This window comes from Rhinolophus ferrumequinum, chromosome 9, assembly GCF_004115265.2.
Source record: "Rhinolophus ferrumequinum isolate MPI-CBG mRhiFer1 chromosome 9, mRhiFer1_v1.p, whole genome shotgun sequence".
NCBI classification, from domain to species: domain Eukaryota; kingdom Metazoa; phylum Chordata; class Mammalia; order Chiroptera; family Rhinolophidae; genus Rhinolophus; species Rhinolophus ferrumequinum.
The window spans coordinates 2,070,321-2,123,416 of NC_046292.1; the positions used below are offsets into that span (position 1 = coordinate 2,070,321).

The 53,096-nt window shown below is 61.3% G+C and overlaps 1 protein-coding gene across 3 annotated transcripts; it reads left to right on the forward strand.

Annotated features, from left to right (window-relative positions):
* The first annotated feature begins 403 nt into the window (after positions 1 to 403).
* On the forward strand, positions 404 to 49,180 carry TP73 (tumor protein p73). 3 transcript variants are annotated; one of them, XM_033115743.1, is made up of 14 exons: positions 404 to 482; positions 10,061 to 10,157; positions 10,425 to 10,548; positions 28,217 to 28,459; positions 38,852 to 39,038; positions 39,339 to 39,454; positions 41,130 to 41,239; positions 41,528 to 41,670; positions 41,979 to 42,067; positions 42,859 to 42,986; positions 43,458 to 43,606; positions 43,838 to 43,976; positions 44,348 to 44,441; positions 45,820 to 46,167. In XM_033115743.1, exons 2-14 carry the CDS (start codon positions 10,093 to 10,095, stop codon positions 46,165 to 46,167), a joined length of 1,935 nt encoding a protein of 644 aa, XP_032971634.1. In that variant the 5' UTR covers positions 404 to 482; positions 10,061 to 10,092. The 3 variants fall into 3 exon arrangements, with proteins under 3 accessions (XP_032971634.1, XP_032971635.1, XP_032971636.1); XM_033115744.1 differs by lacking the exon at positions 404 to 482 and having other exon boundaries at positions 10,093 to 10,157; positions 45,820 to 49,180; XM_033115745.1 differs by lacking the exons at positions 404 to 482; positions 10,061 to 10,157; positions 10,425 to 10,548 and adding an exon at positions 14,068 to 14,306.
* Positions 49,181 to 53,096: the final 3,916 nt, after the last annotated feature.

Consider the following 53,096-nt stretch of genomic DNA (forward strand, 5'->3'; position numbering starts at 1 on the left):
TAGCAGCCCAACCGCCATATGACCAATGAAATGACAGAAGGTGCTGCGGCTGGGGACAGACTGAAGCTGGAGCCAGGGACAGATTCATTGCACCCTTCTCTCTCCTTCTGTGTGTTCGGAAATTTCTACAGTGAGAAGCAGAGGAAAAGCGAGCAAACACGGGGTGGGGGAGGTGCAGGGAGGGACCACGGCTCCAATCCCCGCTCCCCCTGCCCAACTAGGTTCCCATGGGCAGGGGCGTCACCATGCGGCAGGCATGGCATCGGGAACACTGAGCACAGGCTGGCCTCCAGCCCCAGGGCTCTCGGCCACGCTCCACCCCACCCTGGCCGGCCCTGAGGCTCCAGGCCACCACACCGCTCCAATGTCATCACCTAGGCAACCAGGACGCTGCTGCCACCGTCTGCCTGCCGAGCCACAAGCCAGCCGGCCTCCTGGCCACCTCCCCTCGGCACGACCCTCCGGGCCCAGGCTTGGCCAAGGTAGGCTTGGGCTCGGCCTGGCCCTCCTCTTTCAGGCACGCGCTTGGGGTCCTGCTGCCGGCCCCCTGCACAGCGCCTTCTCCGGGCCACTCAGTGTAGAGCCCGCTCTGCACTACCTCCCACCTGGTGCCCAGAATGGAGTGCCCAGGGGCAGGTTGGTGGCCAGGCCAGTGCACGGTGGCCGTGCCAGTGATTCCCTTGACAGGACTTGGGTGACAAGGACAGGTCGCTGCTGCATGGCACTCTGTGTGGCCCCGGGTTGGGCACAGACTGGGCGGGGACAGATGTGGCTCTGGTGCCATCGCCTCCCCCCGTGGACTGCCAGGAACTCTCTCCACTTCCTGCCCAGGAGGCATAGAGCAATACCCAGGCTGGTAGGTCCTGGGGCTTGCCTGGCTGGGGCACACCACTTCTTAGCCTGATGGGGCCAATCTAGAACCAGCTTTCCCAGCTCCCCTCACCCGCACCGAGCCCCAGAGGCTGCCCTGGTCTCCCTGGCTTCACCTAGCCACCTGCAAGGCGACACCAAGTCCTGGACAGCAGGAGTCACTCCCTGTGTGTGGCCCACCTGCCACCGCTGTGCCGTTTACATGGCTGGACTCCCGAGGTCAGAGGTCCTCAGGGTCCCATCACACTTGAGGAAAGGGGCTGGTGTGGGAATTCTCTGTGAGGAAGGCAGTGTGTGTGTGCACGATGATGGTGGTGAGAAGGAGGGTGGGGAGGCTGAGTGGCTGCCTCTTGTCCCTGCCCCGGGCCGTTGAGGCGAGAGATTGACTGAGAAATGACTAAATTGCAGATACGCAAATTGTCCCAGCGCACAGATGGGCAGTCATGCTTTACAGCCCCGCGACACCCAGGAATCCTGCCTAGATCAATCCTGCACCGTAGGTGTGACGATCTTCATGATACACATGAGAGCACAGAGCCCGCCCCCCCCACCCCCCCAATACGCACACAGCTGGTAGGCGGCTGCAGGCCTTGAATCTGTGGCTGGTTGAAGCCCTTCACTCAAAAGTGCATGAACCAATGTAAATCGACTTGGAAGGGCCCCGAGGCAGGCTACGTGTCCTCATGCCCTGCCATCCCCTCCTGCATCCCAGCACCACCTACCTGCTCCATGTGCCCCCGCCTGCCCTGGGCTCAGCAGGCCCGAGAGGTACCAGCCAGGGTGGCCGTCCCCACAAAAACCCCACTGCGTCTCTGGGAGCCGAGCCTCCCAACCCACTTCCCGAGGTGCACAGACTCAGAGCTCTACCTTGGCCGAGACCTTGGGGGTCCCTGTCCCGTCTGCAACCCACCTCACTAGTCCCACCTCCGCAACCTGCAGGGCCATCCAGGGATTGTCTTTGGCCGAGCTCTGCCTGTCGGAGCTTTTGTTGGGACATTTGGAGAGGGGGGCACAGCAGTGCCTTCCTCCCAGGGTCACTTTGAAAGTTGAGATCAAAAGTACAGAGGGTTCTAGGCGGGAGCTGGCATAGGGTGGGTGCAGGAGATTCTGGGTGTCATCGTCAGGAAGACCATCCCAGCGTTGGGGGCAGGTGTGCCGGTGTCCTCTGGTGGCAGGAGGGCAGGGAGCGGAAGCGAGGCAGATGCCATTCTCTGGAACACTGACGGATGCTTCCGGAGCGAGGGATGGATAGATGAACCAGGGAACATCACAGCAGCGCAGATGAGGTCGTGTCAGACGTCCGCTGACTCCAGAGAAAGAAAAGAACATGATTCAGGAGTCAGACTGAGCCCTGGGAAGACGCGTGGCCTCCATAGCTGGCGTTGGAGGGCCCCTCAGTGAGGAGCCCAGAGCACGGGAGGGGCGGGTCTGTGCAGGCTGACGACACGTCTCAGTGGGGCATCGCTTTCTGAGGGATGTGAGGTGTGCTGAGCAGGGTGGCCAGGTGGAGACGATGGTTTGGACACAACCATCCAGGGCGTGGTTGAAGGAGCCACGTGCTTGTCTGGGGAAAATTCCAGATGCAGAGCAGGTGCTTCCAGTGGTGGCCATTGGCACATAGACGTGTGGCCCCCTGGGGCAGAAAGAGGGCTGGGTGGGGGGATTGGAGGAGACAGGCAGAAAGGGCAGGGCTGCCTGGCAGCCTGGTGGGTGAGCAGGTGGTGTGTGGTCAGGACAAAACTTGAGGACGACCCAGGTGGAGTTCTCAGGTGGTCCCCAATGCTCCTCCTGTGCCAACAGCTGTTTGTCTGCCACGTGCACACACCGTCATCGACTGCCCTCCTGCTGTGTACGGGTCCCTCTTGGGTCCTGGGCATGTGGCCGTGACGGAGCCCTCAGGGGACTGACGACTCGCGGAGGGAGACGACGGGAATCAGGGGTCTGTCCAGGGCTGATGAGGGCTCCCCGAGGGCCTGCCCTGTGACAGATGTTGGTCCCACACATTCTGCAGGTGCTGGGGTAGTGGTCTGCAAAGGCACCAGAGAAGGGGTGCAGGGTCAATGGAGCAGGGCAGGAGACGGCCCCTCGGCGTCTGTGTGCGAGCCACAAGCTGGTCATTTGGGGAGGGAGGGCTGTGGCGGGTTCTGGGTGCTTCATGGGCCAGGAAGACGCCTTCTGATGCAATGCTGGCTAAGATCAGAGCCCAGAGTCCAGAGCAGTGGTGGTGGGTCTGGGGATATCAGGTGAGGCAGAAATAGGGGGACCGGCCAAGAGGCTACTGCGTCATGGGGAGGGCTGAGGGGGGTGGGAGGAAGGTCGTAGTCAGTCAGCGGTGGGCGTTGGACGTCGGTAGGGCCTCGGCGTGTGTCAGTGCAGATGGCTGGACAAGGGACTTGCCAGGCAGGGTGCCTGGTGCGGTTGGGCAGGTGGGAATGCAGGCTGGGCGGGGGTCAGCTCTTTTGCCCACCTCCCGAGGACAAGCCAGGTAGAGTGCAGGGGTCAAGAGTGAGGACGCTGGAGCCAGACGCTGGGTTTTACTGTCCCCTCAGGACCGCTGTGTGCCCTTGGGTGGCCTAACTTCTGCATGTTTCCACCTCTTTCAGTAAAATGACCTACCTGCTGCGCTGGCTTGCCAGTCATTTGGAGCTCAGTGATGCTTTGCGCTTTTGGTTTTTTTGTTTCGTTTTGGTGCATGTAATTTCCTCTACCAGAGGGCTGGTCTGTGGCAGCCTCTTCCGCAGGGTGTGAGGGCCGTCATCGTTTCCTCCCCAACTCTGCGCAGCCAAGGGCCGCTCCCAGCAAACATCCCCATGAATTCGGAGCCATTTGTAGACACTGGAGGTTTGTTCAACCATTGTTTCTTTCTAGAAGGGATGAAGCCCTTGTTGGTGCTGAGCCACCCATTAGATTAAAAACTGCCAGATAACCTCATGGCTCTCTAGATGAGGCCCATGTGCCAGAAGGGCCCACCCACCCTGGCCTGGCTGCTGGCAGGGACCACTTGCCTTAACAGAAGCTGGTGGCTAGGACAGAAGCTGGAGTCGGGGGTAAAAGGCCAGCAGGATCAGAAGCAGCGGCGCCTGGGGGATTCCTGGGGTCGCTCCAATCTGCCCCCACCATGGGCCCGGGAGGGAGGGAGGGCCTCTTAACTGGCACCTCCAGCTGTTTCGTGTTTCCCAACAGCACCCTGCCTCAGGGTGGGGAGGCTAAACTGTCTCATCGCCAGCGCTGGGTCTCCCGGGCTGGGCCGCAGGGCAGAGGGAAGCAGGGTGCCATGTCAGGCTGCTGGAGGCCTCGGCCACGGCCCCATCAGTAGGTTCTGCTGGGCCCAGTCTTTCTGCAGTAGGTCCAGGGCACAGTTGTGGCCAGCCCTGGCCCACGGGCCCGTCCTGACTCCACCCCACCCCACCTCACTTGGTGAGCTGGACCGGAAGGCTGCCCTGCGCTCCTCTGGCCATGTGGCCAGGGTGCAGTCGGGAGGGGCAGGCGAAGAGGGGCACTGCCCTAGCTCCACGAGGAGGGGGGCCTCCTGGCTGTTCCAGGCGGAATCCCGGGCCCACCCCTCCCCAAGGGTGAGGGCCACCTCTGTTCTGGGGGCAGCTGGGGCAGCAGAGACCTCTCAGCACCAAGGACCCCAAGAGGCTGGGCTCCGAGTGTCCTGTTGGAATCGGGCTGGGCGCAGCCCTGAGAAGAGCACATTGTACGGGGGCCCACCGACGCCTCCACCCAGGTAGGAGCCTTCTGGACGCTGGGACATTCTGCAGTCCCCTTAAGACAGGGCCACAGGGTGACTGGAAGGGACCCTCCCGTGAGGGTCTGGCTTTACCTGCCACCGCAGATTTCAGTCCGTCTAGGTTACTGAAATAAAAGTAAGATAGACGGTGGGAAGAGGGCCGCCGGCATGGTTATCGTGTGACTCCGAACAACTGGGATGGGTCGTTGGGGGTCGGGGGCCAGTGGAGTTCTTGGGTCTTTTCTCTGCTGAGCTGAAGAAAGCTGCCCCCATCTGAGAGGCGTCAGTGTCCCCATGACCAGGGTGGAGGAGGATACACCCCACCTTGTCCGTCCCTCTGCTCAGGCCACGCGTCCACCCTTTGTCTCTGGGTTCTACGGGAGGGTGGGCAGCAGCAGCCCCTGAGACTAAGGTCAGAGGGTTGGGCAGAGCCGGTCGGAGGGTCGTCCCATGGAACCCTGGGAAGCGACGGGGGGGGGATGGTGGGATAGGATGCCCCACAATCCTGCCCTGTGGGCTACGCAGCTGAAGGGGTGTCAGGTGATGGCAACAGGACAGGAGCGTCCTGACTAGGAGTCAGGGAGGACAGTGGCTTCCAAGAGGAGGCCGAGCCCTGGCCTGGCCTGGAAGGACATGGAGGGGCGGGGAGGGGTCCTGAACTAAGGGTGAGCACGGAGGCAGCCCCCCGTGGGGTGCATGAGGACAGGGCGAGGGTCAGAGGAGACACACGGGGCAGGTGGGGACAGAGAGGACATACAGGGGTAGGGTAGGAGGCAGGGAGGGAACAGGTGGGGACAGGGCAAGGGGAGAGTAAGAGGATATGTGAGGACAGGCAAGGGGTCCCCATGAGGCTGTGCTTCTGGCTGGGAAGCTGTGGATGAGAGACTGGGGGCCTGGGCAAAGCAGGGGGACAGGGCAGCAGCCCCTCCAGGCCTCGAGCTTCCCCCTGGAGCGGAGGGGCCCTTTGGGTGCGGGGGAGTACGGAGAGCGTCCCCTCCCCCACCACTGGTGACCGAAGGAGAAAACCGTTGAGCTGAGACCTAGAGACACTGTGAGTCACCCTGAGAAATCAGTGGAGCGTGCCTGCTCTCCAGAGAGCCCTGCCTGTCTCTAGGGGTCCCAGGGCCCTGCTAGTGGGGGGTAGGTCCTCAGGCTGCAGGTCCTGGGACTCTCCCTGAGTTCTAAATATTTGGGGGAAACTCCCCGCCGGGCCTGGAGCACAGGCTGGGCAGAATCAGCGATGCAATGAGTCCACGACCGTCCAGCCCCCCCACAAATGCTGTGCCTCATACATCTGACACCCACAAATGTTCCACAGTCGTCCCCCTTACCCGCGGGGGCACGTCCCAAGACCCCAGGGGAGGTGTGAACCGCAGAGGGTACCAGACCCCGTCACAGACTTGTTTTTCCCTGTGCCTACATACCTATGACGGAGTTTACTTCACAGAGGAGGCCCAGTCGGAGATGCACAACAGGACTAGTAATGAAGTAGAACAGTGACAACCACCTGCTGGGTACACTTAGTGCCTGTGGTCGGTCACCCTTCAGGGTCCCTTGCTGAAGTCCTCGCAGAGGCGCCACGCTTTCTGGGAAGCACGTTGCCATCACCGGGAACACGTCTCCCGTCCGTCTCCCACCACCAGTTCAAGGCCTTTTCCCTCCTAACCAGCTCCCCTCACGCACTGTGGCCGGAACTTTTGCGGCCTGAGGGGCGACAGCAGAACCGGCACCGATGTCTTTCTCCTTCTTCACAGTTTCACAGATCGAAGCCCCTTCCTCCCCGTAGGTCTCAGCGACCTCAGCATACGGTACTTTCCTCATTAAGGCGAGAGCTTTCGCCTCTTTACTTCCAGGAAGCACTTCACGGCTTCTCTCTGTCACACCCGACTGCCAGCACCCCCACTCCTGCGCTTTGGGGCCGATATTAAGGGACATAAGGGTGACGTGGACACAGCACTGGGACAGCGTGACAGTCCATCTGATCACCCAGACGGTTACTAAGTGACTAACGGGCGGGGAGCGTGTACAGCGTGGAGACGCTGGACGAAGGGATGATTCACGTCCTGGGCGGGATAAAGCGAGAAATAGCGAGACTTCATCACGTTCCTAGAAAGGCGCGATTTAAAACTCATGAACGATTTATTTCTGTAATTTTCTTTCTTTTTTTTTTAATTTTTATTGGGGAACAGTGTGTTTTTCCAGGACCCATAAGCTCTAAGTCAAGTCGTTTTTTTTCACTCTAGTTGTGGAGGGCACAGCTCACTGGCCCATGTGGGAATAGAACCGGCGACCTGGGTGTTATGAACACTGCGCTCTAACCAACTGAGCTAACCAGCTGCCCTATTTCTCTAATTTTCCATTGAATATTTTTGGACTGTAGTTGACTGCAGGCAACTGAAAGCATGGAAAGTGAAACCGTAAATAAGCGAGTAGAGAGGATAGGAGTGTCCAGAGCAGCCTGGGGGTTCTGGATGAAGGGCTTGAGTCGCTGCACCTCCGATCTTTGACCGAACATCAGCATTTCCTCTTTCCCACGCCGAGCTCCTGCCGGGGTGGCAGGTGTTCCCTGATGCCTGCACGGACTGGGTCTGTGGCTCCGTCACTTCTGTTCTTGGGGGTCTTGGGTCTAGTACAAGCAGCCCTTCAGAGTTTTGCAGGGAAGCTGGACATCATAGCACCATGTGGCTTCCTGGTTCAAGTCCCATGGTGTCCTCTAGGTAAGACAGCCAGGTATCCAGACCCTCGCTGTTCCAATGAAGAGCCGGAGTGGAAGTCCTAGGGGAGGCTGGTAGACAGCCGAAGCTGGGGGCCTGCTACTGAGGTCTGGGGATGATGGGTCTGGGGTGGGTTTGAGGGTCCCCTGTCCTGACACAGAGGAAGCCCCTGCTTTGCCCCATGCAGCTCGGCCCCCTGTAGTGCCTGAGCTGCTCCTGGTGCACGTGGCCAGTGGTGTGCGTGGCTGGTGGCGCTCACCTGGCCAGGGATGGCAGCCGGGACACAGCAGGCGGGGTCCTCAGATAAAAAGGATGCCTTTCTTTATTCGAGGGTCCGTGGGAAGGAAGCGTGCAATGTGAGAATGCAGAGGAGAGTGAAAAGCAATGTCACTTCAAGCATGAAACTAGTGTCCACGTTCAGGCACCTGGTCAAAGTGCGGCTTCGCTAACAGGCTCCCAGGGAGCCCTGCACAGAGGGCCCCCATTCCACCCCTGAATCCCAGTGCTGAGCGTCCACGGGGCCGGATCCAGGCTAGCCAGCAGGAGGCAGACAGGCGATGCGGTTCTGTTTCTGTGTCTCACTCTGTCTGTCTGTCTATCTGTCCCTGTCTCTCTCTCTCTCTGTGTCTCTCTGTCTCTGTCTCCCACAATTTTCAGGGAACCAATTCAGTGATGTTTAGCACACTCACAATGTTGTGAAGCCACCACCTCTCTCCAGTTCCAGAACATTCTCATCAACCCAAAGGAGACCCACACCCATCAGCAGTCAGTCCCCCTCCCTCTCCCCCAGCCCCTGGCAGCCACCAATCTGCCTCCTCTGGCATTGCCCATTCTGGACCCTTCATAGATGGAATCCTAGGACACATGGTCCTTGACGTCTGGCTTCTCTCACTGAGCATAGTATCTTGAGGTCCATTCACATTGTAGCATGTGTCAGGGCGTCATTCTTTTGATGACAGAGTAATATTCCATTGTGTGGACCCACCACAATTGGTTTATCCATCCGTCGGTTGGTGCACATTTGGGCTGTTTCTGATTAGTACCAACGGGAGATGGGATCCCGCCGCCCACTCGCTATGTGACGTTAATAAAGCTTTTTCCATCTCGGGCTTGGAGGGTCCGTCAGCAAAATGAAGGAGGTGGAGCAAATGGCCCAGGCCAGCCAGGTTTCATGTCGGCACACACTGCCCGCACCGAGAGGCCACCCCGCTTGCTGCTCACCCACGAAGGGCCGGCCCGGGGAGTGGGTGAAGGCGGGTTGCCCGGCCTCAGCTCAGCGGCCAGCCCACTTCCTCCCAAGTTCACTCCATGCTGAATTACGTGGGGGCCTGCTCCATGCCCAGGACTCAGCTGCACTGGGCTTTGGACAGCTCAGCACAGCTGGCAGTGACCTCCCAGGAGGCAGCATGCAAGTGCGTTAAAACCCTGTGGATTATATGCTGAAGCTTTGGGGCAGACACGACTAAGTTGATTTCCAACTCTGAGAAAACCACTCGGCCATTCCTGCACTTACAGTTATACTCTGTGACCTCAGCAAGTCCCGTAACCTCTCGGAGCCTACGGTGGCCCTCGGGGCTCATGCCACGGCTCCAGGGACCGTGGTGGCCCTGAGGCAAGCCACAGGCCTCCAACAGTGCCTGTCTGCCTGGGGACAAAGTGACAGATTGCGGACACACCCTCCCTCCCCGGATGATCACGGACAGGTCCAGGCCTGCCTGCTTGGGCACTGCCAGGCTGTGGCTGAGCCGAGTCCCGTGGCCCCCTGCCAAGGACCCAGAGGCCCGCCTAGGGGAGACTTCGCCTTGGCCTGAGTAGGGACGGTGGTTTCCTGCCCCCCCCGCTCCCTCCCACAGTGGGACAAGGGCCCCAGCTGAGTCCAGCCTGGTCACTGCTACCTCCTCCCGTGTGGCAGGGGCCACTTCAAGGTGGTACCTGGGCATGGAGCCTCTCAGGAGAGGCAATGGCAGGGACAAAGGCCAGCAGGGCCCCTGGGCGGGGCACCCCAACCCCTGGGCACCTTCCATGGTGAGGTGGCACCAGCCCAGTGACAGGGCAGCTTCCCCACGTTGGTGAGCTTCCTCGTGGGGCCAGCAGTCATTTACGTCAGGTCGCAGGACAGACCCGCCTCAGAAAGGCCGTCTGCCGTGGACACAGCAAGGCTCGCACCCAGGGCTCTGCTCCCGCCTCTGGGGTGCCCTGCGCTTGCCGTCCCCAGAGGGAGTGATTTGTGATATGAGCTGTCCCCACGTCTTGGCACATTGGAGCCCCCAAGCCTGGCTCAAGCCTCCAGGCTGGAACTAGACACACAGTTAGTAGTGGTGACGGCCACACGTCTTTGAGGGCTCTCTGCGCCCAGACACAGCATGAACACGTTCAATCGGTGCTGCAACGGCCCGCAGCAGTCCCCAGAGGGAGTGCTGCTGTCACCCCCCTCGTAGGTGGTGGCCCTGAGGAGCCCCTCCTGCCCGGGGCACCCTGGCCGGGTCTGAGGCAGGCCTGCCCATCAGCAAGGCTGAGCGCCTGCCCACTCACCTGGGTCTCGACTCAGTTTCCTGCCCTGGAAATGGGCAGGATGAAATGGGGATGGGGGTGGGGGGTGAAGGCTGAGCGCCCCCCTGGCTGCTGCTCAAGCAGTGTCCTCACGTGTCATCGTTGGCCTGCCCGATCCCCCCGACCCCAGGATGCTGGACGAGGAGCACAGAGAACGCCGTCCACAGGGCTCACCCCTTCTTCCTCCCCACAGAACACGCTGCCTCGGGGTAGGGTGTGGAGAAGATGTCCCAGTCCACCTCCACGGCCACCGACGAGGGAACCACGTTCGAGCACCTCTGGAGCTCTCTGTGAGTATTTCCTCTGAGTGGACCCCGGCTGGACTCAGGCCAGCTTGGGGCAGGGCGAGGCGAACAAATTGGGTTAGAGCCAGGAGAGGTCCAGGGGACAGAGCCCACATGTGCTCATGCCTCCCTGGCACTCACACCAGCCCTGAGAAGCTGGCAGGGCGGGTGGGAGCTGAGGGCGGCCGGACAGAGCAGGGGAGGTCGGCCACGGGCTGGTCCAAACTCTGGTCTGGGTGGTCTGGGGCTGATGGCTGTGTGCCCTCTTCCCAGGGAGCCGGACAGCACCTACTTTGACCTGCCCCAGTCGAGCCAGGGCAGCAGCGAGGAGGTGGGCGCCGTGGAGGCCAGCATGGGTGTCTTCCACCTGCAGGGCATGGCCACTCCGTCCGTCATGGTGAGTGGGGCTGCCCTCTGCGGAGGCCTTGGGGTGGGGCAGTAGGTGTGGACGGTCCTGTCCCGGTAGCCTGCCAAGCCAGAAGGGAGGCTCCTGGTGCACAGCTTCCTCTGTGGCTTTGTCAGGACATTTCAATTGCAAAACAGAAACTGTATCAGCTTACATAACTGTCATTCCAAGGGTAGGAGTGGATTCAGGCATGGCTGGATCCAGGTATTTAACAGCTGCCTCCGTCTCTGGCCCTGCCTCCCCGTGGTGACTTTGTTCTTAGACAGCCTCTCCTCTCGCGGTGAAGGGGACCAGGCTCCAAAAGCATCCCTCTCCCCCGCCCCACTCAGGTCTTGCCATGCTTGGCATTTTTCTTGGCAAGAATGCAGGACAGTGGTAACTGGGTGTGGCTGCATCCCTGCCTCTCTCCGGCCACCCCTGGCCAGGACGTGGGTGGTAAACAGGTGGGACACAAGGGGACCCCTGGCCCTGGGAGAGGACCGGCGGTCCTGCTGTCCCCAGCACTCCTCTGAGATGGCCTCCTTGGCACAGCCCCGCTGGACCCTGGGGCTGCTCGGTCCTGCCCACAAGCCTTGTTTGCCAGGGCCCCCTCAGGTGGGGAGCTGTCGAGGGAACTTTGCTACATGTGTGAGGGAAACAGAAACTCCTCAGATGCATCCTGGACGCTGCGTGCTGGCTGCTGGCCTTCCTACAGTTGAGCGTGTCTGTCTCGGGGTCACCGGTGCCAGGCCAAGGGCTAGGACACAGGAGGCAGGCAGTGCTGGGGACTCTGGAGGCCAGGAGGGCACAGAGTCTGGACACCTCCATAAACCCCCTCTTCCAGAACGTGGAGCCCCTCACCCAACACATCCCAAAATACACCCGTCTGAGGCACCTTGGGCGTCTGGTGAATAGTGGGGGCTATGGGGGCTCCAGTCACATGAACGAGTCAGGGTGAAGTGGGGTGAGGGAGGGGGCAGGAGGGTCCCGTGTCCTCCGTCTGTGTCCGTTTCATTGCTAGGCTGGCGCAAGACCCGCCGGCCCCCATGGCACTAGGACAGGGCAGCTGCTTGGGCAGCCATGGCCCAGGATGTGGTGGGGTCTGGTGGGCAGCGAGCCCCTGTGATGCCTGTACCTTTGAGGACCCTCAGACTGAGGGATTTAAGTCCCTGGCCCAGCCTCCTGCCTCTGCTAGGAGATCATTAGGGTGGAATAGCCCATCTGAATTAGCACCTGCTATACTCCCATTTTACAGGTGAGGAAACCAAGGCAGATGCTGGGAAAGGTGGGCCTGGGATAGGCCAGTAGTGGCGTCCTACAGCAGGATGAGAAGGGACACTCTCTGAGCTGCCAACTGCTCCCCAGGGGTGAAGGGTCCTGAGCCTCCAGCCCCCTTCCTGGACATCAGTGTCCCCTCTTTTTGGGATTGGTCTTAGGCCATGCACAGTGACGCTCAGGGCTGCAGCAAGACCCCGCAGACATTTACTTTTTTGGAGCCAGTGCTGCGGCTGGACCAGCCCTTGTGGATCTTATCATGTCAGGACGCAACCATCAGGGAGCTCAGAAACACAAGGTGCATCCCTCACAGGTCCTACAAGGACCCGGCTCGCCTGGCAGAGGGGTCACTGGGGTCGAGGGTGGGGGCCTAGGATTCCAAGGGTTCACTCTTTGTTGGTTTATTTGAATCATAAGAGCGGGAAGGGAAAAGCAGGGTCACTCCAGCAGTCAGTTCTCTAGATCGCCCAGAGCTTCCTGAAAGGAGAACTCGTGGGTGGGGCAGCCTGGCTCCACTCAGTTGTGTGGTGGACATTGTGCTTATTGGAGAAGGACGTCTGAGATGGACCCCTCGGCCATCGCAAGTGTAATGTCAGGCACTTGCGTTACCACGACACAGCTAATTGTCAGGCTCTAACACTACCTTCCCTCTGTGGTGGGACAGGAGCCGCCACCGGGCTCCAGGGCGTGGGGACCCCTGAATGCAGCCTCCTAAGAGGTCTGTCTCCCAAGTTCCAGAAGCCACCCCCACCCAGCCGCCAGGCTCACCCCTCGAGGGCAGAGGTCTGGGGAGACCGCACAGACTCAGCGCCAGGAGGGCGTCCTGCGTGCAGGGAGCCCGAGGGGCCACTTCTGGGTTCTTGCAGGTGGGGTACGCTCCCCGACACCACCAGGAGGGTGCCTGGTCCTGAGTCTGGGCGCGGAGGGGAAACAAGCCTCTCACCAGCCATGGGTAACGAGGGTGGGGCCAACAACCTCTGCAAACAGCAAGAGAGCAAATCTGTCAGGTAGCAACACGCCTCATAGCGAACTCCTTGTGAGTGGGGAACACTTGTGCAGTGGGATCTAACAGCCACGGAACAAGAAATGCAGGCCAGCGGAGTCACGCTTCCCACAGCTGTCTCCAAGGTTCTGAGCCTCAGCTGGGGCACCCAGGCCAGCCCCTCGGGGACAGTGCCTGGAAGTTTGTCCCCTCCCGGCTCTCTTTCCATCAGCTGTGGGCTGTGCCTCCCTCCGCCTCAGCTCCTCAGGAGGCTGGAAGTGGTCGGGGGTTTAGCTAGAACATGCCAGAAAACGAGGGTCTCAGGGCATCTTTCCAGCACCTTGCAGGTTTTTAAGCTCTTGTGTCGGGGGGTAGAAGTGGCTGGGGGCTTAGAAACCTGAGGTCGGCAGTCCACATTCACGTGATTTGTTTGTGTGTATCTGACGCCCCGCCTGAGTCCAGCAAGGGTCCCAACCCCTGTGCCAAAGGCAACTTTGTGTCAAAGATGGTTAAGTCAGAATGGAGATTCCGACTCCCCAGGAAGGGAGTGGTGGTGGCCCCCGTGACGTCCCCGCTAGGAGGCCCCCGACGCAGACGCAGAGTCCCCCGCGTGCTGAAGGTCGTGCAGTTGGCACACTGAGGGGCAGGGCCCCAGCGGTCTCCTGCTGGGCCACCTCCCTCTGTTTCAGGACTCAGAACCACAAGGACAAGACCAGGGAGTGGCAGGTGGGCAGCCCGGAGCGTGTCGGCTCTGGGTTCTCCCACGCAGTCTGCTGCATGGGGCCACCCCCGGGCTGCTCTTTCCATCGCCAGGCTCCTTGGGGGGTCTGGGGACAGCAGTCTCCCCGAGTGTCTCTCCTCTCCACTCAGCCCTTTGGGGTGCCCCCAGTGGACCACACCATGTTCCCTGGGCAGGAGGGAGATGGCTCCGCCCGGAGGGCCGGGCCACCCAACCATCTCTTCCTTTGGGGTGGCCTGGCCTTGCCGACAGAGGTCTCAGGGGCCCGGGCTGGCCCCCTCGTGTTCAGGGGCGGAGGCTGGTGGCTCCCAGGGCCTCCGGGGGGCGGTGTCTCAGAAGGAGCGGGTGGGGCTTAATTGTGGAGCCGCCGCTGGCCCGGTACGCCGCCCCCTCCCCGGGCAGCTCCTTGGTGCGGTCCAGCACACCAGTGGGCAAGCTGAGGCCTGCCTGGGCTCTGATGAATAGTCATGAGGGCGAAGGGGTGGGCGCCCGTTTTGTTGTTAGATGCAGCGAGTTGACAGGACCAAGGGAGAGGGCGAGCGAGAGGATGCCAGCAGACAGCCCGCCTGTCCTACAGCGATCTCGGCTCCTGCCCCGCTAGCTGCACAGCCTCTCGCCTGGGCCCACACCACCCGCTGGCCGCCACTCTGCCCCTTGCGCCCTGGCCACCCAGACCCATGCCTCGTTCCACAGCGCGCCAGCTCCCCGGCGTGTGCAGACCCCCACGCGCCCACCATGCTATACGTCAGTGACCCCATGCAGCACTTCGCCACGGTAGGTACGCCCTTCAGATCTGTCGGGGGACACTGTCTCCATCCTTCTCGGGGGCCTCGGTGGGGCTTTCGCCAACGTGGAGGGCTCAGAGGAGTGTTCTCTTCTCTGTGCCCTGGCCGGGCACCTGCTGCCAGGTGGGGCGTGGCCATCCAGGGTGAGCAGAGGCAGGCAGAAGGCGCTGAGGGCAGGGGCAGGTCCCGAGCATGGAAGCAGGTGCCTGTCCATCCTGGAGAAGCTCAGGGGACCGGTGTCCACTGGCTGGGCAGGACCCGCAGCCAGGGAGAAGAGGGTGGGCGGGTGTCTGGTCAGGGCTGCGTGGCTGCCTGGAGGCGCGGGGGTTTCCGAAGCTCCTTGGCTTGGGGTTGATGGCGCCGTCCCAGGCTCAGGGTCCCCTGGGGGTCGCCTTTCTCCCCGGAACTTGGGCTTGAGGCCACGACACCTGTGCCGGGGCCAGGAGCATCCTCACCTGGGAACCTGATCATTTGACCGGATAGGAGCGCTTCTCGCTGGCTGACGGCTGGCGAGGTGTGGGTCCAAGCTCAAGGTCGAGGACCTGCAGAAAGCTGGCCTCACAGAGGGACATCTGGCCTGGCAGAGGGAAAGGAAGGGACTGCAGCTTATACCTGGCCCCTGTGGCCTGAGCCCCAGGGACCTGAGCTCATTTCCAGACTTGCCAGATCCCTGGGGCCAGGCAGGTATCAGGCTGCTAATTGAACAGGCTGGGGCGGCTGCCCCCGCACATGGCCGTTTTCCCTGCAGGGAGGCAGACAGAGGGGCGGCCGTTGGTACTGAGGGACATGGGGGACTCTTGTCTAAGCTTTTCCCTCGAGTGAAGTGGGTGTCTCAGTATAAGCCAGGGGAGGCTACTGTGCGGTGTGTCCGGGGCCGGGGTGGGAGCTGTGGACCCGCCGCTCTATGGACACAGGCGTCACCTCCCCACATGAGCTGTGGGCAGCAGCGGTCAGCCACGCCATCGCGAGGCTTCTCTGAGATCAGGGGCAACCGTGTCCATTCATTCATTCGTCCTTTCTCTCAGCAAGTGACTATGGAGCTGCCTTGATGTATCCATGCCCCGGCCAGGTGGGCTGGGCTGGGTCAGGCTGACTTGTAAGAACGCCTCCCTTTCTTGTTTCTGTCCCAAAGGGACAGTGTGTGTGACCCTTCCCACTGCGTGGACATGACCAAGAGAGGAAGTGGTATTTGGGCCAAAGCACCTTAAGCCCCAAATGAAGAGCGAGGTTGAACTTGAAAACTTTTGTGGTCACCCTGGTGGTTCCTGAGAGCCCACCGGGCTGACCCACCTTCCTGAGCACCGGTCACCTTGTACGGGAGCAGCATGACAGGACACAGCGCTGTGTCCCCTCCGTAGCGTGGAGCAGGGCCACCCCCTGCTCCACAGACAGTTCCCACAGACTGAGACAGTGCTGCCTCAGCAGCAGGCCTTCAGAAGGGAGAGACAATCAGGGTGTCAGGAAACACTTACTAAGCGCCTACTGCATACAAGGCATACGGAGGGAGAAGGGACATAATCCCACACCGCTCCAGAAGGACCCTCTGCTGAGAACAGGCCACAGGAGGGCAGGGACGATGCTGGGAGCATCGGACGCTGCACCTGGGACCAGGTGGGAGCCACGGGTCCACGTGGGATTTGCTGAGGGGCTGGATGTGAGGGGAAGGGTGACTGACGTTTTGACCTAAGTGACTGGGTGAAGGGAGTCGCCATTCATTCAGATGGGAAACTGCAGGAGGGGATTTGGAGAGAACAGTAAGCGTCTGCTTTGGTTGTGTTGTGTGTGAGACACTCATCAGCCATCACTTGGTGAGAAAGAGCAGCAGGCGTCACAGAGTGGGGGCGGGGGGCAGAGGAGGCCGTGGGGGCATGGGAGGGAGAGCATGGAGTTCCTGAAGCCCCCGGAAGGCGCGAGGGCCCAGAGTGGCTGACCTGCTGAGCAGGACGGGCCTGACAAGTGCCACCAGGTAGCCTGGACCGGGGACATCAGGGGAGTTGATGGGAAGCAATCAGACGAGGGGTGGAGTTTGAAGACGACAGACATTCGGATTAGGGGCAGAGAAGTCAGGAAACCCGCAAGGTTTCTTATCCTGGGCCTTGTGGGGGGGGGGTGTGGGCCACGTTGTCTGAAGCTGCCACCTGGACACTTGGGAGAATGTGTCTGTGGAGCAGGAAGGGGTGGGTGGGGATGACCAGTGGGGAGTCCCACATGGGTGGCGTTTACTGTCAGGCTGGGTCGGGGGTGAGTAACCAGAGGGCAGAGAAGCAGACCTGGGACCCAACACGGGGCTCCCCGAATGCGAGAAGGCAGAGGGAGAGACCACAAAGGAGACGAGAGGTGCAGGCTGGGACGCCTGGAGACGGTGCTGGGGATGGGGGGGCTGGCCGGAGGACGCTGCTGACAGGTGGGACGCAGGGGGCTCTGGGAACCCCCAGGAGACTCTTCTGTGGCTGAGCTGGGAGTGGCCAAAGGGGGCACGGGGCTCAGCTACAAGGTATCCTCTCCCTGACCTTGTGCCACGGGGCACCAGGGTGGGATGGACTGCTCCAGGAGGAAGATACCAGAGCCTCATTCAGGGGGATACAGGGGTCATTCATGCTGGCTTGTTGCACCTGAGACACTCTTCCTGCTCAGCCTCCTGCCCCCTCCGCCAGGTTCAGCATGTGTCCCTGCGGTTCTGGCTCCCGCCCGCCTGTCAACAGCCCCACCTGGAGGTCCAGTAGGAACTCACCTACCAGCTCAAGCTGAGCTCCCACCTTCCCCCTGCGACATGTCCTGTCTCAGCTAGTGGAAAATCCACTCTTCCTGCTCAGCAGAAACCTGGGAGCTCTTGACCCCCCTTCCTGAACACCGACCATTCCGTTTATTAGGAGTCTGTCAGCGTGCTGTCCCAGGATGCCTTGCCCCCACGAGGCTCCGGTTGCTGCTTTTGACTCAGGAGTTGGAGGTCCCTCCCTCCAGCTCCGCCCTGGGGGCTGCTGCCTGCTGCAGCGTGGAGGCTCTGCCTCTGACCAGTCCTGCACTCTGCCCTGCCCCTCAGCCCTTCCTCTGGCCACAGGCCCTCTGCTCACTGGTCTCCAGCCTGGAACCTTCTGGGGGCCGCGCCCACTACCCTGGTGGCATCTTTCACCTCTGGCAGAGCTCCACCGATACCTTCTCCAGAGCCCCTGGCCTGGGCGCCCCTGCCCCGCCCTGCCCCGGCTGCCTTTGTCTTCAGCCTGTTTTGAAGCTCCCCCCACCCCGCCCCTGCACACTGGCTTGCTCGCTGGGGGCGGGCTGGGAGGCACAGCCACACCTGCATGCCCTCAGCTGCCTCTCAGCACCTGGAGGGTACCCTCCCTGCCAGGAAGCTTGTCCTGTCACAGAGTTGGGGGAGGAGCTGGGGTCAGCCTGTCTGTCCACTCCAGAGCCCCGAATTGGGGAGGGAATGCGAAAAGCAGGGTTGCGCTCTCAGAGCAAGTGCGGACTGTGTCTCCAGCTCCCGCCGCTCCCTCTGCCTGGAGTGCCCCCCACCCCTACAGCTCTTCATCTTTGGGCTCCTGCTCCTGTGGCCTTCACACAGGGCCATTGCTGGTGGCACACCCGTGCCCCACCCCCGAGTCCTTCACTCACTCGTCACCCTCCAGCTGGTCACTCTCACTCTCTCCCCCTGAGGAGAGTGCCACCAGACCACCGGGCCCCGGATTAGCCTCTGTAGAATGGACAGAGCAACAGACAGAGGAAGGGGTGGATAAAGGCTGTCAGAGTGACGCCTGGGTCAGGCTCCAGGGCTGCAGACAGCGGGTGGGAAGGCTGACCAGCCCCTAGCGGTGCTCAGGGAGAAGGGGGGAGCCGGCACCCCACCCATCGCAGAGCGCCCCACCTGTATTCCAGGTCTTTGGCCCCCTGGGAGGTCAGGTCTGGACAGGGCCTGTTTCCTGGGGGTTAAATTATGGCCGTGCATCCGTGGGCCACCTGCCTGCTTATGGGCAGAGCCTGGCAGGGCGCCTCCCAGACCTCATCAGGACCCAGCAGATGCTGTCTGTCCTCACTCGTCGCAGTATCGCCATCTGGAGGTGGAGGCGGGCAGAGCTTTGGCGCTGGGCTTCGAAGTCCTGCAAACACACGCCTTGGGGGCCGGGGCTTCTGGGGGCACATTTCTCTGGTGCGAGGTGTGGAAAGTTCCACATGGTGCTGGCATAGGATCGGGCAAGGCTTGCCTCAGCCCCGGGTGAAAGTGTATGTGCATATTTTCAGGAGGAGAGGGAGCCTTTCCCCCAGCACATGTCAGATCTTGTTGGCATTTCCATCCGTTTAATCACAGACTCCGGGAGATGCTGTGGGAAATACCAGCAGGATGGAGGTCCTGCTCCGAGTGGGATGGGTTATCTTGGAGCTGAAGCCAGACTGCGTGTCAGTCACTTAGCTCTGGGTGAGGTCGCACCCAAGCCCAGACATGCCTGCGAGAGAAGATCAGGGAGTTTGAAGTTTCATACTCTGTTTTAGAAAAGTCTGGTGTTCTCCTGGGGGCACTAGGGGTCAGAGCAGACACGCAGGAGGGCACAGGGCTGGTGCCCCAGGGGCCTGGCGGACCCTCCCCGGGATGCTCTAGGCAGACCCCTGGAGACCAGTCCCCAGGTGCCCACCCTGACCCATGATGCAGTAGCCGACAGGTGATAAAACCGACGTATGTCTGCCCTGCTCTGAGCTCCTCTTTCGTGTGGGGAGGAGGACGACGGAGACCCCGCAGAGCAGATGCCGGCAGTGGGGAGCAGAGAGCTGGGGCCTCATCCCAGGAGGCAACCTCTAAGCGTCTGCGCGGGAGGCAGGACGCCAGCCCAGTGGAGATCTGGGGAGAGGCCCCCGGGCACCACAGAGGTCCTAGCCTCCAGCGCCCCTCCAATTCACATCCACACTCTGGTCCCAGGAGGAAGCCACGGCCGGTGCTGTTCACCCCGCTTTCCTCAGAGAGCAGGACCACACCGTTGGGCAGTAGAGAAGGGCAGGCTCGGACCCCAGTCTCCCGACCTATGGGCCTTGCCGTGTGGGCTCCGCTCCATCCCCGGGCCAGGCTGCTGGAGGAGGATTCCTGGGCAGGTGGGCTCCGAGCAGGGTCTGGAGCCTGAGGGTGTGAGAAGGGGCTGGAAGGTCAGGGCGCTACCAGCCGAAGGCCACGGGGTGTGGTGAGAATGAGCAGGAGAGGCCGTGTGCTGGGCCTGCAGTGGGCAGCTCAAATGCGCGCAGAGGCCGAGCTTGGAGGGGAGCCGAGAACACTGTTCATTCAGTCGGTTCACTCGGGGCTGTGATGGGGGTGGGGGACGCATTGGCAACGCCTCAGTGCAGCACTAGATGCACAGGGGTGCTGCAAGCACACGGATGGGGGACACAGCACCTGGGGCTACGTGGGGCCTGGCCGGGCACGACCCGCCGCATCTGGGGAGGTCACAGTAGGCTTTGCTTTGCGTACGAGCCTCTTGTTTTCTTCGGAACGGCTTTGAATGTCTTTGTTCCCCATTGCCAGGAGTCTCTGAAGGGACGGAGAGCTCTGATAGCACCAACTCAGCAGCTAGGCTGCCCTTTCTGGACATTTGGGGGTCCCTTGGGTGGTCCTCCTGAGCCCGGCAGAGGTCCCAAAGGCAGTGGAGCCTGGGCAGGAACCCAGGTGGCTGTCTCCCACGGCTGCTGTCCGCACAAAGCAGCCACGGGCTCCAAATGTGGCTGGGAGATGTGCTCTAGGTTCCAGAAGGGCCCCCCTGGGGGTCGAGGGTGTGACATGCTGAGCAAGTTTAGCGAGGACACCTGTGGAAGCCCTCCGCTGCAGGGTTTGTAAAGGCGTGAACAGTTCTTTTGGCGGTGTACAGCCAGAGGGAAACAGACGCATTGCCCCACCATGCCCCCGATAAGGGACACCAAACTTGAGCCTTGAGTTCCTTCTGGTGAGGTGGGACCTTCAACACTGCTGCACACAGGACCCCGCTTCTCTTAGACATGCACACGCAACCTGCTGGTTCCAGCTGGGCCCCTCCTGAAGGAGCGGGGACAGAGGCACAGCCCGAGCGCCACTCTAGGCTTCTCTAGAATCCTGCATTTAAGCCCCAGCCCACTGCCACAGGGCAAACTGGCACCAACAAGGGCCCCACGGGACCCTGCTGCTCAGCTACTGCCATCAGATCTCCCGGCCTCCTATGGCAAACAGAGTGGGCCCTTGAGCCACGCAGCCACGCCACTGGAGAAAGGCAGGGCTGGGGCAGGGCTGGGAGGGTTTGGGACAGGCAGGGGTCCTGGCTTTCCCTGGAGGCAGGACCACGACACTGCCCAGGGCCAGAATGTCACCTGTGTCTGATGGGAAGGGAACAGGACTCTGTGCAGAGCTGCCCTCCTCTGGTCGGCTGAGATGCTGCTAGATGCCCTCTGTAGGCATTTTAAAGAGCTGAATGTGTTCAGGTGCTGTCCTAGTGTGTGCACAGCTCCTCTTCTCCCCCACCAGTGTGTCTCCTGAGGGAAGAGGAACTCCAGTCAGCAAGTGCTTCGTGTTGCGTCTCTCTGAGATTCGCCTCACACACTGGCTCTCCTCAAGGCTCTGATAAGGTCTGCAGGACAGCAGCACACTTGTGCCTACAGCACACACTTTGGGCACCAGGAACTGACCTCTGGGCAGCTGCCCACATGAGCTGCGTGTGTCCTGGAAATTCAGTGCGTCCTTAATATAGAAATCAGAAATGGAAACAGTAAAAAAAGCATCTTCACTAGAGTTGTAAAACTCTAGTGGAGAGAGAGCCATTTGCTCACGAGGAGCTTCGTGTCTCAGACATTCATGTGACAGCCCAGATTCTGGGCTGTGAAGAAACTTTCTCCTACCCCAGGGGGACGCTCCTCCCCTCCCGGGACGGTTGGAATTCTAGAAACACGCGTCTGGTCCTAGGTCCCTGTTCATGCTGGTTGCCATCTGCCTGCGATCACTACGGGACAGGCTCTTTTGCACTTGTTTGAGTCGTTTTGTTACTTCTGTTTCTTATTGAGTCCCTTCAGGTCTTTTCTGGGTGTGGGAGGAAGGCCACACACCATGACCAGGTGGTACATTCTCTGCAGAAGGGGACGTGGGCCCAAGCAGGCCAAGCTGCCAGAGAAGGTCAAGGTCTTTCTAAAGCCAGACCTTCCAGGGGAGCCGCTCAGAGACCCTTGGGGTCTTGGCTGGGCTGCAGTGTGTGACAGTTTCTCCTGACCAGACCTTGAATGAACAGTAAAAACACTAAAAGCATGAAGAAGGATGAATGCAGGATGAGTAGGCTGGCCTTCCCCTGGCTTATAAAAGAAGGAACCACAACCGCTGTGTTTCCTCGATGGCCAGTTCACGCCCTAGCTCCCCCCGGGCAGGAGGGGGAGGGGTCGGTAGTAAGAACAGCAGACACACTGTGAACTTGTCTGCTGGCGCTGTTCTCAGCTCTTTAGTGTATTAGCTACTGGGCCCTCACAGAAGCACCGGGTACGAGCCTACTGGCTGTGTGTCATGACGTTCACCACTCTACACAGAGAAGTGGGAGAGGCAGCCCCAGAACGCAGGGACAGATGGAGCCTAGAGGCTTCTAGAAGGAGGTGAGGAGATGAATGGCACTCCAGGAGGGGAACAGCACGAGCCAAGGCCCTGTGTGCCCAAGGGCGGCTGGAGGCAGGGCCTCCCCGGAGGCAGTGATCAGCGCCCACAGGTGCAGGTCTTCGTCTTTGAACCTCTGCGCCCTGTGGCGGGGCAAACAGATGCTTCTTCCCTGCTCAGTGTTCCCCGGCTGCCCCTACTCTCCCCATCAAGTCCCTCCCGCCAGATAAGCAGCCCTAAAGCAGAAGCTCTGGGGACATACCTAGAGGAGCGTTAAGTGTTACTGACAGGTGTTTTCCTTATGTCAAACACTGCATTGCACCCAGGTCCCCGAGGGCCCGTCTCTGACGGGTCCCCTGGGAGGTTTGACTGCAGAGGGACCTTGACCTTTGCCAGCAGCTCGGCCTGCTTGGGCCCCTAGAAAAATAATTTCCGCCCTGAGAACACTGTGTGTGGCACCTACATAATCTGCTTGGTCAAAGCCCGTCTTCACTCGCTGGACATTCTGTGGCTGCTGGCGTGGCCATGGACGCTCAGGAGGGAGCTGGGACCCAGATGTTAACACAATTTATTTCCCATCTATATCTGCCAAAATCATTTGAGGTGGCTTACAATTTTTAAATCGATAAACACATAAAAGGGGATACTTGTAAAATGCAGCTCACCATGGAAGGGCCAACTCCGTGGAGCAGGAAGGACCAAGTTCAGCGGTTCCGGTGGGGGCAGAGGAGGGTGCAGGGGAGACACCCCTGCTGTCACAGGGAGGTGGCCAGAACAGGAGTGGGTGTGCTGGGCCCACATGAGTTTTGGGGTCTGTTTGAGTTTTGGGGTCTATTTCACTCAACCCTAAGTTTCTGAGCATCCAGTTGGGTGCCAGGTGCCACACGACAGGTGGGAAATGATTTACGTCTCTGGAGTCCTGGGGTGTCCCGCTCACCCTATCCTGGTGCTCAGACCGTCCTCTGAGTGAGTGATTGGGGGTCAGGGTCCCCTTCCTGCTCCCCGCCGTGACCGGCCCAGCCTCAGTTTCCTCATCTGCAGCCCCAGCCGTTTTGGGCTTTTGTGTGATGAGGTGAAATGTGTGCGTGTGGCAAGGTGGGCTCCCTGGATCTGGGGAGTGTCCTGGACAAGAGTAACTCCTCTTGCTGGAAAGTCCCCGGTTAGTGTTTCTGGGCTCTCCTGATCCCCACAGGAGGCCCAGACTGGCGGCATGGCGGCAGGGTTGCGTTGTGGTGGGAGCTAGGATGGGTCACCCCCAAGGGCAGCCCCCTGCGCCTCGCCCCACCACCCCACTGCTCCTGGGGCAGCCTCCTGGTTTCCCTGGGACTCTCGCATCGTTGGCAGAGGCCAGCTCCCTCCCTTCCCGAGAGAGGGGCTTCCCAGGCAGTTCAGGACATCCACCCAGCGGCCGGGCCTCTGCTCACCCATCCCCATCTGCAGACCAGTGGCCGCAGCCTGCGGTCTCAGCCCCCAGCCCCATCCTGCGTGTGTTCCGCCCTGTGCACGTGGCCCCAGGGAGACTGCCTGTGAGTGCCTTTGGCTGACAGGGAGCACGGGGCATGCACAGGACGCCTGCATGGAGCGCAGGTCTTACCCTCGGTGCCCAGTGTTCTGCTCCCAGCTAGCACAGCATGCCAGGATGCTTTGTGGGGCAGAAGGACCGGAAGTCTTGGAGGAGCCACCTGGCCCTGGTGTTGAAGGTTCGGGGTACCGTCCTGCCCTCTGGACGCCTGGCCCAGCCCCTCCCAGAGCCCCTGGCCTCAGAGGCGGGCCTGGTGCAAATCCTTTACCTGGTCCCTGGAGGGAAGGCCCCCCGCCAGCTCCCTCACCCCGCTCGCTCGCTCGCTCGCTCGGGCCCTCTTTGGGTCGGGCCCAGGAGCCCTGTACGCACATGTAGACACATGTGGGCTGCCGCAGGCCAGGCGTGTCCTAATTAGCCCACTCTCTTGGGAGTTCTTATTGAAAACAAAACAAACCAAAAAAGTCCTCGTTTTGCCTGGGTTCCTGCCTGCTGCCAAGTGGGTATCACCCCGGCTTCCGGGGCCTCTGGTTCTGGAGGAACCCCCACTCCGCCCAGGGCGTCCACAATGCCATGTTGGGCCTCTGCCTGGTGTCCAGGCTCCCCTGCCCGTGCCCGTGGTCCAGGCAGGGCTGGCCAGGCAAAGCCCCCCAGCTGTGCAGAGACCTTCCTGTGTGAGGGGGGCTTTCGGGAGCCATGCAAACCTGCCAGGCCTCCTAATACTAGGTGGGCTCCCCGCTGCACAGGACAGAAAGCTCTGCCGCCTCCTGGGGTGCGGGTGGAGGCACCCCTGGGAAGCAGGACCCATGGAGGGAGCAGCGTCCACCTGGCCAGTGCCAGTGTCGTCCAGCTCCCCTGGGGAGGTCGGATAGCCTCCCAGGCACCCGGACCACAAAATGCCACTGAGCCTGCCTCTCAGAGGGCCAGAGAGAAGAGGGCAGACGGGGACGGAGGGGTTTCTGAGTTTGCGGCGTGCGAAGCAGTTTCTACCCATCTTGTCAGCTGCCCGCATGCGCAGGGCCTGCCTGCTGGGAGCCTGGCTCCCTCTCGCTCGCGGGCAGCTGGGTGTAGAGATCCTATCAGCCTGTAGGTTCAGTGACTAATTCTCTGGCACCCGCCTCAGATCAGCAAAGAATGTGGACAAGTTAAAATCTGAACAGCGTTGTCGTGGGGCTGCCTCCTGTTTCTCCTGAGCAGGGAGCCAGAGGCGGGAGGACAGACCTGGAGCGCAGGGCTGGGCTCTGCCCACTCGGGGACACGGCTGAGGCCAGGACGGGGGAAGGCTCGACGGGCAGGGCCGTGGCTGTCATCTGGGAGAGAGGGATCATGGGGACTCTGCAGCATGGGCAGGCGGGGACCCCCACCCTCTCCACCCAGAAACCACCAGGCTCTCAGCTTCGTGCGAGCAGGAGGGGCCAGCTCACATCCTGTCCTCCTAATGGTACCTCAGAGAGCCGTCCAGCCCCCATCACACACACCTCTATCATCCATCCATTCGTCTGCTACTCCACTCATTCAGCAGACCACGCGAGTAAGCACTTTGTATTGAGAAACGCTCTGCACCCCCAAAGAAGGTGTTAATAATAAAAACAAGAACACTTGCGATCCCCGCGTTGGCCTGGCGGACACTGATTGAGGTTCCAGTCCAGTGCCGTCCAGTAGAAATGGAACCTGAGCACACACGTAGTTTTGCATTGTCTAGTAGCCACGTTAAAAAGGGTGAAAAGAGGGGAGTGAGCTCTGAATATCAGGGTTGCCGGTTCTAATCCCACATGGGCTAGTGAGCTGCACCCTCCACAACTAGATTGAAGGACAGCGACTTGGAGCTGATGGGCCCTGGAGAAACACACTGTTCCCCAATATTCCCCAATAAAACTTATTTTTTTTTTAAAAAAAGGGGTGAAAAGAAACAGGTGGAAATAATTTAATAATTTGTTTAGTGTATGGTAAACTATGCTCGATTCACTATGTAATCCACATGAAATTGTGAACGAGACATTTTATTTTACGTTCTTTTCACGGCACTGAGTCTTTGTCACCAGGTGCCTGTAAGCCCCCAGCACAGCACGAGCCACACTGGCCACGTCCCATGTGCCCTGTGGCCAGTGGCTGCCGTTACAGCTGTCCCACACGTGAGGCACGCCAGTCACAACTTCTGTCCTTGTGGGCCCTGCAGTCCAGTTGGGCAGACAGAAACCACGGGCCCACAGAAGCAGTGCATGTGCCCACTTGGGGCTTCGAGAGCACTGGGGGCCCCAGCGCAGGCCCCTGTGAGTGGGGGGACTTGTTCTATGTCTTCTCAGAGGGACGCTGTGGTTCCCCCTCCCCTTTCAGCAGCCCGGGGCCAGGAGAGGTGAGGCCCTTCCCTGGGTTTTGTGTGAAATTGTTTCCTTGAGTTATACTTCACATAACACACCACACCCCCACTCCAAGCGCACAGCTCAGTGGGAGCTCACTGTGTTCACGGATGTGTGTACCCATCACTGCAGTCAATTGGGGAACATTTTCAGCCCTTCAAAAGGAAGCCCTGCACCCCTTAGCCATCAGCCCTGGCCCCCCAGCCCCAGGCAACCACCCATCTGCAGCTGTTTCTGTGATTTGTCCTCCTCCCGGGGCTTCCATATAATGGAACCACACAGTGTATGAGTGTCTGGCTTCTTTCCCTCGGCAGGTTTTGCATTTCCTGCGGGTTGTAACATCTATCAGTCATTCGGTTTGTTTAATGGTGGAGTAAGAACATTTCATTGTATGTGGCCACAGTCTGTTAATCCGTTTGCCCAATGGTGGGTTTGGGGCTTTGCAGGTAAAGGCACAGGAAGTCAGGAAGACGGTGGGGAGCCCGTCAGACCGAGGTGGGAGGGTCTGCCTGACAGGGGGACCCCAATCCCATTGGTAGATGGGCCCCTGGGTTTATGATGGGCCGCAGCTCTGGAAGTCCAAACAGAAAAGCCCCCAGAAGACACCAGGCAGGGAATAAGTCCAAGGCGGCTGAGCTGCCGGGGGCCACCGGAGGGGTTGTGCAGCCTTGCCCAGTGTGGCCGTCCCCGGGGGAGGCATGGTCAGGCCTGGCAGCTCAGCTCCACTGCCAGGCCAAGATCCATGCAGGGGGCAGTGACCATCCTGGAGGCTGGATCATTCCAGGAAAGCCCCTGCCTGGCCTCCAGGAGGGTGTTGGTAAGACCCTGCCACTTGTCACCTACCTCCGCCTCGCTCGTCACCTGAGTTTTCTCCAGGCTCGACAGACTTCAGTAGAACATGTTTCCTACTGAAAAATTTCCTCCTCGGGCCAGAAGGGGGTCTGGGGGCTGCAAAGACCCTTGTAATGGACACACGGGGAATGAGTGTCCTTGGGTGTGTGAGCTGGAGGGGACTCCAGGTTATGAAGCCCAGTCCTGCTCGGATGGAGAAAAGACAGGTGCAGAGAGGGCTGAGCCCAGGCTGGGAGAGGTGGAGGAAGGCACTCTCGTTTTTGCATTTGGAGGAGGCAGCAAAAGAGGCCGCCGTCTCTGAAGAGGGGCAAAGGGGCCCCTGCTCTTGCTTCCTGGTCTGGCTCTGCCCCTCCACGGGGACCCCACACCCTCGGCCCACCAGCGGAAGCCCCCAGTCCACCACCTCCACTGGTCCTGAGGTGCCGTCTTGCCACCTCACGGACGGCTGGTCTCCCGTGTCGTCCACCAGGGCCACCACATCACCCCATCAAGTCACTGCCACTCCATGCCTCAGTTTCCTCATCTATAAAACAGAGATACTAGAAGTGCCTGCCTGAGGCCTGTAGAGAGGGTTAAGTCAACCTGGGAGCCGCCCTGACACAGACGAGGAAGTCTCTCAGCGTTTGCAGATAGAGGTCATCCGACCAAGGCCAGACACTCTGTCCCTTCTGCACCCGCCTCCTGCTTGGAGCCCCCGGATTAGGGAGGGGTCTTCCTTGCTGGTGGGATCGGATCTGCTCTGGATTTGAGGAACTACATCTCGGGCAGTGTCCCCCCTCCCTCGCTGGGGTCCCCCTTAAGCTCCTGGTGGGGGCTGACCCACCCCCAGTCCCTGGACCCCACAGAGGGTGACCCAGGGGACACCCCACGTAGTGCAGCTCAGAGCTCCTATTCCTTCTGCGTGTGGCCTGGGGGAGGGGCTGGGCTCCAATGCCCACGATGGGCAGAGGGTGTAGACCATGTAGAACTCTGCCAGCAGGGGAAACTGGGCTGTGGGGCCATTCTGATTAAGATGAGAAAGCCCAACTCACAGAGGCCCTTGGAAAGTGGCTTTGGGCTCCGCCCGACCTTCAGCCCCCACCCCAGCCCGACCACCTACATGGCCGGATCTAGGGGCCAGATCGGGTCCCCCAGGGCCTCGCACGCATCCCCTGCACCAGCCCCTGGGAGTGTTCACTGCCTGTGGGGATGCCCTGTGCCCTGGCTCCTGAGGGCTGGGGTCTCCGCACTTCTTGCTATAATGGGGGACTGGAGGGCAGTATGTCGGCCAGCGCCCCTGGAGAGTGCAGCTGGAGTGTGAGAGCGTGTCCTGGGCTGGGGGCCACCCCACAGGCAGCTCCTTCCAGGCATGCTCAGTGGAGCCCCAGAAACCCTGGCACCCGGGAGGCTGATGGAGGGGGGAGGGCGAGGTGAATATGTCAGTTTATCCCCACACAAGTAGTGACCTGTCAGGGAGGGGGGACCAAGGAAATATTTGGGATGACGGAGCCGCTGGCCCTTTAAGGCTCCTGTAACAGGACACCTCCCTGACGGGACGGGCCTGGCTTCCACTCTCCAGCCTGACTGTGTGTCTCCCCCTCCCTCCTCCCACTTCCCGCCAGTCCCAGTTCAATTTGCTGAGCAGTACCATGGACCAGATGGGCAGCCGGGCGGCCTCGGCCAGCCCCTACACCCCGGAGCACACGGCCAGCGTGCCCACCCACTCTCCGTACGCACAGCCGAGCTCCACCTTTGACACCATGTCGCCGGCGCCCGTCATCCCCTCCAACACCGACTACCCCGGCCCTCACCACTTCGACGTCACCTTCCAGCAGTCCAGCACAGCCAAGTCGGCCACCTGGACGGTGAGTTGTGGCCCCGCTCTCAGCGGGCATCTGTAGGACGCAGGGCAGGGGTGGAGGCGTGTCCTGGGCACGAGACAGGGCCACGCACGCCTGGCTGTCCAGCTGTCCGCACAGGGCTCCCGCCTGGCCGGTGCCGCCCCCCCAGGAGGAGCGTCAGGCAGGAGGCGGTCTCGGGCTGGGCAGTCTGGGCGTGTTCACCCCTCGGCCGTGTGGCCAGAGCCGGCCAGCCTCCTGCATGGCCGCAGAGGGGATGGACGTGGCTCCCAGCGAGGTCCATGGAGCGGAGGCTGGCCGTCCTCATCCTGACTGTTCTGCTGACGTCTCTGTGCTCAGGTTGGGGCTCTGCTTTGAATCCTGTCCTGCTCGTGCAGGAGGCGGGAGGTGCTGAGGTCGGGTATACGGAAGCTGCCTCTTCCAGGCAGTGTATGGTCGGCAGAGCGTCCGGTGGTTGGCGGATGTGGGCTTGACCCACACGCAGTCTCTGGGTTGTCATCTGCACGCACGGGCATGAGGCAGGGAGGTCGGGGAGAGCCACAGCACTGCGGACCGGAGGTCCGGTCCCCTGGTATCATGCCAACTTGGGCAGCATCCTGTGCACCTGCGACCTCCGAGAGCTGGGCTGTGTGCTCAGTGCTTTCAGTCTGTATTAACTCTTGAAACTGCCCAGCAACCCATGAGGTAGAATCTATTATTGTCCCATTGCACAGCCAAGGAAACTGACTCACGGGGAGGGAAAGTGGCTGCTCGGAGTGCTTGTGCGGATGCTAAGTGAGAGTGCTGGCGAGGGGAGCAGGGTGCTGGGCTCCCGGCTCTCAGTCCCCAACCACAGGGCGGCACTGTCCGTTTCGCAGTTGGCAGAGAAAGGGGATGCCAGCTACACCCACTAGCAGGGTAAAGGCTGCAAGGACGCTGAGACCCCCGACAGAGCCCAGGCTCGCCTCTGAGGGTGGGGGCATTGGTGCCAAAGGCCCCCTGGGTCTCCTGCCCACCCCCGGAACAGGGCGCGCGAGCCCTGCCCTGGCCCCCAGCCCGTGCACACCTGGCAGCCCCACAGGGCAGCCCCACCTCCCTCAGGTAACAGCAGCTCCCCACCTGGTGCTAGTCCCCACCTGGCAAGGGACCCTGGTCCCTGTGGGGTGGCTGTGTCCCCGTTCCCGTGGGAGCAGTGAGCAGGTGACCCCAAGGCTCTACCACTTTAAGAGTGGGGTGCCCCGGTCCCCACTGCCCTGCTGGCTGAGGCTGTGGTTTTCCCTGCTTCTGGGGGGCCGGAGGTGGGGTGGAGCCACAGGTAGCCTGGGTCAGGCTCTGCACGTGCCAGTCCCAGGTCTGGGGTCCAGGCCATGGTCCCCTGTGGCTGTTTCTGGTCCTTGCTCGGCTGTGGGCTCCCCAGGCGTTGGCTCAGCTGACTCCAGGGTCTCCATTGGCTGAGAGGGGCACCGACCACTGAGGCCCCGTCAGGGCCCGTTTCCTCCCATGGAAATTACTGCTCCAGGGCTCCTTTCATTGCTGAGGGCTTAGAGGAGGTGGTGCCTGTGCTTAGCACAGTGGGAGCCGCCAGCCACTTGATTTGTCTTTACTGTTATTTCCTGGGTGGGCGGGCAGGGTGGTGCTGGGGCACCAGAAAGCCAGCCCTCCTGGACCTGCCAGAGGGTCCTCTCCAGTCTCTGCTGCCTGTGGGGTCCGGGTCCCCACATCTCAGCTTTGAAGTCTGGCTGGGTGACAAGAAGCCAGGTCAGGAGGCCCCGGAGGCATCCTCACACTTGCACACGTATGGCGACAAGAGGTTCACTACTGCTCCTGTTCCATGTTCAGACTTGTTCCCTGAAACCCTTCTCTCCCCGTAAGGGGAAGGGTCTTGGTCCATTCGGCACCGAACTCTGTCATCAGGGCCTGGCAGGCACTGCGGGCGTCCTGGCTCCTTTCCTCTCTGCTGCTTGAGGATGCTGGTGGGGTCTCTGCAGAGTCTGGGGGGTCTTGGAGAGCCTCGGATGGTCTGAGCTGGTCTGGGAGGAAGGGGAGCTGCCTCTCTGCTGGCTGCTTCCCCCATCCGGGGGCCCCCTTCACCATGGCCGCCAGGGGAGCGGCCACGAGGCTGTAGGGGCTCACGGCTTGGTCACAGTTGCCCTGGCCCTAAGTGGCCCCATAGGGGTCATTTGCCAGGATGGAGGCAGCCCTGGCCAGGCTATCAGGGGGCAGGGAAAGGCTCAGCTGTACCTGTGGCTCTGCCTCCAAGCTCCGGCCCCCACACCTCCCCATGCTGGAGCAGTAGCCCAAGGCTCTCCACTCTGGGAGCTGAGCTGAGGGGCGGGTGCTGCCCCCAGGCCCACGGGGCCCCTCCCAGCCCTTATCAGCGCAGGGGGTGGAGGTGGGACAAACATTGATAATGAGATTTTTGGCACCTCTGGCTCTCTGGAAGCAGACCCCCCACGGGCTCCTCTCCCTGCCCGGGAGGGGTGGGCGGCTCACAGGCTCACAGCTCTGGGGGTCTGACCACGGGCGCTGCCCAGACTTGTGCTCAGGCCTCCTGGCCACGTGGTGTGCGGCCCCCGCCACGCCAGCTGCTGGTAACTGATAGATAACTCTTATTTTTCTCAAGTACAATTCCAGATTGACTGCTGCCTTCACTCCTCTTCCTGCTCAGGACAAACACCGTCCCCAGCCCCAAGGGATTTATGGGGTGGCAGCTGTTTATGGGGTCTTTGGCCTCTGCCCCAGCCATGCGGTTCACTTGCCCTGACCAGCTTTCCTCGGACGTCACAGCTTGCACTGTGCTCCTTGGGCACTGGGGGGCCTGGAGCCCTCAGCTTACAGGCAGACACAGCACACACATGTGCACAAACGCACACAGACCCACATGCACACGTGCAGGCCTCTCCCGGTCGCTGCCCAGGGTTCTGACATCCCCCCACCCCCACCCCCAACCCCCCAGAAGGCCAAGAGGAGGTGGATCGCAGGTCACTAAGCAGCCGGAGAAGGGACTTGTGTCCTCCTCCAGGAGGCTACAAACCAGGGACCAGGGCCATGGACAGGGTGAGGTGGGAGTTTGGCCAGGGGGGCGCTGCCAAGAGGCAGGGGTGGAGCGCCCCCCCACCGCGGGCTGCTTGCGAGCGGTGCTGGCGGAGGCCTGTCCGTTTCGGGGCCCATCTGGGCTTTGGGGGGGCAGACACCGTGAAAGCACTGATGTTTGGGCACTGATGTTTCTTGGCTGGTGGCCGGTGGAGCCAGGCGACTTTGGCCCTGTTCCACGCCCCGCCCCCCGGGGTGCCGGGGGTCAGAGCAGGGGCAGGGCCCTCAGCCGCGCTCAGCCTGGCCTCTGGGTCCGGCAGCCCCCACGGATTGGCAGTGATGGGGACAGAGGGTGACAGGAATCCCAAGGAGCAGAGAGTTGGAGCGGCACAGTGAGAAGGGTGTCTGGACGCTATCCAGCCCAGCTCAGCCACTTCCAGCTCCCAGGTTGGGCCTTGCCAGGGACGAGGGCAGTGCCTGCCTTTAGGAAGTTTGGGAAGGGGCTCCAAGGTCAGGCAGGAAAGAGTCCTGGCCCAGCCTCAGGGGCACCTCTGGGGGCTGAGTGGCCCTGCCAACAGCTTGCAGGGCAGGCAGCCCGGGGCGTGTGCAGCGGTGAGCTTGTGCACAGTACCATGGCACAGCTGGTCCCTTGGGACCTCCAGACAGCCAGACAGCCTGGCCGCGGCCCCCAAATGACCTCCAGCTGCCCCCAGACCAGGCAGGCGGGTGTGTGTGTCCATCCTGGAGGCCAGTGCCACCCTCCCACCCAGGAGACACATATGGAAGGAAGGCAGGCGGGAAACACACAGGCTGCATGGGTTCCTCGGGTGGAAGGCGGCTGAGTCAACGCTAATGGATCCGGGAGAAAACTTTCCAGCCCCTCGGAGGTTTGCAGGCAGGAAAATAATAGCAGAGGTGTCCCAACACGACCGCGGTATCAATTGCGTTATCCTAAAAGTTTATGGAATGCATAAGTGGAATTAATACCTTTTACTGGCACCAGGAGCAATTATGCGTGTTTAAGCCGAGGGAAGCGTCCTAACAGTGTTTATTGTGGAGATGAAACGCGGATCATTAGGGGGAACAAGAACACTCGGAGAGATCACCACAGTTGCTGGCACTGTGTGAAGTTCTGCTGGGCGGGGGGAAGAGGGGGAGCACCCTGCTGGCCTGGCCTGGCTGGGGTCAGCGCCCCAACTTGTGGCCTGAACTGGGGCTCAACTTCTCTCTCTTCCTTCTCCAACCGCTGGGAGAGCCCCTGGACCTGGAGGTCACAGAACTTGGCCTTGGAGCCCTGAGTGGGGCCGGGGAGGGCCCAGCCCTGAGTCCCTGGTGGGGAGCCCCCCTTCACAGACCCTGGTCCTTGCAGGGACACATGGGAGAGCCCTTGGGTGACGGCAGTCAATCCCACAGGTTTGGGGCTGGGGGCAAGGTCATAAAACAATCCAGGTTTGACGAGGAATCATCTATTTTCTGGAATTGTTTCCGACATGGGGATAGGCCCGTGGACCCTGGTGTGTGATCAGTCACACGGACAGTAAGGTGGCAGGGCCCCCAGGCTGCAGGCTCTACCTTAAGCACCCCGGGGGGCGTGTTGTAGGCTCTTGTGTTTGCTCCTCTTTGCAGATGAGGAAACCAAGGCTCATGGAGGGCAGGTCCCTGCTCAAGGTCACCTGTCAGTGAAGGGTGGGGCACGCGTGGCCCCTAGAGACCTGGCTCAGCAGCCACTTGGTCCACAGGGGTCAGATGGTTAGACGCCCAAACTCTGCCTCAGTGCTTCACTGGGCACTTCCAAGGTTCAGCGGAAACCTAAATTCCATCCAACTAGAATTAAAAGCTGAACAATGGCCACCCCCACGTCCCCAAGCCCACTAGAGACCATGGGCTCCTGTCCCGCTGGCCGGGAGTGGAGCTGATTTAGAGCAAAGAGGTGGCACTCCCTGCTTCCCGGTCACAGAGTGTCTTCAACTGTGGTCCTGAACTGGGAACTTCCCGGCAGCCTCGGTGGCAAGAAGGTCACAGGCAGGAAGGCCCCACACACAGGGCTCCCTGGAGCCGAGGGGACAGCCCTCCAGAGAGGACACCCTGAGCATCTGCCACAGCTGGGGCCATAGGCTGGCCTCCCGCCTCCGCCTCCCACAGCCACGGACAGCTGCTCCAGCTCCAGGCCATCCTGGAAACCGCAGGACGCGCAGGGAAGGAGCTGGCCCAGCAGGGCCTGCCTGCACCAGACACACGGCCGTGTCCAGAATGGCGTGTGCGGTCAGAGGCTCCCGGGACGGTCCCGCAAGCGGAAGGTGCCGCTGACCCCAGCACCCTGCCTGCGTGGGCTGAGCCTCGCAATCACCACGGCGACACGGCCAGGCCAGCTCAGAAGATACAAGTGAGGCGGGGTGAGGGTAGTGAGGGCTCCTCCTCCCAGCAGGTGAGAGGGTCCCCCCAGCAGTGGGCGGGGCAGGGCTGGTCACCGTCCCGTGCTGCGTGGGTCCTCGCCAGAGCGCTTCTCCATCGGCCAGCCAGGAGTGACCACTGCAGGCAGGGACACCCACCTCCTTGGGAGACCTCTCTGGGGTCTCCAGCTGGAAAGTCAGAAACCAAGCTCACGGGCAGAGGAGCCTGTACTTGGACCAGGCTGAGGCTGAGCTAGCACGACGGCCACCCTGGGAGTGGGAGTGGGAGGGTGGCTGCTGGCGGGCGAGCTTCCTGGAAGCCCAGCCCGGCCCCCAAGGACCCAGAACACATCTATCTGCTCACCACTCCGGCCTCTTCAGGGTCCCGGGGGAGGGTGGGGGTGGGCGGCCAGAAGATGTGCCTGGGTTACAGAGTAAGGGCTGGATGGAGGTCCAGACCAGCGTAGCCCCCCGGCTTCCGGGCCCCACCGGCCCCCCGCTCCCCTCTGGGCCCGGCCGTCTCCCGCTGCCCGGCCTTTGGTGTGCGCCTCAGCTCCTGACCTGCTGGCACGCTGGGCCTTCACTCTGCACCACAGATCTGGTGCCCACTGCCTGTCTCCTGGGTCAGCTCAGCGCAAACCTGCGGCCCACATCCCCCACCCGGATCTTAGCCCAGGACGGAGCCACCGGGGGCATCCTCTGCCAGCCTGTAGCCACACATGGGATGAGCAGGCCCCAGGCCCATGGTCGGGGGCATAGTGCTGCCAGGCCACGAGGGTCCTGGGGGCTCCCGCTCACTAGTGTGGGACCTGGCAAGAGGACGTCTCAGAGAAGGCTTCCCGGCTCCCGAGGGGTGTCCTCTCCAGCCCCCGACCCACCTCCCAGAATGGGCAGCTTCTTGTCCGAAACCTCTGGGGCAACCCCGGACAGTGGTCAGGGTCCCCTGGTACCCTCAAAGGTGTTTCCACCTCCTGTTCATCTTCCCTGGGCGCCAGGTGAGGGGAACCCTGGCCGTCAGCTGGCATGGGAGGGTCAGCAGATGCATCTGTGCCTGCCCCAGCCAGGAGCTCCTGGAGAATCCCGGCAGTCTCTTTGATCCCGCATCAGCCAGGCCAGGCATTGGCCCCATGGCGTCCAGGCGCTCCCTGCAGCCTCCAGCCACCAGGCCTGTGGGCATGTTGGGGAGTGGCCCAGGTTTCCTTCTACTCCCAAAGGGCAGTAGACCCTCACTGCCCTTTGACTGTGGGGCTCCAAAGCAGACAGGGTGATTGTCAGAGGCGCCCCCAGCTCCTCCCCGGGCTGGAGGCCCCACTTACATCTGTCAGAACCCACCTGGTGCTCCCAGCATCTCTCCCGAGTGAAGACAGGAGAGTGGCAGTAAGACTGCGCAGTGAAGGGCAGGAGGACCCTGCGGGTCTGGAGCAGAGTGTATGGTGGCTTATGTCACCTCGGGAGGCCCCTGCTGACCAGGAAGGAGGAAGGAGGGTCCCTTACCTGAGGGGACTGACATTGGGGGCTGGTGACCTGGGCTCCCTGCGTCTCTGAATCCACAGAGCCTCTGCCCTCTTGCCAAGGGTTCTGTGGAGCAGCCACAGAGCTCCTAGGACGCGGGGCTCTGGCTCAGGGGCCCTCCGAGGGACCTTAACCCAAGAGAGGAGAGAAACATAGCTCTGAACACGCATACACACACAGGCACGCAGGCATGGAAAGCTGATAAAAGTGGGCTCTAAAAAAAATCATGTAGAAAATAAAAGCCCCCACTGCAGCCCTCTCCTCCAGAATCTGTTGTAACAGAGTCGCCCAAGCTGGTTAACGGTATTTGCGGTTTGCAAGATGCTACACGTCCCTGGAAAATGGCAGACAAGTTATTATCACCTCTCCACTCTCCTCCTGCCCAAACCTGCCCAGGCCGGGCACCCAGCTGCTGGGGAGGGGGCACGAGGAAATTAACAGCCACCGCAGCCGAGCCCACCACCCGCTCGCCCAGCATCCCTCCCCCCAGCCCTGCTGGCCCGGCCCGGGGCTCCCAGCCAGGCAGGGCCATCATGGACTGGGGGGGAGGTGTGTCCAAGGAGAGAAGCTGCTGGGGGAGGGCAGGGATGGGCATACCCCAGCATTCGGGCAAACCACTTCCTGTGAGCACGAAGGAATACACGCATCCCGGAGCAGGCAGGTCCAGACGGCTCTGTGTCAACAGCCGAAGATAAATAAGATTTTATCAGCTCAGAATCTGTTGAAACACATCCATCTAGCGGTTCTAGGGAAGGAGAGGCGGGAGGGGGGTGGGGAGAGAGGAAGTATCTCCACGTGACCTTTTCTACAGAACAGCCGAGGACCCAGGAGTCCTCCTCCCTGCCCGGGTTCCTCAGCAGGGAACCTAGAAGCCTAGGAGCTCTGGGAGGAGGGGACCCAGCGGAGGCGGGGTGGGCTCAGAGCCCTTTCTCTTACAGGTCACCCAGGTTTGGCCATCCCAGGCTCCCTTCCTCCCCCAGTCACCTGTGTCACCACCTGACACAGGGCCCTACTTGGCCTTGCGAGGGTGAGGGCTGGCAGGTGTGTGTGCCCAAGGGCCACCAGAGCAGACAGCTGGGGCAGCACCAGGCTGGGACCCATTGTGGGGAGTGGGACCAGGCCTCACCGAGGACGCAGAGGGAGGGAGGGTGCCCTCCTGCCTCCACCCTGGGGCCTGAGCCCGCTCCCCGTTCGCTGCTTGCCCAGCTGAGGACTTGCCCACCCCTTACGGCTCCGCGCTTCCAGCCAGCCCAGCTCGGGGATGGGCGGCCCGCCGGCCGGACGCCTGGTACCAGGGACAGCTCCCGACGGCTCCTCCCCGGGGCGGGGCCACCACGGCGGGCCCCCGGCCTGTCGCCACCGGAGCCGCTCCTCCTACGTTTTCCCGGGACCTCGGGCAGGGAGTCCAGACCCCACAAGCACCGCTGGGCCCCCACGCTGCCTGGGCTCCAGGGGGCTCGTGCACCGTCCCGGCCTGGGCTCAGCGGAGAGCTGTCCTGTGTCCCATCCCCCGCGGTCTGTGGGAGCCGCCGCGGCTGCGGCGAAGGGAGACCTAGGCTTCTGAGGAAGCCGCCAGTGGGGCTGCAAAAGCTGTGAAGCAGCACCCCCACTGTTTGGACCCCGGGGCCACCAGGGAGCTGCAGGGGGGCTGCCGCAGGCACCTGTGGCTCCGCTGTATCTGGAACCCAGCTCCATCCCTGCAGGAACTGGCTGATGAGCCAAAGTGGCCTCCCTCGGCCCTCCCTACTGAGCAGTGTCGGGGCTGCCGAGGAATGTGGCCGGCCACAGACTGGCCACTTCTGGCCCACCCGCCCTAGCCCACCTGGGCCCAGGCTTGCTGGGGCTAATGACCCATCCCGGTCATGGGTAGCACAAGCTCAGAGAACTAACGGGTCCGGCAGTGGTCAGCCAGGGGAGTGGTCAGCCAGGAGGGGGGGCCCATTCAGTCCCTGCCCCTCCCACACACAACCTCTCTGAGGGTGCGCTGCATGCCCCCTCCCCAGGCCGGGTCACTGCACTCCCTGGACACCTTCCCAGACCAGGGTGGTGCGCTGCCCTGGGCTCCAGGGACCCAGGGAATAGGGCACCTGGGAGGGGCAAGCCCCATGGGCACCCAATTCCCATCTGTGAAGGGAGAACGACAGGACTTATCCTGCAGCAGTGCTGAGGGAAAGCTGAGCAGGGTCCCCGTCCCCGGAGGACGGGAGACTCAGCCCACTTGTCACCATGCCGCCTAGAGCCCCAATGCAGGGAAAGGTCACAATTTCAGGCTGGGTTTCAGGCAGGGAGGGGGGGCGCACACTGCACAGGGCGGCTGGCTCCTGGGCTCAGGGTCAGCTCCATGTCCCCATGTCTGCCCCTCCCTTGCTTTTCCTGTACTTGGACTTGAGAGGGTATGAGGCCCTGAGGGCCCACCACGTCCCTTGATGGCCAGAGAGACAGCACTGGTAGCCAGTGGGGGCCTTACGTGTGAAGGTCCAGGCCCCCAGCTTCCTTGGCAAAGGAGGGCTGGGACCAGCCCCTTCCTGGTTCTGCCAGCAGCTCCTTGTCTCTGGCCTGTTTCCCCAGCGGTGCCAGGGTGAGGTGTCATCGGGCTCTCTGGAGCCTTGTGGCTGGGCTAACTGAGTCCCTGGGGGCTTGTGGGGGCACAAGCTGCATGCTCCCCCCCTTCCTGGGGGAAAGGGGCACAAGGAGCCTCGGATTGGTCTGCAGGACCCGCCAATTGCTGGGGACCCTGTCGGCACCAACCGCGTCCCCTCTGAATTCACGGCAGCCAGCCTGGGTCCTCAAGGTGACCTAGATCCCTAGGGACTGTCTGCTGGGGCAGGAAGGGCATCACCGACCCTCCCTGGGGCAGGCTCCTGAGCTGGGGGTCCTGGGCCTTCATGGTCAGAGCCCACCACGCCCCACCCCACCAGTGGCCAAAACCAAGCCACGGCGATCAACCCCTCCCACTCTGTGTTCCAGGAGCTCCTGCCTGAAGCTCAAGGGCATACGGGTACTTGGCCCATCAGAAAATAACACATTTCCTCTACACACGTGTCAGAAAAGCCTAACTCTGGGTTCTTAAAACCTGAGACTCCACGTTGCAAGCCGTCCTTCACACTCCTGCAGTCTAGGGGCTTACGGCTCACTGCGGGAAAAGCCAGACCAGGCTTGGCTGGCTCTGGCTCCCAGAGCCCCTCTCCAGGAGCGCCCTCCCGCTTTCCCGGCCTGTACTGCCCTTGTCCCAAAAATGAACATCATGGTACCAACCTATGCAGCTGGTGAGACCCACACAGAAAGCACCCAGGCCTGGCTGCAGCGGGCACCAGAGCAGATGCTCTCATTGCGCCCAAACCAGCCCGCCGGCTGCTGCAAGGGCCCTGCCATCAGAGATGGGGAAGGGAGTGGACTGCAGTGGACAGCCAGGCGTCCGTGGAGGCACAGCCCAGTGAGGGGGTGGAGCTGGGACGGCGGTCTCATCCCAGCCCCTCCCCTCCAGTACTCCCCCCTATTGAAGAAGCTGTACTGCCAAATCGCCAAGACCTGCCCCATCCAGATCAAGGTGTCTACCCCGCCGCCCCCGGGCACCGCCATCCGTGCCATGCCAGTCTACAAGAAAGCGGAGCACGTGACTGAGGTCGTGAAGCGCTGCCCCAACCATGAGCTTGGGCGGGATTTCAACGAAGGTGAGGCCCCCCCCAGCCCCTGTGCCCCATGGTCTGGGAGACAGCAGGCTCTGGTGGGAGGGGCTGACAGTGTGGGCCCAGCTCCTCCCCCCATTTCCTCCCAGCACCACCTGGGGCCCTGGGTGCAGGTGCCCCCAGCAGGGCACAGCAGGGCTGCTGGGCCAAACGCCCTGAGGGCACCAAGGCTGCCAGCCGGAGACCCACGTGCCAGGCCCAGGGGGCCGGGCCTTGTGGTCCCGCGTGCATGACACACCTGGCCCCGGGTGGCGGCCCCGGGCTAAAGCAGCATCCCTCCCTCAGGACAGTCTGCCCCCGCCAGTCACCTCATCCGCGTGGAGGGCAACAGCCTCTCGCAGTACGTGGACGACCCCGTCACCGGCAGGCAGAGCGTCATGGTGCCCTACGAACCCCCACAGGTAGGCTGGGCCAGGTGGGGTCTGGCGCTCGGCAGTCACAGGGCGGGGCTCCCAGGCAGACACCCTCGTGTGACCTCGGCCAGCACACTTGTTGGTCCCTTATCCCCAAGTTAAGTCCGTGCCACGGAGCTCCTGCGTCACCCTCGAGGTCCCCCCCCCCCCCCCCCCGCCGCGACCTTCCCTTGGGCCCGCTCGAGGCCTGGCTCCCCATCTGGAGTGAGGGGTGGGCCCGACCACCTGAGCTCAGCCCTCATCGGTCCCCTTTTCCCGCCTGTCCACTCCCCACCTGGGGCTCGAGGTTGGAGGGGCCAAGGCCTGGAGGACTAGAGCCTGTGCGAGGAAGAGGGAGGGCAAGGGGAGGAGGAGAGAAGAAGGTGCGCCCCGGGCTCAGAGGCGCGGCACAGCTAGGGCCTGGCGGTAAGGGCTGAAGGCTGGCAGTGCAGGGCGGGCTGCAGGGTGTGCGCAGGGGCGAGAGGCCCTGAGGAGTCTGGCCGGGACCTGAGGCAGCAGAAACTCTGACAGGGCCACTGGGGATGACGTGGGGGCGTGGCTGGGGTGAAAAGCTGACAGCGGAGAGAAGTGAGGGTGGAGGGACCGAGGGGTGATGGTGGGATGGACAGCAGCATAGGAGGTGGACACTGGTCCCAGCTCTGGGCCGTGCAGCCATGCTCCCCAGGGTGGGTAGGTGACAGTGAGCCCTCACCTTTCCTCTACCTGGTTCTGAAACCACCCCCTAGACCCCGAAAGCTGTACCTGCTCCCCCAGGCCTCCAACCCTACACCTCACCCCCCAGACTCCCCTGGGCCTAAGAATAGCCCTATGTCAGTGGGCCAGGGTCCGAGGCTGGGTGTGACCACCCTGCCCACCCATCCTCCCGGTTCCAGGCCTGGCCAGGAAAGCAGGGCTCTGCCGCCCCCTGGTGGCTGCCACATGCCAACCGTTTTGTGACAGGCTAGGTTTTCCTAAGCCAGTGATTGGCTTTTACATCCTGACCCAGGACAACCATGACAACCGTCCATTTTGTGGTCCCACGTGGCAAGGGTCCTGGTTCGTGTCTCAGCACCCTAGGAAATGGGTGTGTGCTAGGCTTGGGGGTCCACTTGGATAGTTCTGGTCCCTCCCTCTGCCAAAGCAGTGCAGTGTGCCCTTCTGCCCAGGAGAACCCACAGTGTGCAAACACACACCCATGCCCACAGAGGCCTGGCACATGCCCACTCACACCCAGCCTCCAGGACTTCACCTCCAGCCTGTGTCAGGGGAGATGGTCAGGGCAACCAGACAATAGCACTGTGTTCTGCCCAGGAGCAGAGGCCAAGTCTGAGTTCACTTGGTACCCAAAGCCAGCACAGCACTTGACACTCAGTGTTCTGCATGAATGGACAGGTGCACGGGTGGGTGGAGGGATGGATGATGGATGGATAGAGGAGGGAGGGAAGGAAGGAGGGAGGATGGAAGGAGGACGGATGAAGGATGGAGGGAGGGAGGGAGGGAGGGAGGGAGGGAGGGATGGTGGGTGGGTGGGTGACAGAGGACCACAGGGCATGGCCCAGCCCCCCAAGCCTACGCTGAGCCAGGACTAGATCTGAGGGATGGGTGCTTCGAAGGCCAGGAGCCCCCACCTTAGCGAGGTGGGGCCTGCGTGCCGACACCACAGCCCGCGCCCACCCCCATGTAGGTGGGAACGGAGTTCACCACCATCCTGTACAACTTCATGTGCAACAGCAGCTGTGTCGGGGGCATGAACCGCCGGCCCATCCTCATCATCATCACCCTGGAGACCCGCGAGTAAGTCTGTGGCTCGTCGGATGGGGGCAGGGACTTGGGCCTGTGCTGCCCGGGTCTGGTGTGGAGACAGGCCAAGGGCAAGGAGGGGTGCGGGGAGGGACCCTGCAGGGGTGCTGCTGGGAGGGTGGGACCTCCCTTAGCTGCAGGGGCTGCTGGGAGGGACCTGGGGTCCCAGAGCAGCTGGGCGCTCAGTCCTGAGCCCTTGGCCATCACAGTGCAAGGTGGGCGGGGAGGCCAGGCAGGGCTGGGGGGACCCGAAGCTCACGGTGCTGGCTGTGCCCCCGACAGTGGGCAGGTGCTGGGCCGCCGGTCCTTCGAGGGCCGCATCTGTGCCTGTCCTGGCCGAGACCGCAAAGCCGATGAGGACCACTACCGGGAGCAGCAGGTCCTGAACGAGAGTGCGGCCAAGCACGGGGCCGCCAGCAAGCGCGGTGAGCAGGGAAGCCCGAGTGTCAGGGCCAGGTGACCCTGCAGGACGGAGCCAGACCTGCCGTGGGGACTCGGGTGAAATGCCGGCAGGGCGCACCGCGAGCCTGTGTCCAGGGCACAGAGCCAGCCCCACCCACGTGGCCACCCCTGGGTCCAGCTCTATCCAGCATGGGCGGCAGCCATGGGCTTGTACATCCAAGTGGGTTACTGGTCCCTGGGCGAGGTTGGCTGGCACGATGTGGGGGTGTCCTACTGGCTTTTCCCGCCTCCTCCCTGCCGCTCACGAAGCCTTTCCTCCCTGGCCTTCCAGCCTTCAAGCAGAGCCCCACTGCCATCCCCACCCTGGGCACCAATGTGAAGAAGAGACGGCATGGGGACGAGGACATGTACTACATGCACGTGAGTGTCCCATGTCTGCAGAGTCTAGGTTGGGGCAGCCAGAGAGGAGGCCCAGGGGGCACTGGGGGTGGGCAGAAGTGGCCTGTCACCCTGAGAGTTGAGACCCAGGGCTCTGCAGGTGGCAGGTCCACCAAGGGAGAGCCAGGTCCCAGAGAGCCAGACCAGACAGAGCCAGACCACAGGGAAGGTCAGGGTCTGCCAGGTGGGCAGCTCTGAATGACGTGGCTCCAGGTATGGGCACAGTATGTGGGATGATGGAGCCCTGGGGAGGACCCCAAGTGTGGGTACAGCGTGTGGGATGATGGAGCCCCGGTGGGGGGGGGCTCCAAGTGTGGGATGATGGAGACCCCATGGGGGGTGGAGAACGAGCATTAGGAAACCCATAGTTTTAGAGTCTGGCAGGCCACATCACTGTCACCCAAGTTTACAGGACTGTCACATGGTGGATAAAATCACCATGGGCTTGGCTAGGCCTGCCTTCCACATGTGAGCTTTCCATTTTTTGAGTTAAGGATTCCTGCCCTAGCACCCGGAGTGTGCTGAGTGCTGGGGGCGGGGCAGGCGGGGTGAAGGCTCAGGGGCAGGTAGGGATGGGTGTGGTGTGTGTGGACAGAGGAGACGGCCACCTGCTCCCGGGAAGGAGGAAAGCAGCAGCACGGCCCCCCATCCTGTGGGGCACTGAAGAACGCACAGAGCTGCAAGCCCAGGACCCCCAAGGCTGGCACTGGGGGTGTGGGGCTGGGAGGAGCCCCACATGCACCGGGGCACAGTGTGGGCCTCTCTGTGCTCAGGTGCGGGGCCGGGAGAACTATGAAATCCTGATGAAAGTCAAGGAGAGTCTGGAGCTGATGGAGCTGGTGCCACAGCAGGTGCTGGAGTCCTATCGGCAGCAGCAGCAGCAGCAGCTCCTACAGAGGCCGTGAGTGCAGCCCCTCCCGCCTGGGCCAGGGTGGCACCGGTGCCAGCAGCATCAGACATCCCTCCTGAAAACATGGCCTCCAGCACAGGCAGCGAGGCCATGCGGGCGTCCCCTCACGGGAAGCCTTCCTTAAACTCAGGTGTCACGGCCATCACTACGCTCCTCTGTCCCACCAAGGGGTCCCCCTAAATGTCTACTGTGGAGGGCAAGGAGTGGGTGGTCAGAGTGATGCCAACCCACCGGTACTGAGGGCGTGAGCTGCCCCCACCTCCCTCCACTCCCAGCTGGGTCCTGCTGACAGCAGGCCCGTGGCCATGTCGCGGGCAGGGGGCTGAGTGAGGAAGGAGGCACTCTCTGTCATCTCAGCTCAGGGTTTCCATCCCCCTGCGGCAGGGGCACTACATGGAGGTGACCTGATGGGAAAGAAGCCACCTGTGCTCTTACCAACACGAGTTGTCACTTTCTGAGCAGGAGCCACCTGCAGCCTCCGTCCTACGGGCCTGTCCTCTCGCCCATGAACAAAGTACATGGCGGTGTCAACAAGCTGCCCTCGGTCAACCAGCTGGTGGGCCAGCCTCCCCCACACAGCTCGGCAGCCGGGCCCAACCTGGGGCCCATGGGTGAGTCTCTTGGGCATTGGGGACCCAGGGTGGATTGGGGAGGCCCAAAGGGCGGGCCTGGCTCCAGGCATTCTGCCCAGCTCTGGACCCACACATGGGACTCTCGGCAGCTGCCTCCCTCCAGCAGCTCTGGCCTACTGGCAGGAGGCAGGGCCACAGATGGTGCCCTGTCCCTTCCTGACCTCGGGAAGGGCTGCACCTTGCCTGACAGTGCGACCTGCCTCTTGCCAGGCCCCGGGATACTCAACAACCACGGCCACACCCTGCCGGCCAACGGCGAGATGAGCGGCAGCCACAGCTCCCAGTCCGTGGTCTCGGGGTCCCACTGCAGCCCCCCGCCTCCCTATCACGCCGACCCCAGCCTGGTCAGGTAAGTGGGCCGCTGCCGGGCCCTGCCACTAACCCACTAACCTCGGCCCCAGGGTGGCTCCCAGTTCAGACACTCCCGGAGGCAGTGTCTACACGCTGTCCCACCTGTCGCTGTCTCGGCCGCTCTGCCATCTGGAGAACTGACAGAGGCAGAGAAAATCTTGACGGGATATCCAACAGGTGCTGGGGGCGGGGAGCCCCAAAGTCAGGGGTTCTTTGGAGTGTGCCCTGGGAGAGCACATCCATGACGCTGTGGCCACGTGGGCACGGGTAGCCAGGAGTCACCCTTTAGGAGGCAGTGCCTGCCTAGCCAGGCCCCACAGCTGGTCCTTAGAAGTTAACGCTGTTTTATTTCGCGAATTCTCTTCGCAGTTTTTTAACAGGATTGGGGTGTCCAAACTGTGTCGAGTATTTCACCTCCCAAGGGTTACAGAATATTTATCATCTGCAGAACCTAACGATAGAGGTAACAGCCCCCAGCCCTCTCCCCACACCCGCAGACCCAGTGTGTGTGGGGAGGCACCCTGTCACATCTTTCTGGGGTGGTTACTCCGCTTGCTGTTCTCGAGGTTTGGGGGGGAATCTGTGAAATTTAGGAAGCCCTTCTTCACAAGTCCACTCTGTATCCTCACCTCTGGTTTCCGTGCTGAAATCCACTCGAGTCTGGGCCAGTCCAGCTATGCGGGGGGTGGGCTGGGCAGGACACACCCCTGGGCTTCCAGCAGCTGGACCAGCCATGTGGACCTGAGTGTCTTCTCTCATGCCTGGATCGCTGGCACCTAGTGGCCAGGCTGCCGTTGATTTGGAGGGAGAGGCTGTTTCCAAGGCACAAAGAATTGCCGAAGGCAAAGGCCAAAGGGCCTTGGAACTGGTCTTGACACAGGGAGAAACGCAGGCCCAAAAGCGGGACACGTAACACGAAGGCCCCGGGTTTGCAGCGTGTGGGGCTGGAAGCATCCTGGCATCACACAGACCTTGGGTCAAACAAGAATGCCGCCAAGAGCTCCTCTCCTACCCTGTGAAGGGCTGAACCTGCTGGAGGGCTGCCCTGGGCCACGCACGCGCAGTCAGACAAGGGAAGGCTGGCTGCAAGCCCCGGAGACACAGCTGTGGCCTGGATGGATCCCCAAAGGGGCTCCAGCTCAGTGGCCCCGCAGCGCTGCGCAGGCCCTGCTCCCCAGCCATCCAGGCTGGTCCCCGGCCCAGAGCCACAGGCCAGACATGCGGCTTTGTCAGAGGAAACTGGGGCCACTGGCTCCGAGAGTGGCCATGTCAGCATCTACAAATGTCCCGGTGACCGGCAGCTGGGATGGCGGCTGGCTTACTCAGTGCTAACCCTCGCCGTGTGCTTGGTGTTTGTTAGGGGGATAGGTTTGCTGTGATCAGCTCTTGTCCCAAGGGGCAGGTAGAAGAGAAGCCCCGACTGGAGACTGGGAGGCAGGCGGTCCTCCGGGGCCTGGTGTAGAGGGGCTCCATCTATCACTCTGACTGTGGATGGGGTCCCAGACAACCCAGCAGTGACCTCACCTACACACAGGAGGGCACTGGCTCCACAGGTCACTTCTCAGCTCTCCGGCCACCTCTGTTGAGGCCCAAGAACGGGGTGTGGCCAGGCCGTCTGCAAGGGGTGGGTCCAGCACTGCCCTCCCTCTAGGCATTGGCCTCCCTCTTAAGTTCCAGGACAGAACGTGGCCTTAGGGTCAACGGGGTCTCTCTCCTCCCTCCTGGTCCTGGGGGCGCTCCGCATCAGCAGGGTGGGCTCCCAGGGGGAGGTCCCTAGTGGGAGGGGCGGGGGCGGGGCAGGGCCCGCGGCTCCGCCTCTAACGCGCGCGCCGCTCCTGCAGGACCTCGGGGCGCTGAAGATCCCGGACCAGTACCGGATGACCATCTGGAGGGGCCTGCAGGAGCTGAAGCAGAGCCACGACTACGGCGCGGCGCAGCAGCTGATTCGCTCCAGCAGCAACGCCGCCACCATCTCCATCGGCAGCTCGGGGGAGCTGCAGCGGCAGCGCGTCATGGAGGCCGTGCACTTCCGCGTGCGTCACACCATCACCATCCCCAACCGCGGCGGCCCGGGCGGGGCGGGGGGCGCGGGGCCCGACGAGTGGGCGGACTTCGGCTTCGACCTCCCGGACTGCAAGTCCCGGAGACAGTCCATCAAGGAGGAGTTCACGGAGGGCGAGGCCAACTGAGGGGCCGGAGGGCGCACACGGCCGGGGCCTCGGCGGGAGCGGAGAGCGGAGCCTGGGCGTCTGCGGCCGGGAGCCCCAGAAGCCTGGCTTTTTCTCTTCCTTTTTGTCAAAAACTGCCCGAGGAGGCAGGATCTCGGACTCTGCCCACGAAAAGGCCAGGTCCAGCCTTCACCGGCCTCCCGAAACGCCCGAGGACAGTGGGACTGGCCGGTGGGGACTCCGGGAGCTGGGCTGAGGGTGTGCGGAGGCCCTGCCGTCGGTTGTCAGAACCAGCGGGCCTCGCTCCTCCCCGTCTCGTCTTCCTGCAGGATCCTGCTGCTCCCAGACGAGATCCTTGGAAATAAAAAGACCGTCCTCTCTGCTGATGGACTGCCAAAAAGTATTCTTGGAAGTCTCGTGGATCTGGGCAGCAATGAGCGGCTCAGTGATTGTGTCTAAAACACATTTATTTTCAGGTAAATGCTCCAGACTGTTTCTGTCCAAGGCTTGGTCTTGAGGGTCAGTCTGTCCCTCGCACACGTGGCCACTAGTTCAAACCCCAGTGCAGCTGCCTTACAATACCTGCCCCAAACCAACACCAGACCTTCACTGGACTTGGAGGCCTGGGAGGGCACTGCCGAGGACACGGTCCTCCTGGGAGGCGAGGAAGCTCCTGGCCAGTGGCCACTGGCCGCAGTCACCTCTCGGTGACCCTGTCAGCACAGACATGGCAGGCCCGCTTCTCAGACTCCTGGAAGTTCTCCCTATTTGATAAAATGACAGACATCCTTTTCTACATGGTGGGTCAGCTTTTTTTGTTTGTTTTTTAATTCATTCTTAACATTCCCTTCCGGGGTCAACATAGCGGGCTTCCCACGTCTGTGGCAACAAGCTGGGCAAAGAGAGCGGAGGGGCACACCAGGTGGGGGCCCATCACTTGTCGCTGGGCGGCTGGATGGGGACGGAGCCCAGCATGAGAGGCTGCTGGGGGAGGGCACCGCGTTGGGCTGCGCAGTGGAAACAAAGCCCCTCTGTCCCCTTGCCAGTTGGGGGTAGAAGTCACGGGGAGAGCCCCTCCCGGCAGAGAGAGCAGTGGGCAGAAGGTCCACTCCTCAGGCGCAGAGGTGGGCTCTCCTGGGAGAGGTCGCACTGTCCTCGCTAGACGGCGCCGAGGGCCGTGGAGGGGCTGGTCCTTTCTGAGGCGCCCCCAGGAGCCGGTGGGCTTGGCACACAGTTCTCTGGGCGGTGGGTGAGAAACACAGCCCTGGCTCTAAGCGGGTGGGACAGAGGGCAACTTGGCTAGTGTGCAACCTGAGACACGGCCCAGGGCGCAGGCCACCTGGCCGGTTCCCGGTCTGTCTGCCTGCTCACGCGCAGGGTATTCCGAGTCTGGGCGCTCCTCTCGCTAATGTCACCACAGAAGGACGGGAGGCCCCCAGACCAGGGAGGCCTGATTACCCTTTGGGTTTGTTGGTGGCGCTATAAACCACGCTTCTGTTTGGGAAGCTAGGGAGGGCTGCAGGCCGTGTGTTTTGAGTAGCGGCAGATCTCACACAAGTAGCCCTCTCCACATTCGAGGAAGTCTGGGCATCCAGACGCCCGTCTCTTTGTTAGATGTCCAGACTCTAGAAAGGTGGCGTGGGGAACAGGGTGGTGGTGGTGCTGCTGCTGCTGGTATTAAAATGGCTCTGGGGCAGCCGCAGGGGAGGGAGCCTTCTAGCAGCTCCAAGCTCTCCTGACTGGAGCGAACAGAGGAAGAGCCGCCTCTGCCCCAAACGCGCCAGCACGGTCATCTCCAGACCAGGACTTCATCACGGGAAGTCATGAGCATAAACACTGCCAGCCTCAGTCTTCTGTGCTGACGGGGGCAGGTACCTATGTTTAGGACAGTATACCCACCGTACCCCTCCCTGTGCACTCCCGGGGACCACATTTCAGGGTTGTCAGAGCGCCCTGGAGGCTCCGACCTGCAGCCAGAGTTGAGAGCTGCGGGGTGACAGAACCAGCTTATTCCAGCAGGCGCCAGGCTTTGCCAATTAGCCAGAGGTGCTCTACTCCTGGGGGGGCGGGGGGTCTACCATCTCCCCAGAACACACCACGCTCGAAAGTTGCAGTCACAGCTACAGACTCAGGGCTACTGGGGAGACAGCAAGCCAAATGCCTGGGGTCCATAAGCCCAGCTGAGTTCCCGGGTCTCAAGTGGCTGTTTCTTAGGCACGTCCCCATCAGCCGTGTCTGGTAGGGAATGCCACAGGGGCCCCCCCACCTGGTGCTCGGGAAAGGGTTAGTGGGAGGGTGAGGTCCGCCCAGGGGCCCCAAGTCACACACAGGCTCCACAGACACACACAAAGCAGCGTCCCTTCACTGAGGGAGGAGCACCATTATAGGGAACAAATTGTGACAATAAATGAGCAGAAACTTGGTCAGGACGAGCAAATGCAAATGGACAGAAGCAACCATCCTCTGGGTTTGAAGCTCTCATCCTACAAAACTCGAACGGATACAAATGCGCGTGCTTTACGCTGTAAAGTCCCCCAGGGGTGCAGCGGGGGGAGAGGAGCTCTTGGTGGGCCTTAGGACGCGCCTGCTGAGCCAGACACGTGTCACTGCCCACAGCACCAGGCCTCGGCTGTGCACCACACGGGCAGCCAGCCAACCTTTGAGGCAGTCTGTGCCACTACCAGCCTCGGGCTGGGCTGGGCGGCCGGCAAGCCATCATTTCGTGCGGGTCTGGCTTACCGATTGGTGGCCCAGGTCCCCAACAAGTGACATGCACAGATCTGGGATGCACTGTAACTTGTCCCGTAGAACAGGTCGCACAAACATCCACTTCTCGGTTAACGGTCGTTTAAAGCACTTTAATGCTTTAAGGTTTGAAAAAATACTCCACTCCTGTTTTTAATGTCATACGCTTCTTCCAGCAGTGTTAATGGATGTATTCCAATGATTTTATTGACTTTTTTGAGTAATGTCATCTTGGGGAAATGTGTTATTTTTTTAGCTGTTTTGGTGGGAATTTTCGTTTTTGTAACATAATAAAGCACATGTTCCAAGGACAGTCTCATGAGTAACTCAGCTAAGAAGACAACAGCTCCCGTACAGGCAGCTCCTGACAGGCGAGGGAGACCGCAGGCTCACGCTGGCCTGGCCGCCCCCTGGGGTCTGTCCCCTGTGTTCGGTGCGTGTGCTGAGCCCACAGGGAGCTTCTCCCTGTACTGCGGGGCTGTGTGCTCAGTGCCGACTCAGGACCCTGGGCACGACACGAGGCTCTGTCCCAGCAAAGCTGGCTAACCTCACAGACCTGCGCTTGGCCGTGCCCTGGCCGTCACAAGCCTGGAGGGCAGGCCCGCCACCCTCTTCTAGGTCCATGCCACTCAGCGGGGCGCGACTTCAGAAAGGTCCATGTGGCGTCCCTCCCAGGTGTGTGGAGGCGCACGCACTCATGGTCCTCACAAAACTTAGGAATGAGAAGATGGCAGGGAGCTCCTGTCAGCTCAGCTCAGGCTGGGGGCTCGAGGCCACATGGGCTTCATGTCCGCCCTGGATTTCAGGACTGAGGACAGGAACTGGGGACCTGTCACAGCACAAACAGCACTCTCGAAATCCATTCAGACTCGAGGGAGGCCGAGTCTTTTTAGCCACCAGGCTGAAACTAAGCAGAACAAGGTATCAGGGACCTAGGTGAGGAGTCCAAGGCCATCCAAGGCCAGGTTCCTCTGCTGCTCGCTCAGGTCTGGGGGGTGAGGGGGGGTAGGGTGGGAGGAGAGCCTGCCACTGGGCCACCACCGGCCAGTGAGCAGGCCAGGGGAGGCCGGGCGGGGCCAGGAGGTGCCAGGCGGGGCCAGGAGGTGCCAGGCTGGGACCAGGAGGTACCAGGCGGGGCCAGGAGGTGCCAGGCGGGGCCAGGAGGTGCCAGGCGGGGCCAGGAGGTGCCAGGCGGGGCCAGGAGAGACCAGGCGGGGCCAGGAGAGGCCAGGCGGGGCCAGGAGGTGCCAGGCTGGGACCAGGAGGTACCAGGCGGGGCCAGGAGGTGCCAGGCGGGGCCAGGAGAGACCAGGCGGGGCTAGGAGGTGCCAGGTGGGGCCAGGAGGTACCCAGTGGGCCCTGACCAGCCTCAGCTTTCTGACCCACTCACGCATACCCCTTCACACTTCCCTCCCCACAGAACTGTCATGCGTCCTCCAGGCCCACTGTGGAGGACTAAGCAAGATATGCCCCCATCCCATCACAGCGACAGAAATCTGAATCACAAACATTCCAACATGTCAGAACTGGGTGGGAAACAGACTCGGGTTGTTCAATGAGTCTACCACCACATACAGCGTAGAATCAGAGACCCTAAAAAAGCCCTTTGAGGAATGATCACCGTAAAGCTAGTGTTTGGGGCACAAGGGGGATTTTAAGAGCTTTATTACAAAAGTTTTTTTAAAAGTAGGTTACAAGAAATACAATCATTTTCAAATATATAAAAGCATCTCCAATAGGTATGACGTGTAACTGGAAAAAGATAACCTGGGCTCAGGGCACATCCGCCATTCGGCAAGGCAAGGCACCACCTGCCTCCAGCGCACAAAACTGCTGCAAAGGAAGCAGGCCTGTTTCTGAAATGTTCTCATGCCCCTTGGAGGAAACAGTCAGTTCCTGTGCCACTGACACCCAAAGAGAAAGTCTACATTCAGGCAAGCATTTAAAAATGGTGTTTTAATATCACATATTACAATATTTTATCCTATGTTTAGGAGGAATGTTACATATGTCATTCTGCAAAAGTCAGATTCTTCAAGAAAATTGGTTTTGAAATACTGTTATAACTGCCCAAAAAGGCCCCACTAAACCTGCAGCCTGCTTCGTGCACGCGACAGTCTAACATCTGAACCGGCCTCCCACTCTCCTGCCACACGGAGAAGCCAAACCCTGGGGGCGCCAGGAAGTGGGCTCGGGTCCGATTCCTGACTCGCATCCTTCCGAGGCGCCCTGCAAAGGAGACTGCGATCAGGGCAGAACCCCTCACTCTCCAGGCCCAAGTTCAAAACAGAAGCAACACCAACCTGTCTCCTGGCTCTGATGTCACCTGAAACAAGCTGTCCCACCAGTAATGAAACACTCTTGGGTCCCAAAGTCTCCCTGCTAAGGTAATGTCACATCTCTCTCGGTAACGGGTACTTGTGACTAGGCTATCAGATCTCAGGCAGCTCGCGGGTGCAAGCCCATTGGGGCTCACGGCGTTTCCGTCCTGACCACAGGGGTCTCAACTGCTTCATATTGCAGGTCCACAGCCGCCCGGCTCCACCAGGATCACTCTGCAGCAGCAGCCACCCAAAAGGCCCCGAGCAGCTGCTCTCTGACTGCGGGAGGCTCTTTCCCTGGACACAGAGTGTGTCTGCACAGATTTAGAGCAAAAACCGAGACCTCTACCAAAGCCCAAGACACTGCCCCTCTGGTGGGGAGGCGGAGAGGCCACGGGCCTCCGGGGCTGGTCCCCAAGGAGTCACTGGCTGTCTCCCGTCCCAGCCACCTCTCCAAGGACACGGGAAACTCCCCAGCTCCCAGGGATTGGGAAGTAACCGTCACTGTACTGACCAGAACTAAAGACATTTCTTCCACCACTTCAGGCAACATGGTACAATCATCTAACCTGAAGGGACACCCACCCATTAGACTGTTTCTAAAACAGGTACAAGGCAGGTGACACTCAAAACACCTGACATGGCTGGAACAAGACTTGCACCCCAAAAGTGACACATCCACGGCACTGACTGTAACTTGAAATATTCTAGTTGAAAGTCAAGGGAGCCAGAGTCCTTCCTGAGCACTTACCAACCTTGAAGGTCCTGAGAAAGCTGAAGAGCTGGTGGTGTGCCTGCTAGTAGCGCCCAGCCTGGGTCTGGGCGTCCAGGGACTGGGCAGGGCCTGGCCGGAGATGCCAGGGGGTTCTCATGGTCCAGCCGCAGGGAGCCTTGAGAACCACGCACTGAGGAAGTCACCAGGCGTGAAGGGGCCATGACTACAAACAAGCCAGTCCGTGTGGCGGAAACTTGTAATGGGGGGGCACGTGACACCCTATTCTCCATGTAATGGGGGTACACGTGACACCCTATTCGCCATATAATGGGGGGCACGTGACACCCTATTCTCCATGTAATGGGGGGCACGTGACACCCTATTCTCCATGTAATGGGGGGGACACGTGACATCCTATTCTCCATGTAATGGGGGGCACGTGACACCCTATTCTCCATGTAATGGGGGGCACGTGACACCCTATTCTCCATGTAATGGGGGGCACGTGACACCCTATTCTCCATGTAATGGGGGGCACGTGACACCCTATTCTCCATGTAATGGGGGGCACGTGACACCCTATTCTCCATGTAATGGGGGGCACGTGACACCCTATTCTCCATGTAATGGGGGTACACGTGGCACCCAATTCTCCATGTAATGGGGGAGACATTACATCCTATTCTCCATGTAATGGGGGGCACGTGACACCCTATTCTCCATGTAATGGGGGCACATGACACCCTATTCTCCATGTAATGGGGGGCACGTGACACCCTATTTTCCAGGACTGTTTCGACCCTGTGCGATGGCACACTGTTACCACGGTTGTCTCTGAAATGACAACTGGCACAAAGAAAATCACCTTCAGGAAGACAATTTCCTAAAGTGTTACTGGGACCAAAGAAGGGATCTCAGTCATCAAAGTACGGAATACATGGCTCTCGCCACAGAAGTTCAAAAGTACTCTTACGAAGTGAGCGGTGTTTATTCAGGGCCTGCTGTGCGGTGCCACTCCAGACCGGGCCCTCTGCATGCACCGAATCTAGCGAGACCAGACCACGCCGCGCGTCTCTCTAACCCTAACCTGTTAGAAACGAGACTGTTTCCCGGTTCCCACTGGCTGGGGTGCGGGTGGAGGTGAGGAGGCGGGCCGGGCGGTTACCGCC

Excerpts from the sequence above, each read along its gene's own strand:
- TP73 (XM_033115743.1), top strand. The coding sequence starts at position 10,093 with ATGTCCCAGTCCACCTCCACGGCCACCGACGAGGGAACCACGTTCGAG. Across the intron at positions 10,158-10,424 it reads GAGCACCTCTGGAGCTCTCT|GGAGCCGGACAGCACCTACT; the intron begins GTGAGTATTTCC and ends CCCTCTTCCCAG. Across the intron at positions 43,607-43,837 it reads GCCCAACCTGGGGCCCATGG|GCCCCGGGATACTCAACAAC; the intron begins GTGAGTCTCTTG and ends GCCTCTTGCCAG.